The following is a 72089-nucleotide window of genomic DNA, read 5'->3' as shown; positions in this document are numbered from 1 at the left end:
AAACCGTGGAACACACAGACTTAGATTATCCAAGCATACAATTGGGGAAATATTAGTTTCTTATAACTTCTCTTTATACAGACATCTGTATACAGAGCGTATGTGGTGACAGAAACTCTTCAGATGTCATTACCATGTGGGGAACCCTGTATGGCTCAATCTTATTGCTACTAATCTCTGTTAGACCTTAGTCAGAGGGCTATAATGCCTCTTGATTTTATTATCCCTATTACAACTGCAAATCCTGTCTCAATTGTGGGTATAATCATCTGAATTTATAGTACCATAGACTCTTAGGACATCAGGCCCAAGATAAAGAAAGAGGGGAAGCTTCTTTTTTTTTAGCTGCAAGAGGGGGGACCGACTCTATATTAATGCTTTAGAATGGGATGTCATTAATCATCTACTGAAGACTCTCAAGTTTTTTGTTTTTTTATATTAAAGTTCCAGTAAGTGTAAGTGTCTTAATAAGTTTGTCCATATAATATAATATAAGCAGAACTAAAGCTGAGTGATATCCTTATTTCTTCAAAAACAATATATATTACATCATATTATTTTTTTCACAGAAAAAATGACTAGGGCTTATTTTCGGGGTAGGTCTTATTTTTCACTCCAGATAAATCTTGAAAAATGGTTAGGCTTAGTAACCCTAACTTACATTCACAATTGATGGTGCAGTGTCTCTTAAACTTACTGGCAATCTCTTGCTCTCTACACACTTACTATTAAAACAGGAATAGTAAATTATATAAGGAATTGTTTGTGTTAAAATATTTACGTAATTGTTCTGTTATATCCAATCATCTTCATAATTGTATCTTATAGGTTCTCAATCAATGGACAAGCAACAGGATGGTGTAGTCAAGGTTGTCAGGCTATTGTAGATACAGGAACTTCTCCACTGACTGTTCCCCAACAATATATGGGCAATCTGCTCCAATATCTTGGAGCTCAACAAGGGCAGAATGGAGAGGTAAGCATTGTGTGTATTTACGTGGAAAAACAAAACAGAAAATTTGTAGATACAACTATATTTAAAATAAGTGCTGTATTTGAAATATTAATCATTATTATTATCTGTAGTAATTTAAAGTAACAACAGCCAATCCACAGTTTGTAGGAGCTATGACACTGAGTAATAAGGCCTCTTTAATATATCCCCAAACTGGCAAATAACTGATAGAGGTGAATGCATTTATTATAAACCACACCTCCAACCCCACCCATGCCACACATCAATTCCCAACCATGTCTTTATGTCCCCCTTGTAGTCCCTACAAAGTATAGTGTTGAGTTTATTGTTGCCCCCACAATATAATTTCTTCATTGTGACCCCCATACAGTATATTGTCCCTTTGCAGCCTTCACATTATAATGTAATTCAGAAAGACATAGATGAGGTGGAAAGGTGACAATGAGTGGAACTGACACTCTCCATATGATATACATTTCTTAGATGACAATACTCCTTTATATTTTTGCTGTGCCCTTATGATTCAGTCTGACAGTATGGCCCTCAGTCCAGAAAGTTAGTGCATACTTCCCTTTTTCTGGCAACTACTTGCGTAAAGGTTATATACACCTTTTGTTTTTTATGTATTGTACATAGCTGGTTGTGCTATTGTTTCTGACACAGATCAGACTGTATAATGCTTTAGGCTGCTGAGGTCATCTGTTTTTTTAGCTCTTCCTCAGATTCTAGTTTTTGTGTCAGAGTTCTACTTCATAGATTGTAAACTGTTATGGACAGGGCCCTCACTTTGATTGTGAATTGATCTATTACTCTGCAATATCTCATTTTCTTTGCACGTGAACCCTATCACTTATAAAGTGCTGCGGAATATGTTGCCGCTACATAAAAATTATTATTGTTGCTTTGTACATATTTCAGAGAGAGGTGAGCACCCAGACACTGTAGTATGAGAGATCACTCAGGCTGTTCATAAGCAGGAGTAGAGAGAAAAGAGAACACGCTCACTCCACAGTGTATAGTGAGAAAGAAGAGACCCCAGGTCTGTGCAGAGGACAAAAGGTCTATCATGGACTGTATCAAAAGGTAGTCCTGGATACAAGCAAAGCGAGCACAGTACAGGGTAGTTAGCTTCAAAATCCAACCTGGTTGCAAACATATAAGGTGTCTAAAAATCAATGAAGGGATGAGGATTACTGCCTGGAACTTGGTGCAATTTTTTAATGGAAGATAACAACTAAGGGGCGTCCCGGCGTCCGTTGGGTTTCTGTCTTCATCCCCGGCGAAAATGGACAGGGAACGGAAACCCGGTGGTCAGTTTTAAAACCCCATTCACTTAAATGAGTTTGTAAAAGTGAGCACCATGTTCACCTGCGGCCTGTCTACGGAGGAAAATGTTTTTTTAGCCGGACACAAAGTCCTGCATGTCCAACTTTGTGTCCAGCTAAAAAAATTGGTTTCCCCGCGGACAGGCCGCAGGAGGACACAGGTGGTCACCTTTACAAACCCATTTAAGTGGATGGGTTTTAAAACTGACCGCCGGGTTTCCGTTCCCTGTCCATTTTCGTCAGGGCTGAAGACAGAAACCCGACGGAATGCACAAACCGAACACCGGGCACAAGTGTGATCCGTCCCTTACACATGTAAAATAATTTATATGTCAAAGGTGTCCAAAAGCTTTACAAATCCTTTTTTCAACTGTTTGGAAATATTTTCAAAATCCCTTGTTATCTTTCCTTTTCAGTTCCTGGTAAATTGTAACAATGTGCAGAATTTGCCACCTATCAGTTTTACCATAAATGGATACTCATTTCCTATTCCACCTTCTCAATACATAATCCAGGTAAGTTGTCACTTTTGCATATATTATACAAAGAATATTTTTCAGCACCTTCAGAAGACTTTGAAATTTTGGAATCTCTTTGTGTGTCTTCAATAGAAATATTGCACTATGATCACCTCTAAATGGCTTTTATCATATTTTTATGAGCTCTTCCCCTGAAACTAATCATCCAGTAGGACTCCTTACAATTTGTAGAAATGTTAGGTTTAGTCCATTCTGCTGAGGTAATATTATGGCATATGGCATCTTTTTTTGCAGATGTACATTTTAGATTTACTTATACTTTTTTTTTTTTAGAAATGTGTAGACCAAGCATTTTCAGACACAGTGATATCTAATGTGGATGTTTTACATTATTTTTTTTTTTTATTTGTGTGTATTTATTCTTTTTATGTGTTCTAGGGAAAGGGAGGGTGATTTGAATTTTTAGTTCTTTTTTTATTGAATCCTGGGGGTCTGTTCACTAATGCATTGCAGATTGATGGCATATGTATTGTAGGCTGCATAGAGCAGCCTGTAATTTAAATAAATGTCAGACAAGCCTGGGAGCATGCAATAGGCTCTAAGCTGTCATGGCGACAGATTACTGGCCCCATATCTTGTTTCGGGGACCACAAGGAGGTTTTTGACTTCCTGCCAGAGTTCGATTTTTTAAATCTGATGTGTCACTTCAAATGAAACCCATTCAAATGAATGGGTTTGAAAAATTCTTGCAGGTTTCCATCTCCTGCCCAGTTTTGGGCAGGAAACGGAAACCTGCAGAACGGAGGCTGGGACGCAGATGTGAACGAGCCCTTACTTCTATTTTTCAAAAAAAAAATGGTGAATTAGGCCCTAGTTTCTCATTTTCACAAAAAGAGAAAAACACCCGACAATTTGTTACATAATTTCTCCTAAACATGGCACTATCCCATATTTGGTCGTAAACTGCTGTATAGTTACATGGCGGAGTTTGGAATAGAAAGAGCACTATTTGGCTTTTAGAGGGCAAATTTTTCTGTTGTGTTGGGTGTGATGTCTCATATACAGACCTCTAAAATACCAGTACAATAAAAAAAAAACCTCAAACATGACCCCATTTTGTAAACTACACCCCTTAAGGAATGTATCAAGGGCATACTGAGCATTTTGATGTCACAGTTGTTCCACGGATTTTATTAACATTGTGCAGTAAAAATGAAAATCAGTTTTTTTGCAATGTGTTTTAGCCACAAATTTTTCATTTTTTCAAGAGGTTAAATGAGAGAATGTGTCTAACAATTTGGTACGCAATTCCCCCTGTGTACAGAACTACCCCACATGTGGAGAAAACTGCTGTTTTGGCACACAGCAGGAGGCAGGGAGCACCGTTAGGCTTTTGGAGGGCATAATCAATTTCAGTGCCATGGCACATTTCACCCTAAGGGGTTAATGCAGTGTAGAATTTCAAGAAGTGACTTCGTTTTGCAAACTGCGCCTGTCAAATGGTATAGTGATCATTTGGATCCCAAAGATGCTTTCTAAAATGAAATATGCAGCAGATGGTGCAAAATGAAAATTGACATTTTTCCAGATAGGCCATTTCAGTGCCCAAAATGTCATGTCAATATGATGAGCTGTGAAATGTCAGCTATCCAGTTATTATGCTATGTTTCCTGATTTTGGAAACATCCTACATGCAGCCCATGCACCATGCACATTTGAGGCCCAATTTGGTATTTTACACAGTATTATGAGCAATTGCAAAGGGTCTGAGGCAAAATAAAAAATGGGCCCCCATTATCGAAACTACTCCCTTCAATGAATGCATCAAGGGGCATAGGGAGTATTTTTACCCCTCGAGTATTGCATTATATTAATTTTCAGAAATAAATTACAGAAATTGCAATGCCATATTATTATGGTAGATATGGAGAAGGGTTTAAAGAATGACAGGAAGCAGAGATCTAGCAAACTGTAAGGAATTGATACAATTTTCCAATATATATTCTGTATTACTTTTCTTTAATCAAATAACATGTATTGGCTGAAACTGGACATCCCCTTTAATATGTTGTAAAATACCAATGCCACCCACCCCTGGGTCTATATATCCTGACTTGGAGGATGTCTGGGTGGTAGGACTCAGATTGAACTCGGCTATCTGAGTAGGAGTCACTGCATCATAGTCAGTTATGATACTGTGCGCTCCCGAGAATTCAGCATTATATCAGTTTATTACTATAGTGATCGGACTTTTCAGGAGCTCACAGCATCATAATTGATTATTCTGTTGCACATGTCCTATGCACACGACCCATTCCAGGGACAGGACTAGGTTGTGTGTAAGGGCCCATAATGTGATTGTGCAATATTCAGCATACAGATAGCGCCCTAATCTGGCCCTAATAACACCAGATAGTGCCCTGACAAGCACAGTTTAATAGAAGTCTTTGTCCCTTTTTGACCTATTGCAGTGCATCTCCCCTTTTAGGATCTTATTAATAAATTTACATAGTGTATGGCATACACTTCAACAGTATGACCTCTGGTATTTGATGTGGCAGTCCAAGTGCCAGGATCACCTGTGGTCAGCAGATAAAATATCATTTGTGATGAAACCACTGTAACAACAAAAGTCATTAAAAAGTTTAAAGTTCACATTAAGTCAAAGTCTGCTACATCTGTCAGTGGAATAAGTATATAGGTGAAAGACATGACCCTCAAAGGTCTTCTATATTGAGGAAACTTGATTAGAATTACAAGTGCATTAATATTACTCATGGATTGTATTGTTCTTCCTCCAAACTGAGAACAGCTCTTGTATAAGTAAAGTGTGATGCACATGCTCACGTCAGGTCTGAGCAATTGACTGTTGAAGATCCTGAGGAGGTTGGTTGTTCACAGTGGTGCTATTCCTCATACTCAGGACTAGAACCTTATTCATTTTGTATATTTTGTATTTTGCTCAAAATGTTACAGCTCCAGTGCTCCTCGAGCTGGTACTTTTTAGGATATATTTTTTAGATTTTAGATTTTTCAGCGTAACTAAACATTAGGACTTTTGATTTTCTGGAAGTATTATACTTGTTATGTAATATGCTATGTATGTATTATGTAATATACTTTCACACAGTCAGAATTAGGATATTTATATGCAGCTGCACAACAAGGGTTCACACAGGGTTTTTTTGGTCAGGATTTTGAGGCCGTATCCACCACAAAATCTTGACCAAAAAGACGGCTCCCATTGAAATCAAACCAGCTCCCAGAAAAAAAGAAGCGACATGCTCATTCTTTCAGGCGGAGTTGCCTCGCAACATCCGTCTGAAGACACTCCCGACTAGGCCCATTCATTTGGGCCTAACCAGGAGCAGAGTACGCCACGAGTCGCGGCTACTCGTATTTGTGTCCATAACCTAAGGCAGCCAACAATGGGAAACTGAAGAAAGAATGATTTATTTTAGTAATAACCAAATTTTAGCTTTTCTCTGGAAAAACTGCAGAGGTGTCTTGATTTTTTTGTTGTCTGAATCAGGGGTAGCATTGGGAGGCAAACTCATAAGAAAATTGACATTTCCTTTCTGTTTTTTCTCTCTAGAACAATGGTTATTGTACAGTTGGCGTTGAGGAAACCTACCTCCCATCTCAGAATGGTCAGCCCCTATGGATCTTGGGAGATGTATTCCTGAGGCAATACTACTCTGTTTATGATATGAGCAACAACAGGGTGGGCTTTGCTCAGGCAGCCTAAAAACATCAGGAAATGTTACCCTTCAGAAAACCGAAGTTACCATCCTTTAATAAATTGTGCAAAATCCACGACTGCCAATAAATTGTCTTAATGTAATCTGTTCTAATATGTATCCACATTTGGAAAGGTCAGTTACATATGTAAAATATGTAAATTCTGCTAGTCTGGAATCAGAGCAGTTTCAGTGTATTGGCAGAAATTTAATAATGGTGTATTTACAGATGGCAAGATATGGTGAAATGCTTTCTGCTACGATTCAATTCATGGGAATAGGGCCTGCAGAAATCCATGCATCTACTCAGAAACAAATGGAACATTTTCTAACAAATCTGCTAAAGTGAAAATACACTTACGCTGCATTCACATGATGGAATTTCAGCCGTGACTAAAACTCGGTCCATGTGTTGGCCGGATTTTTCTGGCCTTAATATTATGCTGGGAAAGGGACATCTAGCAATTATAGTTATCTATCCTACATATGGTCCATGCCTCCCTACAACATATTGTCCTATACCATGATTCAGTTATGGGAAAACTTTTAAAGGGATCCTAATATTAAAATCAAATTTTTTGTCCCTAGCAGAAAGGGACAAAAAGGCTATACGTCTCCTACCTTTAGATGTCTTCTCCGCGTCCCATTCCGTAGAAATCCCGGGTTTCGCCGGTATGCAAATGAGTTATCTTGCAGCACTGGGGGCGGGCTGTTTGAGCGCTGGGGCGTCCCCAATTCTGCAAGAGTACTCTCCAGCGCCGCCTCCATCTTCTTCAGGAATGGGTCTTCAAACTTCTAGGCCTCGGGTCTAGGGCAAAGCCGACTGCGCATGCCCGCCAGCCACAAGAAAATGGCCACTTACACAACGAGTGTAATCAGCCATTTTCTTGTGGCCAGCCGGCATGCGCAGTTGGCTGCCTGAGGCCTAGAAGTTTGAAGCCAGCGCCGGAAGAAGACACGAAGAAGACCCATTCCTGAAGAAGATGGAGGCGGCGCTGGAGAGTTCTCTTGCAGCATTGGGAATGCACCCAGTGCTGTTTGAGCGTTGGGGGCCGCCCCCAGTGGTGTGAGAGAACTCTTTTGCATACTGACGAACACCGGGATTTCTACGGAACGGCGGCGCGGAGAAGACATCTAAAGGTAGGAGACGAATAGCCTTTCTTAAGGCTATTCCTACGTGATAGGGACAAAAAAGTTGATTTTAATGATAGGATCCCTTTAAGTTTTGTCGATGGCAAATCCAGGTGAGGGTCATAATGTTTGAGTGAGTACTTTTCCTCTTTTGGCCGGGTTCACACGGGGTTTTTTGGTCCAGAACCTGAGGCAGAGGCTGCCTCAGGTTCCGGATCAAAAAGACGCGTAGCCACGACTGAATGCCAGTGTATTGCATCGGCATCCAGTCGTGCACTCCGCTCCGGTTTAGGCCCAATGAAAGGGCCTAGTCGGGAGGAGGGAGGGAGGAGGGAATTGTCTGTGTCCATTCTTTTTTCTGCAAGCCGGAACAAACAGCTCGCAGAAAAAAGACCTGACTGGCTCCCATTGATTTCAATGGGAGCCGTCTTTTTGGTCAGGATTTTGAGACAATTATGGCCTCAAAATCCTGACCAAAATATTTTCCGTGTGAACTCAGCCTTAAACCACTCATGGACTTAGCTATAAAACTGTGTCAAAAACCTGAATGTATATTCTTACAGACTCTAGGCAGCCTGTAATAGAACCTTAGAAATTTTACAATGCACTGCAATTTTATATTGTATATATTGTATTAATGATCAGATCCCTTGGAATTCAAGATCCCACTAGGAAGTCTAAAATTAACAATTAAAAAAAGAAAAAAGTTATAAATTATAAAAATTTTGTAATCACCTCCCTTTCTCTAGAACACATATAAAAGCACATAGATAAAGTAAAACACATATGCATTACGTCTTCCTTTGTCTATAACGCCTGGTCTAAAAAATTAGAAAAATATTTTTACCATACAGTGAACGCCACAGTGTCAAAGAAAATCAAGTGAGCCACACTGCCACTTTTTTGCTGTTTTGCCTTTCAGAAAAATTTGAATAAACAGCAATGCAAACATTAGGCATTCTTCAAAACTCCTATAAATAAAAAATTAATCTGGCTAAATCTGCACAAATTAAATTTTTCATCAATATTTAAGTCCCAAAAATCCAATAAATGTACTGGACAGACACACCAATATGAAGACAGGATGTGAAGGGATGGAGCATGATACAAGGATCGCTACAGTTAAAGGGGATGGTTACTTTCAGACCAATATTGAGAGACAAATGTTATTGTTTGTAAAATAAAAATATATACAATTTTCCAATATACTTTCTGTATCTATTCCTTACAGTTTTCTAGATCTGTGCTTGCTGTCATTCATTCTGTTACTTCTAGTGGATAAAATCCTGGTCATGTGATGAGATGTCTGATTACTGTGTTGTGCATCACATGACCATGACTGTATATCACATGACTGTGGTCAGAATTTCATCCACTAGAGGTAAGCATGAATTACAGCAAGCAGAGATCTAGAAAATTGTGAAAGATTGATACACAAAGTATATTGAAAACTTGTACAACTTTTTATGATACAAACAGTAACATTTGTCTCTTGATATTGGTCTGAAAGTGACCAACCCCTTTAAGTATTATGGAAAGGACTTCATTAAGACTGAACATGGCGAGTACAAGAGAAAAAAAACAGTGGGAGGTATTTACAAAGACTGGCTATTTATATGTCAATGTTATACAGACTGGCATTTTCTATGCCTACATTAGGAGCACACCTCTGAGTACATATGGCACCTGCTAAGCTCTGAGCACAAACATTCTTCTTCACTGGTTTTCGGCTGTTTAGTCATTGATAAATTTCACTCATTGTGCTTTTAGCCATACTTGCCTTTCTTATTATGCATTGAAGCTCCATTCTCATGAAAATTGGCATTTGGAGAAAACAAGAGGGTAATGATCCTTATATACAAAAAGTAGAGCATACATATGTGAGCCTTATAATCAGGACCACCGTTAGGGGGGATAAACTGAGCAAATACCCAGGGCCCCCATCTCCTAAGGGGCCCCGGGATCTGCAGCACCAGACTTTTGGCCTGGTGACCCAGATTGGGGCAGCCTTAGTAAGTGTATTGGCGTGCTATGCACGTCGATACTATGAACAGTTATGGTAGCGCTGAGATCTATAAAGTCCCTGCGCTGACATAGATGACTATGTATGTGACAGGACGGGGCGAGATGATGTTGCTATATCGCGCCCCGTGCGCAGGTCCTGCTCTGGAGCCACTTGCAGGGAAAGACCTCGGCCTTTGGACTCAGCAGGGGAGCGTGGATAGGTGAGAAAAAAGTTTTATTATTTTATGAGCAATAAAAAGGCGCTATAGCTAAAAAAAAGGGGGCACATATTTATAATAATACCCCTACTACATTTACTATTAATAGTTCTTCTTTATAAAACCCTCCTTATATAAAAGATCCCCTAGTCTTATTAATAATAGACTCCCCATATATATATATAGAGAGAGAGAGAGAGAGAGAGAGAGAGAGAGAGAGAGAGAGAGAGAGAGAGAGAGAGAGAGAGAGAGAGAGAGAGAGAGAGAGAGAGAGAGAGAGAGAGAGAGAGAGAGAGACTGACTATTATTAATAAGGCTGTGGGATCTATTATATAAGGGAGGTATGTATAAAAAGAAACTATTGATAGTAGATCTAGTGGGGGGAAAAATGAATGGGGGGGGGGTAATAGCTCCCCTAACTTTGTAAAATAATAGATCCTCCTTAGGTGATGTTCACACTACAGCCGCTATCTGCCCCAGGGTTTCCCTCCCAAACCCTGGGGAAACTGGACAGGAGATGGCTTGCTGGCGGTCAGCATTAAAACCCATTTATGTGAGCAGGATTTTAAAGTTAACCGCCGGTGTCCGCCTGCAGCCTCTTCACCTGGAAACTGTTTTTTTTTGCACGGACACAAAGTCATGCAGAAAAAAAACCCAAAAACGATTACCAAGCGGAGAGGCTGCATATGGACATCGACGGTTAACTTCATAAACCCATTCAAATGAATGGGTTTTAAAGCTGACCGCCGGGAAGCCGTCTCTTGTCCAGTTTCCCCAGGGTTTAGGAGGCGAACAGTAGCAGTAGTGTGAACACCCCCTTATAAATACCCCCCCAATAATATTTACCCTGAACTTATGAAAACTAGTTCCTGTTAATAAGGGGGCTATTTATAAGGAGGATCTATTATTAATAAGTCTAGGGGAACTATTATTTAAGGAGGAACTATTATTAATAAGGCCAGTGGGAGATAATTATTAATAAGAACTGTTATAAAGAAGGCTTATTATACTGTAAATAAGGGGGGGGGGGGGTATTTATAAAGGGGAACTATTAATAATAAGGCCCATGAGGCTGGGTAAACTATTATTTATAATAAGGAACTATTACATCTAAGGGGAAACAATTACTGATAAGGGGGAGTATTATTTATGAGAAGGAACTCTTATTCGTAAGGGGATTGATTTATAAGGGGGCAGTATAATAACTCATATGGTGATACAAAGGTGGTCATTTGTATTGTGTATAGGCAAAAAGGGGGGTTGTTATTACTGGGCGCAGAATAGGGTATTATTATTTTAAAGGAGTTTTCAGACATGAACTTATTTTTGATAGTGATGATCTATCCACAGGACAGGACCTCAGTATATGATTTGTTGGGTCGGATTGTTCTAGCAGCCTCCAGGTGCTTATAGCTGGACGGGATGCAGAACCGTTACTGGTACTCACCAGCCACTAATACAACTGATCTGTATGGGGGTTCAGGTGTTGAACCCTGACAGTTGATACACTGACATACCAATGAGTCGTCCCGTGGATAGATTATCAGTATAAAAAAATAGGCAAGAAAAACCCGTTTACTTCATTGATGCTTGTTAGAAGTATGTGCAGTGCACAACTACCTCATGGAGGCCATCACTGTATGGAGGTTGTGTGCTACCTGGGCCCGGTATAGAAGTACTAGTGGTCTATACAGTGGGGCAAAAAAGTATTTAGTCAGTCACCAATAGTGCAAGTTCCACCACTTAAAAAGATGAGAGGCGTCTGTAATTTACATCATAGGTAGACCTCAACTATGAGAGACAAAATGAGAAAACAAATCCAGAAAATCACATTGTCTGATTTTTTAATAATTTATTTGCAAATTATGGTGGAAAATAAGTATTTGGTCACCTACAAGCAATCAAGATTTCTGGCTCTCACAGACCTGTAACTTCTTCTTTAAGAGTCTCCTCTTTCCTCCACTCATTACCTGTAGTAATGGCACCTGTTTAAACTTGTTATCACTATAAAAAGACACCTGTGCACACCCTCAAGCAGTCAGACTCCAAACTCCACTATGGTGAAGACCAAAGAGCTGTCAAAGGACACCAGAAACACAATTGTAGCCCTGCGCCAGGCTGGGAAGACTGAATCTGCAATAGGCAACCAGCTTGGATTGAAGAAATCAACTGTGGGAGCAATAATTAGAAAATGGAAGACATACAAGACCACTGATAATCTCCCTCGCTCTGGGGCTCCACGCAAAATCTCACCCCGTGGGGTCAAAATGATCACAAGAACGTGAGCAAAAATCCCAGAACGCAGGGGGACCTAGTGAATGAACTGCAGAGAGCTGGGACCAATGTAACAAAGCCTACCATCAGTAACACACTACGCCGCCGTGGACTCAGATCCTGCAGTGCCAGACGTGTCCCACTGCTTAAGCAAGTACGTGTCCGGGCCCGTCTGAAGTTTGCTAGAGAGCATTTGGACGATCCAGAAGAGTATTGGGAGAATGTCCTATGGTCTGATGAAACCAAACTGGAACTGTTTGGTAGAAACACCACTTTACGTGTTTGGAGGAAAAAGAATACTGAGTTGCATCCATCAAACACCATACCTACTGTAAAGCATGGGGGTGGAAACATCATGCTTTGGGGCTGTTTCTCTGCAAAGGAGCCAGGACGACTGATCCGGGTACATGAAAGAATGAATGGGGCCATGTATCGTGAGATTTTGAGTGCAAACCTCCTTCCATCAGCAAGGGCATTGAAGATGAAACGTGGCTGGGTCTTTCAACATGACAATGATCCAAAGCACACTGCCAGGGCAACGAAGGAGTGGCTTTGTAAGAAGCATTTCAAGGTCCTGGAGTGGCCTAGCCAGTCTCCAGATCTCAACCTTATAGAAAACCTTTGGAGGGAGTTGAAAGTCCGTGTTGCCAAGCGACAGCCCCAAAACATCACTGCTCTAGAGGAGATCTGCATGGAGGAATGGGCCAACATACCAACAACAGTGTGTGCCAACCTTGTGAAGACTTACAGAAAATGTTTGACCTCTTTCATTGCCAACAAAGGATATATAACAAAGTATTGAGATGAAATTTTGTTACTGACCAAATACTTATTTTCCACCATAATTTGCAAATAAATTCTTACAAAATCAGACAATGTGATTTTCTGGATTTGTTTTCTCATTTTGTCTCTCATAGTTGAGGTCTACCTATGATGTAAATTACAGACGCCTCTCATCTTTTTAAGTGGTGGAACTTGCACTATTGGTGACTGACTAAATACTTTTTTGCCCCACTGTATAGACCACTAGTACTTCTATACCGGGCCCAGGTAGCACACAACCTCCATACAGTGATGGCCTCCATGAGGTAGTTGTGCACTGCACATACTTCTAACAAGCATCAATCAAGTAAACGGGTTTTTCCTCAGGAAGCCGGTCGCACGGCGAAACGCGTCGAGGTGTCCTTGCCGTTTGTGTTGGGGATTTGGGACTATATCCATCTGCTACAATGACCTCAGGTATTTTCTAAATCTTATATGATTCCAGCTTGAATTATTTATATACTGGGCTTCCTTTATTCATGTATGCACGATTTATGTGCAATTATCATATGGGCTTTAACCTTTGGAAATTACCCAGTCTGTGATATGATTTGATCCTTTTGATCAATCTTATTCAGCTGTATTTATACCTTTGGTCTTATTATCTCTTGCAATGGAGTTTAACATGATCTAATAATTGTATAGTATCTTGTCTTCAGGGTTGAAATTAATGTTTATAGTTACTTATACACTCATATATTTATACCCTGGATACTTAAGGTCTATATGTCATTTGTGATTTATATACAGTCTCAAATCCTCCGTTTGTCACTGTGTTTTCAACTCTGGCTAAACCATCTGCCCAGCTGCTATTTATTTTTTTATTTTTGTATTGGTATAATAAAGATGTATTTAAATTTTTATATGACTGACTGAAAATTATTTGAGGGTTTTTTTTCTTTTGAAAGTGCTTTAGTGGTTGAATTTAATTCCCTCAGTTATTTATATGGTCTGTGGATAATTGGTTTTTTTATACTGAACCCTGCCATAACAGTGCAGCAGACATTGGGACATTTAAAGGGATTCTATCATTGGGTTCCCATTTTTTAAGACTAACATGTAGAAGTAGCCTTAAGGGCCCCTTCACACGGAATTTATGCTCCGTGTATTCTGTATACGCTGCGCTCATTTTGTTCAATTTACACGTGTAAAAATACACGTGTAAAAGGTAGTTAGCCATTCAGTTCAATGGCATGTACGTATAATGCGCGTCTTTTTGCGTGCGCGCAAAACAATGCGCGTTATACGAATATGCCATTGAACTCAATGGCTAACTACATTTTACATGTGTATTTTTACACGTGTAAAATGTACAGAATACACAGAGCGTAAACTCCGTGTGAAGGGGCCCTAAGAAAGGCTATTCCTCTCCTTCCTTTAGAAGTCTTCTCCGTGCCACCGTTCTGGTGATATTCCTGGTATTCTGCGGTATGCAAATGATTACCTCACAGCTCTGGGGGTGTCCCCAATTCTGCTTGAAAAATGTCCAGCGCTGCCTCATCTTCTTCTGCAACACCTCTCTGCGGCGTCTTCTTCTGCCCTTGTTTTCAAAATCCTAGACATGTGCAGTCGGCCCTGCCATCGGGCAGAGCCTACTTGCGCATGTCTGTGGCCATTTTCTTGTGGTCGCTTACACATTCGTGAAGGTGGGCACAAGAAAATGGCCTCAGACATATGCAGTCAGCTCACAGGAAGAAGACATGGAGGTGAGGGGCCACACGGTGGCTCAGTGGTTAGCACTGCAGCCTTGCTGCGCTGGAGTCCTGTCGTTCAAATCCTGCCAAGGGCAAAAAACCATCTGCAAGGAATTGGTATGTTCTCTCCGTGTTTGCATAGATTTCCATTCCAAAGACATACTGATAGGGAAAAATGTACATAGTGAGCTCTAGGTGGGGCTCACAATCTACATTATAAAAAAAAAAAAAGGAAGTCAAGGAGGGTAAGTATGAAATATGGGTTGGGCTGAATAGGTAGGGTAGGATGTATAGGATAGGGAGGGGGTAGAGAGGTGAGAGGGTTTAGGAAGTTACATAGCAGGAAGCAGAAGGATGTATACAAAAGTAGGAGACACTAGGGACACCCAGAAATAACACAAAACACACTAAAAAGTATATAGGTACATTTATTAACCCATTAATAGTACCAATAGACATTTAACAAAAAAAAAACAAAATTTTTTTGCCCGGAAAACCCCTTTAAGCCCTGTCAAAAGAAACATAATAAAGTGTGAAAGAGTGTGTGGCAGGAAAGGGTTATTTACAGTCCTTCCAACCATTACAAGCTATGGGCCCTGGAATATTACATGTAAATTGGCTCTTATTCACACAGTGGGCAGGAACGCCTTTATTTTCTGTATGAAAAACAAGAGGTTCCGACAATAAAATTCTCTAGAATGTCTTTACAACATTTTAAAATGACCTTTATAAAGTATTCTGACGGCTACAAGTCATAGAACTACGGGAAGGACTGCGACATCTTCTGCTTGTGCCTTCACCAACACACTATTAATCACACGTTAGACTGTCATGGCTCACGGCAACAGCTAGGGGGCGCACTTCACTCGTGCACTCACACGTAAGATCCTTGTATTCTCGCTCTCGCAGTTTGGTCCCCGTCTGTCACTGACCTGCTGCACATCTCTCTGTATAACACATCATTACCCACACGAGGATTTCACCGATAAGGTGGACACATAAGTGAATGCCATTATCTGCGCACACACGGCTCTACGTGCCCTTGACAAAAATGGCGGATCCTGACAGGCCAGAACTTTATTTCCCATGATCCTTCAGAATGGGGAACTCCATCCCAGTCTCCTCCGTGGCTCGTGGGCTCCCCCTGCTGATTGAAGCTAACTTCGTTTTGACAGGAGCCGGTGCCAGAGCCGGACCAGAGGGGAGCAGAAAACGGGGAGCTGAGGCTAAAGCTGGGCAAAGGCGCTGATCGCATTGGAGATTCCTGCCAATACCGAGAAGAAGAGGCGCTCGTCAGGTAACCTTAGCCGCACTGAGTGACCTTCAGGGGGACACGGCAGCAGAGTCCGGAGACACAAGCCGGGGGCTGAGCGCAGTACCGGGGGCAGAGTGCCGCCACTGCCGGGTATATGTACTGACGGACTGGCAGTGGGCACAGTGCACGGGAGTCACCCGGGGAGTAACGGGGAGTGCCCGAGTGGGAGGAGCTCCGGTGACACCTGTCATCTGTGTACGAGGGACACATCCGGGCTCAGGCGAGGTTATTTGGGTCACAGCTGGTTCTGGTGTAATGTGGGGATCGGATGTTACATGGGGGAGTTCACACACTGCGCCTAGTGCTGCGGATCTGGAAGAATTTGTACTTGTAGCAGGGGTCGCCCTTAAAGCTACTTAGACACATGATACAGGCTTGTAGTAGTATAACATTGAGCCCGTCTCTGGTATTACTAGGTGGGTGTTGTGCTGACAGTCTCATCATCTACATAGGTATGGACACCATTATCTATCCTGATCACATTGTGCGCTAATTGTCATCTTGTCAAGGAAGGTAGATGGCTACAGATGATGTCAGGCTGCTACAGTCTTGGACGTCCACTATGACACTGTTCACATTTGCGCCCCTCTGTACATTGGTGTTGACTATTTAAGCAGAACACAGCAACAGTGTCTGATGGATCCGCTGACTATAATGGGATCCAGCGGGTGTCCTGTCTTTTAAACTGAAACCACCAGATGAAAAATTTGGACGTGCAGCACTTTTTCATCCGGTGACTTTCACGCACATGATGATGGAGTCTCCAAACAGATACTTCAACACAAATGCAAACATAGCCCCATTCTAGGTTCACACCTGCGCTTGGGTTTCTCTTCCAGAAACCAAATCCGCTTACAAAGCAGTAACCCACAGACTCTGTAAACTATCATAGGGTCCACCAGGCTTCCGCCCGAAAAATGCGTTGCATTTTCAAGCGGATTCGGGGAAGGAATACCAGAACAGAGTTCAAGAGCTGGCATGAACCCAGCCTGAGTTGCTAAAATGTAAGGGTTAATAGGGCGCCATAAAAGGGTATTCCAGTATTTACAGGTTAACCCCCAGCACAGGACAGGGAATGGCTGGCTGGTCTTATCGCTGGGACTGTCATTGGTCATGAGAATAGGCATCAGGTTGCACAGGACAGGGAATGGCGGGCTGGTCTGATCGCTGGGACTGTCATTGGTAGTGAGAATAGGCATCAGGTCGCACAAGGACAGGGAATGGCTGGCTGGTCTCATCGCTGGGACTGTCATTGGTCCTGAGAATAGGCATCAGGTCGCACAGGACAGGGACTGGCTGGCTGGTCTGATCACTGGGACTGTCATTGGTCCTGAGAATAGGCATCAGGTCGCACAAGGACAGGGAATGGCTGGCTGGTCTCATCGCTGGGACTGTCATTGGTAGTGAGAATAGGCATCAGGTGGCACAGGACAGGGAATGGCTGGCTGGTCTGATCGCTGGGACTGTCATTGGTCGTGAGAATAGGCATCAGGTCGCACAAGGACAGGGAATGACTGGCTGGTCTGATCGCTGGGACTGTCATTGGTAGTGAGAATAGGCATCAGGTGGCACAGGACAGGGAATGGCGGGCTGGTCTGATCACTGGGACTCTCATTGGTCGTGAGAATAGGCATCAGGTCGCACAGGACAGGGAATGGCTGGCTGGTCTGATCGCTGGGACTGTCATTGGTAGTGAGAATAGGCATCAGGTCGCACAGGACAGGGAATGGCTGGCTGGTCTGATCGCTGGGACTGTCATTGGTAGTGAGAATAGGCATCAGGTCACACAAGGACAGGGAATGGCGGGCTGGTCTGATCACTGGGACTGTCATTGGTAGTGAGAATAGGCATCAGGTCTCACAGGACAGGGAATGGCTGGCTGGTCTGATCGCTGGGGCTATCATTGGTAGTGAGAATAGGCATCAGGTCGCACAGGACAGGGAATGGCTGGCTGGTCTGATCGCTGGGACTGTCATTGGTAGTGAGAATAGGCATCAGGTCACACAAGGACAGGGAATGGCGGGCTGGTCTGATCACTGGGACTGTCATTGGTAGTGAGAATAGGCATCAGGTTGCACAGGACAGGGAATGGCTGGCTGGTCTGATCGCTGGGACTGTCATTGGTCATGAGAATAGGCATCAGGTCTCACAGGCAGGGAATGGCTGGCTGGTCTGATCACTGGGACTGTCATTGGTAGTGAGAATAGGCATCAGGTCGCACAAGGACAGGGAATGGCGGGCTGGTCTGATCGCTGGGACTGTCATTGGTAGTGAGAATAGGCATCAGGTCGCACAAGGACAGGGAATGGCGGGCTGGTCTGATCGCTGGGACTGTCATTGGTAGTGAGAATAGGCATCAGGTCGCACAGGACAGGGAATGACTGGCTGGCTGGTCTGATCACTGGGACTGTCATTGGTAGTGAGAATAGGCATCAGGTCGCACAAGGACAGGGAATGGCGGGCTGGTCTGATCGCTGGGACTGTCATTGGTCGTGAGAATAGGCATCAGGTCGCACAGGACAGGGAATGGCTGGCTGGTCTGATCGCTGGCACTGTCATTGGTAGTGAGAATAGGCATCAGGTTGCACAGGACAGGGAATGGCGGGCTGGTCTGATCGCTGGGACTGTCATTGGTAGTGAGAATAGGCATCAGGTCGCACAAGGACAGGGAATGGCGGGCTGGTCTGATCGCTGGGACTCTCATTGGTAGTGAGAATAGGCATCAGGTCTCACAGGCAGGGAATGGCTGGCTGGTCTGATCACTGGGACTGTCATTGGTAGTGAGAATAGGCATCAGGTCGCACAGGACAGGGAATGGCTGGCTGGTCTGATCGCTGGGACTGTCATTGGTCATGAGAATAGGCATCAGGTCTCACAGGACAGGGAATGGCTGGCTGGTCTGATCACTGGGACTGTCATTGGTAGTGAGAATAGGCATCAGGTCGCACAAGGACAGGGAATGACTGGCTGGTCTCATCACTGGGACTGTCATTGGTCCTGAGAATAGGCATCAGGTCGCACAAGGACAGGGAATGGCTGGCTGGTCTGATCGCTGGGGCTGTCATTGGTCGTGAGAATAGGCATCAGGTCTCACAGGCAGGGAATGGCTGGCTGGTCTGATCGCTGGGACTGTCATTGGTCGTGAGAATAGGCATCAGGTCGCACAGGACAGGGAATGGCTGGCTGGTCTGATCGCTGGGGCTATCATTGGTCGTGAGAATAGGCATCAGGTCGCACAAGGACAGGGAATGGCTGGCTGGTCTGATCGCTGGGACTGTCATTGGTAGTGAGAATAGGCATCAGGTCGCACAGGACAGGGAATGGCTGGCTGGTCTGATCACTGGGACTCTCATTGGTAGTGAGAATAGGCATCAGGTGGCACAGGACAGGGAATGGCTGGCTGGTCTGATCACTGGGACTGTCATTGGTAGTGAGAATAGGCATCAGGTCGCACAAGGACAGGGAATGGCTGGCTGGTCTGATCGCTGGGACTGTCATTGGTCGTGAGAATAGGCATCAGGTCGCACAAGGACAGGGAATGGCGGGCTGGTCTGATCGCTGGGACTGTCATTGGTCCTGAGAATAGGCATCAGGTCGCACAAGGACAGGGAATGGCTGGCTGGTCTCATCGCTGGGACTGTCATTGGTAGTGAGAATAGGCATCAGGTGGCACAAGGACAGGGAATGGCTGGCTGGTCTGATCGCTGGGACTGTCATTGGTAGTGAGAATAGGCATCAGGTGGCACAGGACAGGGAATGGCTGGCTGGTCTGATCGCTGGGACTGTCATTGGTCGTGAGAATAGGCATCAGGTCGCACAAGGACAGGGAATGACTGGCTGGTCTGATCGCTGGGACTGTCATTGGTAGTGAGAATAGGCATCAGGTCGCACAGGACAGGGAATGGCTGGCTGGTCTGATCGCTGGGACTGTCATTGGTAGTGAGAATAGGCATCAGGTCGCACAAGGACAGGGAATAACTGGCTGGTCTGATCACTGGGACTGTCATTGGTAGTGAGAATAGGCATCAGGTGGCACAGGACAGGGAATGGCTGGCTGGTCTGATCGCTGGGACTGTCATTGGTAGTGAGAATAGGCATCAGGTCTTACAAGACAGGGAATGGCTGGCTGGTCTGATCGCTGGGACTGTCATTGGTCGTGAGAATAGGCATCAGGTCGCACAGGACAGGGAATGGCTGGCTGGTCTCATCGCTGGGACTGTCATTGGTCCTGAGAATAGGCATCAGGTCGCACAAGGACAGGGACTGGCTGGCTGGTCTGATCACTGGGACTGTCATTGGTCCTGAGAATAGGCATCAGGTCGCACAAGGACAGGGAATGGCTGGCTGGTCTCATCGCTGGGACTGTCATTGGTAGTGAGAATAGGCATCAGGTGGCACAGGACAGGGAATGGCTGGCTGGCCTGATCGCTGGGACTGTCATTGGTCGTGAGAATAGGCATCAGGTCGCACAAGGACAGGGAATGACTGGCTGGTCTGATCGCTGGGGCTATCATTGGTCGTGAGAATAGGCATCAGGTCGCACAAGGACAGGGAATGGCTGGCTGGTCTGATCGCTGGGACTGTCATTGGTAGTGAGAATAGGCATCAGGTCGCACAGGACAGGGAATGGCTGGCTGGTCTGATCGCTGGGACTGTCATTGGTAGTGAGAATAGGCATCAGGTCGCACAAGGACAGGGAATGACTGGCTGGTCTGATCACTGGGACTGTCATTGGTAGTGAGAATAGGCATCAGGTCGCACAGGACAGGGAATGGCTGACTGGTCTGATCGCTGGGACTGTCATTGGTAGTGAGAATAGGCATCAGGTCTCACATGACAGGGAATGGCTGGCTGGTCTCATCGCTGGGACTGTCATTGGTCATGAGAATAGGCATCAGGTCTCACAGGACAGGGAATGGCTGGCTGGTCTGATCGCTGGGACTGTCATTGGTTGTGAGAATAGGCATCAGGTCGCACAAGGACAGGGAATGGCTGGCTGGTCTGATCGCTGGCACTGTCATTGGTCCTGAGAATAGGTATCAGGTCGCACAGGACAGGGAATGGCTGGCTGGTCTGATCGCTGGCACTGTCATTGGTCCTGAGAATAGGCATCAGGTGGCACAAGGACAGGGAATGGCTGGCAGATTTGATCACTGGGACTCTCATTGGTCGTGAGAATAGGCATCAGGTCGCACAAGGACACTGCCACTCTATTCACTTTTTAGGGACTTTCATAGATAGTCGAGTGTTGTGCTTGGCTTCTCTTCTAGGGTCCCATAGATAAAAGGAGAGGCAGCATGAGTATGCAACCTGTCACTCCAGTCATGCGTGGCACACAGGAACCCACCTGTCATGATCAGTGATGGCCCAAGTGGTTGAACCCGTACAATCAATCATATTGTGGATAGGAGAATCTGACACTGGAATACCCCTTTAAATCCTTTGTCATTGCTTACTAATCTCTGTTATTGAGACTCTGACATCGCATTCTAAGCAATGTGTAACTGACTTGAATGTGCGTCTACTTATCTGTTCAGACTTACACTAACAGAAATCTCCGAGTGGTGCCAAAGGGGCAGTCTATAGAGCACTTTCATTCTAAAATTCAATTGCTTGGGTTTGAGATCAATGATCTACCTTGTGTTTTTTTTTTTTTCCACATGGACCAATTGCATATCAGCAGACAGGTCTGTGACAGGAAACCCAGTAAAAACAACTTACATTTACGTATATTACAGACATCAACATTCCTCCTGACCCTCCCATACACATGAACAGTGGGCCTCGCCGAGTGTGCATGTGCTTCCAATAGGGAAAAGTGAATAAGCCATTGCCAGGCATCTGAAATCCAGCATGCCAGTCCTTTATCCCTTTTGCACTTGCTGTTTGGGGACAGTCAGGTGGTCCCTATAAAAATTAGATAGTTGGCTAATCCCACTAAAACCAGCAGAGTTTGTACCACTTGCATGTTGTTGTTACTCCTCTGCCCAGTCTGACATTGGGCTGCTAGAGACATCACTTGTGCTGGGTGGGGCAGTTACTTTGTCTCATGCATGGTTCCCATCATTTAGAATGGGAGCTGTGTACACCACTGGCTGAGCTATGGATGAAAGCCTCTGTAACTATCCCTGTGTCATGTCACGTGAGATGTATGCCTGTAAGCGTGACAGTCACATGACTCATCAAATTCCCTATTCCACAAAAGTGGTGTAAAATAGCAGCAAATTGGTCATTTCTAGCCATTTAACACCACTTGCTAGTGAAATAGTTGCACTAGGTACTTTTGTGCTAGCCTTGCCACATTTACAAAAAATGACGTAAATTCTGTTAGAATCCAGCGCATATCTACGCTTAGGTGCAACCGTACCAAAAGGAAAAGCGCATAATTCATAATGAGGTACAACAGTCATTACGTATTAGTAGCGCCCTCCGCTGGCGCAGAAGACGTCAACACAGGTCTTGATGAATTATCATCCACAAAGTATTAAGACAGTTCTGACCTGATGGAACTGTGGACATGAGCTTAGTTTCCAGTGTGAATTGGAGCATAAATAGCTTTACTGCATGATTCAGTTCATTGGAGTGTATGAAGTAGCTGCATTCTGCTTGCCTTGCTGCCACCATATTTCTGGTTTTAGGACAAAATGAAACAAATTGAGGCATCTGTTTATGGAGATGTGAGAAACATTTGCAGAACAGGATTGTTGTGCAATGTCTGTCCTGTGATTGCAACAGAACTGGAATTATTCTGCGCACCCCTTGCAGGCCGGTTACTATGTCTGCAGGCTGGGGCTGTTTAAAGGGGACGGACCACTTGACAAAGAAATACACTTTTTCTGTAATTTTTTTTTAAAACCACTTTTATTAAGAATTATTGTATATGCTGTGAGCCATTTTTATTTCTGAAAATACAGTAACTATCAGTAATGGCTATTACTGTGCTTCAGTAACAACAGTGATAAATGGAGTGCAAGATGATGGTTTTTGTGGAAATACTTTGAGGCCGGAGCCCCACGTGGTGTAAACTACAAGTCCCTGTGAATCCTATCCACACATTGCGGAAATGCTGCGATTTCCAAAACGTCCTTTATACTTATGGAAACGCTGGCGGACTTTCTGTGAAAAGCGTGAGGGCTTAGTCTTAAAGACGAACTTTCATGTCCTCTAACATTTGCCATGTTATATACCACTGCAAAGTTTATGGTGCGCTGAATTCAGTTTTGCAGGTATGTGCACCGATCCCAGAGATATTGTAGCCTTTAGAATTGGTAAAGAGGATAGGGTAGCGCACGGTCAGTTTCGCACCGGTATATAAATTGGAATATTTTAGAAGGCATGAAAGGTTCTCTTTGGGATAAGTCCCCACGCTGCTTCTTTTTGTGCCAAACCTAGTAGAGGTTGCAGAAGTAATGGGAAGTATCTTGGAAACTCTTATACTTCTCCCTTCTGCCCCACCGACTCATGGCTTTAGCTCAAAGCAAAAAAATTAAGCAAAATCTGGAACATAAAAAGCAGCTTTCCTGAAAAGTGGGGACTTAGCCTTAAAGAGAACCTTTCACCATCATTGACAAGTCCATCTCTTTGCATCATTTAATAGGTGCTGATTGGCAGATTTGGCCCCCCGCTGTTCAATCAATATTGTAATTGTTGATGGCTGTTATGTTATTTATGCTCTGTACCGTCAGATGGGTGGTGTCAGGCAGGGGCACACATTGGGCATGACACTGGCCTCCTCTGATTGGAGCTCTGAGTCACACTCCTTATCTGACAATGTGTTTATGACATTACAGAGCTGAAATATCTCATCAGTCATCAAAACTGCACTTGTTGCTCAGGAATGGTGGAGGCTAGAGAAATAATTCCAACTGTGCTGGAATTAGTGAAGCGTTTTCTGCTAACAGCTGCTAAAAACTTGAAGTGGTGGAGGTGGTGAAAGGTCCTCTTTAAGGCTGAGAAAAAAGCTTGCGGAACAGTTGCATTTTTGCTGCCGATTTCGTGTTTTTGGTTTCTTTTTTCGCCAAAACCAGGAGTAGATTCAGTAGTAAGGGGAAGTATAAGTGGTTCCTTTTATATTTCCCATTCCTTTTCAAAGCCACTCTTGACTTTGACTCAAAAAACACAATGTGTGGCTTCAGTCTAAGGGTAAGTTCACACTACCGTTATTTCATGTCCTTAATTTAATTATATCGTCACTAAATGACAGATGGAGACAGAGACCCCTCTAATTTCTATCAGCATTCACCCCATTGTTAAAAGCTTTCTCCCATCAAGTTTTTTTTACTTTTCTGACAGAAGAAAAGGTCACGCATGCAGGACTTTTTCTTTCGTTACAAAAGTAAACAAACACAATGGAAGACAGTGTATGTAACGTTGTTTAAATTAGAGTCATTAGAAACGGACATAGACAGAGGGGGCCATCCAATGATAGATGACATCATCGAACATTAATAACAGTAGTTTGAACATAGCCTTAAAGTGGACCTGTCACCATCTCTTATCAGCTGCAGTTCTTAACCTGTGTTAATAGGTGCTGCTGCACTGTTTCCAGTGAAGTTGGAAGTTTTTCCTCTTCATCCCCACCATTCCCAAGCAATCAGTGCACTTACTTTTGGTGCCTGATATGCTACTTTGGTTCTCTAATGTCAGATGGGCAGTGTCAGGCAGGAGTAGGAAAGGAGGTGTAATTCAGAGCTCTAATCACTGGTGGAGAATTTCAGAGCTCAGAATCCCACCCCTTGCCTCCTTCTGTCTGACACTGCCTTCCTGACAGTACGGAGTCTAAATAGCACTAAAACTAGTAGCACTTATTGCTCAGAACAATGAGGGCTACAGAAAAAAAAAAAAAATCATTTTGTTGTCTGTGACTGGTGGGTGGAGACTAGCTGCTAGGATAGCTCCTTAAGGCTAAGGCCCCATGGGAAAAACCAAGGCGGGAACACGTTGTGCTTCTTCCTGCAGCGCCTTGAACAGTAAGTTCACAGAGTTTTCCTCCATGGACTTTGTTACCATCATATCTATGGGAAAGCCGCCAGCGTTTCCATAGGTATAATTGACATGCTGCGGTTTCCAAAACCGTGACAATTTGGAAATCAGAGTTTGTCCATGCTGCAGTTTTAATCGCAAAGTAGACATGGGATTCGCATGAATCCCATCCACATTGCAATTACTGTAAAACGCTACGATTTTTCCTGCGGCGTTTCCACTGTGGGCAAATCGCGGCGTTTCCAGCCTGTGGGGCCCTGGTCTAAAACTGACCATACACATTTAATGTTTGTTGGCTGAACTTGCTGTCAATCAGTCATGGAAATGATGCCAACAGTGACCGTACCTGCCAAGATTGGTCCAGATATGTTGGATATTTATGGCCAGCAGTCCGCTGAGAATATCAATGTTTTGCATGATCCACTACTTTTGATCGTCCACTTTAGATGTTAATATCGCTGGTGGGATCATTTCTACAAATAATACAATTATCGATTGGATAGACGCTTCATGCCCTTTCACTATGTAATGTATATGGAGAGCTAAAAACATGACAGAGAAAAAGGAGATTCTGCTCCATAGCACTCTGTCACCCACACAGAAGTAACAGTAACATGGTATAGGAAACTATAGAGAATTATTGTCCAGTATATACTGTATGTGAATAAAGCAATTGGATTTACATACAAAACTTAGTATTAGCAGCAGCATCATGTTTGTGCTTATCTATATCATTTAGCTGCTGCTTTCCCTCCTCTCTCCATAGCCTCCTATGTAATCAGATACATCAGTGGTCTGACTGTCTGATTTAGCAGAACTTTCTCGGTGGGTTCTGGTTTTCAGATGAAGCTTTTGAAGCCAAATTCAGGAATGGATCATAAAAGGAGAAAAAGTAAAGAGAACCAGTTCTACTTTTTTCAACCCACTCTGGTTTTGTTCATTTTGTTGTTTTTTTCCAATCCTCTAATGGCTTCAAGAACTGCCTCTGATATCCAGAACACTTGAACCCAACCTAAGAGTGACTGGAGAGTTTAGTATGGAGGAAAAGAGAAACCAGTAAAAATGCCTCCTGTATATGGATCTTATGTATACAGTGTGTGTAATCATGCAGGTATGCAGAGAGTCAGACACCTGCTGATCTGATATCCAGGGCCTTGCCTAATGATGAAGCAGTTATAGATAATTCAGCATTATCCATGAATTTCCAAAGTGTAAGCAATATGCAAATCTATTCTCCATTATGTAATTAGGCAGTGAGGGCTCAACAATGAATGGATCATTTTTACTGTACAGGGGGGACTGTGTTTGGTACTAGTGGTCGCAATCCCAGTGATTAGTAGAATGGGGGCCTGCAAGATATCACAAGTGCCCCATGTACATGGAGTGCACTCTCCTCGATCAAACACAGATCCTATGGATTTGAGATAAATGTCTTTAGGGGGAAACTCCTTTAAGACTATGGCCCCACGTAGCAAAAAATTGCTGTGGAAGAGACTGCGGCTGAAGCACATCAGTTTTTCTGCAGCGTTTTTCACAGAAAGTCTGCAGAGTTTTCCATTCTGGCCCTATTCTATCTACTTGCCAATGCCAGTGTTTCTGTTGGTATAATTGACATTCTGACTAAGTGTTTCCACTTCAGATTTTTTTCTGCAATGTGTGGATGGGATTATAAAAAACAAAAAACTTGAGAGTCTTCAGTAGTTGATACCTTTTTTTAAGGGCTAACTAATAATGATGACCGATTACAAGCTTTCGAAGCTCTGGGCTTCTTCCTTAGGTAAATTTAAAAACTATTTCTGAAGGATGCATATTTATGTACAAAGGGACACATAGGAATAGAATTTTAGGAGGGAGAGTGGAAGAAGGTTATTGGTACATAAAAGAAACAGTTCATCAGTTCACAATGTTCTTATCAGTTGTCTTTTATGGCTGTCTCAGTTCAGTGATTTCTGTAGGATGCCATGAACCCATGTGACAGATTCATCCCTTTCTGGAGAAGTGTTAAACAAGGTCATCAGCTTGCACTCATAAATCCTTCTCTCTTTTCTTGATTTAAAATTTCCTCTTAAAATCAAAATTTTCATGTCATTGGTGATATTATGATATATGTTTTGACATGGGAAGGTCCATTCTATGTTCTCTATTTGTATGACGGTGTGAATTTATCCACATTCTACCGTGTTTCCCCGAAAGTAGGACACCCCCCGAAAGTAAGGCATGCGGGGGGTTTCTGTTGAATTGCCTATGGTACTAAAACATATGTTTTCCTTATACTGGATGGGATTAGTTAGAATCATTTTTGTTGCAGATTTTGCTGCTTTTTTTGCGCCAAAGTTAGGAGTTGCTTGAAAAGGAATGGAAAACATAAAGGAATCCACTCCGGACTTTGGGTCAAAAAAAAAAAAAAAACTGCAGGAAAATCTGAAACAGAAAACACAGCGTTTCTGCAATGTGGGGTCTTGGCCTTACTCTTCTGTTTTGTAGTGGCACACCTGTAAGCAAACGCATACTCTCTGGAATAAATGAGATCACTATCTGTCACATTGTTAGGCACACCCATGTCATTGAGCATTGAGGGTCACACTTGGCACATATTACACTCATGCTTTCAGCTGTCAAACACACTTAAATATCACAGCTAAGCTTGGTACCCCCCCCCCCATGCACACAAACAGAACCTCCTCACTTTTGTATCTGCAGTGCTAAATAGAGCCAGTGAGTCAGAGATACAGACCACAGGATACCTATGATAACCAGGGCTGCAGATGTCTGGGAAGACGCAGATATTCAACACCCTGCTCCCTTATGCAGGGAATGGGATTTCCTGGAGAACGCTATCATTCGTCATCTATTCAGAAAATACGGTGCTTTGGGGTGTAACAGCATTATTAGCTAGATGTGAAGTGTACATTGTGACATGTGTCCTATGTAATTTCCAATCTTCTTTTTAACTCCACACAAATAGGCTGAAGACATAGTAGCAGTTACTCTTCTGTATTGTAGAATGCAGTTTCTTATATTTATTCCTCATTGTTTATACAGTATATCGCCCATCTATTCTGCTAAGATTGCTATATGTCAAACCATCGGTTATTCACACTAAGACTTGACATTTCCGTGTCGCCGACCCCACCCCCACACACACACACAGACTTGGGGGGCATATAGATTCTTTGCACATGTTGGATTTGTAACCAGGATCCCAGCCCTACCCAGCAACGGTTTAAAAGAGAGCCCTTCATCGCCTCCACCAACTGTTGAAATCCTCCATTGGCATCACTTAATGGAGTCTGACACAGTTGTAAGTTTTCCTGTAGCGCCCGACACTCCTGAGCAGTTAGGTGCTGAGGTGCTGTTATGTACAAGTAATATTCTAATTCAACACATTCGTCAGGTGGGCAGTTGTGGGCTAGAGCGGATAGCCTGGCCCTGACCATCTGACGTCAGAGAGCTAGAGAAAAGTACCAACTTGGCTGGAGTCAATGAGCGGTGCCGTAGAGTTGAAGTTGCTGGGTGGGTGAAAGGTTCCTTTTTACCAGTTGTCTGATGTGGTGCCCTCTCTTGGCAATACTGAGGATCTTTTTTAATATAGGCAGATAATCTTGTTTAACTTCTGTTTATATGCAGTAGTCATCATGGTACAAACTGTATAGGGACACATTGTGGGAAAAACTATGGAACTCATCCATAATGCCAATGTGAACTGAGCTGAAAACAAAAATAAAATGAGGTGACACTTTTAGCAGGTTACAAGTTATTTTTATCAAGCTGTGTATGTATTTTAGACTAAGCACTGTTCTACCTAAAAACTGATTGTATCTGATTAATCCATTCATCTCTTTGAAGTGTTTCTATGCAAGCAGAATCCACTTTTTGGTTGAAGACAAATCCTTCGGATTATTTGTTTTTGGAAGCTGTAGGGGCTTCAGAGGGATCCAACCATATTACTTTTATAACCTGTTTAAAGGGGTATTCCCACGTCACATACTCGCCAGTCTTCACTGCTGTAAAATCTTCTTTCTTCCTGGTTTCTTGCATCATTTGGTGGGTTGGGTTTCACATGCAACCTGCCATTTAGCTCCGCCCCAAATTAGTGTGTAGCTCCGCCCACCGCATAGCGTGATCCTATGGGGCGGCTGAAGGGCCTGTGATGTCATCAAAGGTCCTCAAACAACACTATATGCACAATATTGGACTATGAAGTACAGGCAGAAGCAACTCCATTCTGTGTTACATACAGAGACTGCCTGTCTCTGCCATAATGAACACAATTGAATTAGCTAGCCTGATAACTGGGAGAACAGAAGATGAATTCAGAAATGAAAGCAGCTCCTCTCCCCTATCTGAGAGCAGGAAGCTAGGTCACGTGGTGTAGACACAGGAATAGCTAGAAACACAGGCTCGCTCCCGTGCACTTAGCCCCTCCTCCCTCCCCCCTGAGAGCAGGCAGATACATCACTTGACTCATGAGCAGCTAAGTCAGGGCTGTGTCAACAATGAATTGAATAAAGTAAGATAGTGGACAAACAAAGTGGTTTTGCTGAAGCAGTGTATTTAGGAAAAGTCTTACATCCACATTAACAAGCAATATAGATAGGATCCTTGTGATGGGACAACCCCTTTAAGTGAGATGCTATAAAATGTAGAAAAAATGACTGCTATGGAGCAATCCCTTTAAATCCTATTCATAACCTGGGATCAGAGGTGCTTTATGCCCAATAATAATAATATTGATGATGATGATAATAATAATAATAATTTTTATTTATATATCATCATCATATCCTGCAGCACTTATCAAATCATAGGGTTCAAACACAGACACAATGAGACATTACAGATTTATAATTCAGTTCACACAATAGCTTAGACTAGACTTCCAGTGACCTTGTACTAAAACAGCTAGCTGTGGTCACAGCCATTCCTCCCAATCATAATGTTCATTGCACGGCCTATCTCGCCTACATTCATCTCTGAACGTCTGTCCTAACTACACAGCTGCAGTCAAACATTCTGACTCATCCACAGTTATGTGTGCACAGTTGCATGTTTCAGAACAGTGCGCTTGTAAGTAATATTGGCTATGGCCGCACATACAGTGGGGAGGCTGCCATCAATGGAAATGAGAGTACAAAGGTGATTTTACCTCTAGACTGGACTTGGAGCACAGTAATCTGCCCCAGAATTGCCAAAACCACCCCGAGTGACAGTGAATATACATAATAAGGTTACAGCACATGGAATTGTGGACAGCGTGGAGCACGGCATAAGAAAAAAAACCTGAAAACTCAAAGTGTACATATGAATATATTTTAATGTGTCCCTCGCTTCACTTGTATTTCATGCCTGACACCTAAACTGTAGGACTGTAATAGTTTTAAAGAAATAATTTGCACAATTTTTAACATCCGCGGTCTGTGTTGATCATGGACGCCATATATTCCTTGTTTGTATACTGGACATGGTTGTGAACATGAAAAACAGATCAACCTTTCATTTTGTTAAAATAAATTGTAGCTTTTTAATTGTATTTGGGTTAGTGGAAAATGGACATAACAGAGATGACATCCATATGTTCTCTTTTTTTTTTCACAGATCAATAGACTTTAGGAACCGTCCATGATCTGTAAAACAGACCAAAATAGTGGATGTGTCCGCATTTATTTTCATGGACTCCTGGTCTGTAAATAAAATCAGACTTGATAAAAATTATAGTGAATCAATGGAGTGAATTTATCATTCCCTCTATGTCACAAAATTGGCATTGCGGAATGATATTAAGGCGCATCTTTGGCATAAGACACTTTCTTGCACCAAATGTGCAGCTCAAACCCTGATCCGTGCTTCACCTGCCACATTCTTTGAATGTGGGCATTGCGATGATGCCTCGGCCAAGCTGATATACTAAAACTCACGCCAGATTCCTGACGCAAGTGAAAATGGAAATCTACTCCAGTTCATTACTTGTGCCAGGAAATCCGACAGATTTATGAAGAGGCCGCAGCCTGTTCATAAATCTCTTGGATCCTACGAAGTCAGCTTGTTTATTAAGACTGGCGTATGGTTTGCCAGTCTTAATAAAATTGACCCAATGTGTCTGTATTCTGTCTATAAAAAATGCAGATGGAATCCATGTATCCAAAAAATATCTGAAGCTCCTCTCTGATGGAACTTAATAGTTGTGGTCTATAGAATATATAAGCTCCTAGGGGAAAATGAAATATTTGCTCTTCCTAACTCTAGAAGATTACCAAACAACACGAGAAGATTACCAAACGTTATTGTAGTCCTACTGAGTGGTTACTCCACAGTGAGTTTTGCCAAGCTTAGGCCCAGTTGTCATGTTAGGTTTATTGCAGAGAGGTCTATAGTCATAAAACTCATCACATATTATAATGCATTCATAACTGAAGCTATGGCATCTCTCCAGCATGCGGACAAATGACTACTTCTAGGATTAGGAGTTATTCCGGGAAATAACATTTGAAGTGCAGTCTGGAAATTCTGAAGGTTTGGTTATGGCTGTGAAGGATTTATTGTGTTATATCCTGATCTGTGAGAGATTACATTATATGTTAGCTAAATGAGGATTCAGTAAGAATTTAATCTTTTTCTAATATATATTTTTTCCAATATTCTTTTTTTTAGATTCTCCGTTGTTGTTTAAACTCCTTATAATATAAAATCTTAGTTCTGTTATGTACAGATTTGGGTGTGTATGTGTATGTGTGTGAGTAACTTCCTGGTAACGCAAATTGAGGAAGCGGAGCTGTCTGTGATGTGGGGAATGCCCAGAAACCTGCTTTAAAGGCGACTGAATAACACCGAACATTAAAATGAATGGAGACCGTTATAAATCCCAAGTTTACTAGATGGAAGCCGCAACGTTTTAGTTTCCAAAGGGTAGAAATAAGTTTCCCTTGGCACATCTTTCAACATACTAGACGCACTTCTCTTCCTTACCCGTCTTATAAAAGCAATACGTGAACAAAACACGGGGCGAGTGTGTTCAGCACATGCAGAATAAGATTGTTGGTTGTTCGAGCCCCCTTTTTCTATGGAAACATGTTATTGAAAATCTAAGCAAGACTGCAGATTTTGGGGAATAATGGATGCTTTCTGTAGCTCAGAGACATATTAAATTGTGTTCTTGCAGGAAAATAAGCTACTAGTCCTAAGGTATTAGGTTGCAGCCCTCTTGCTCATCCATATGCCCATATAGCTATTGTAGAGCATACAGATATATTGTATCTAGTCCTTTATTGACAACACATTTATAGAAATCCAGATAAAGTGTATTTATGAAGTTAAGTGATAGCGCCCCCTTGCCCAGAATATGAGATCAGTGTAAGAAGACATAAGGAAACTTTTGGTGGTCGTTGTAAAAGCTGACGCTGTGCTCTGATGTTATACTGAGTCAGACAGAAAGCAGAAGTCACACACAAACAAGCTGGGCCGAGGCAGAAGAGAGCTATTCCTGGCCATTGACTCTCCACCCATAGCTTCAAGCCCCCTCCTACGCAGGGGGACTGACACTGGCACACATACAAGAATATATAGGTGCACTCTCACCTACATCTAAAAGCAAGGTCAGACAAGCAATCCAGTGTACACAATGACTAGTGACCACTACGGTCAAACCCAGTCGCTTCTAAACACACATGCATCTGCCGTGTACTGACATTTGTGTCATCTGGGGAGGATTGGCATGTGGAATTGTGACAGATTATGGCCACCAATGTGAGAGGAGAGGGCACTGGTCCCAGATAAACATATTATCTGCCTCACTATGTGCGCACACAGCAAACTTTGAATAAATATAGTCGCCTTAGATCTGCTTAGTATTTATAACCACTTAGGTGCAGATGTTCTGCTTCATTGAGCAAGGGAAAGAGAGAGAACTTTCTGGATAAAATGTAACTGGTGTAGTGCGTTGTGTGCAGGGGGGGCACATTCTGTCCTTTACTCCCCCCACTGTAAGACACGCTAATGCCTTGTAATGCTACACTGACTGGGAAGCTGGCTTCTGTTCTATTACATATTTCATGTAATATGTAATATTATATTTAGCCTTTATTTTATTTAATCGGGGCAGAAATCTGATTTTTGCTGTAGATTTTTCTTCAAATACAAGTCAGATCTTTCCTGGTGAGAGATCACCTGTGTGAACATGCTTTAAATAGACAACATTCAATTTCATTCAGAGAATTTCTTCCATAAAATATTAAAACATCACATTTTGAGAAATTCAGAATTCATCAGATACAGTTTTTCAATTTTATGTGCATCCACCATGTAGTTTTTATTAAATCCTCTCTCCTCTTTCCCAGTATATCTAGATTAATAACCTATCTATGCCAGTTTTCTCATGTAATTATGGTGCTTTTTTGGCACACAGCATTATACTGCCCCAAGGATTCGCCACATCCTCCGCTCACCAAAGCCCGATATATTTATTAAGACTCTCACCAAAAAACTGGTATGAGTTATACAGGAAATCTATGCCGGTGCCTGACTGTTGTAGATTTCCATTCTGGCGTATGGCAGTGCACCTGACTCTGTGCCAGTTAGTGCCTTTATTAAAGGGGTTTTCCCCCAAAATAAAGTTGTCTACTCCATATTCAACCTGAGCGCAACTAGGCTGAATGTAAGTAGGACTGGTGGTGGTCAGCGCTCCGATTCACTTCAATGGGAGAGCTGGAGATATCTGGAGTACCGCACTTGGCTATCCCTGTCCTCTCATTGAAGTAACTGTGAGTGCTAACCGCCAGCAGTCATACCCACATTCAGCCTGGATGCGCTCAGGTGGAATGTGGAGTCAGACCAGTGGCATAACTATTAGAATAGCAGCCACAGGGCCCAGGACAATAGGGGACCTGATTGGCCCCTGGCGTTTTATTTTTTGTTTTTTAAACTCTGAAAAGACCCCAGAGTTTAATAATTGTTCATGTGTGGTCCACAATGGGGCATAATCATGTGTGCAGGAATGCGGTTTGTGTGGGGGTCGGGGTCATAGGGGGCACCATCTCAAATGTTCGTGTTGGGGCCTTGTCATTCCTAGTTATGCCACTGAGTGGGACATACTCTGCTTTGTGGGAAAACTCTGTTAAGACTGATGTAGGAAATGGCAATATAAATAAAGTCCCCCATTGTATGTAAGCAACATGTTCAACATGTATAAAAGTAGTATTCCTATCTTTATAATTTATACAGTATTGCATATACATGGTGTGTCATAAATGCCAAGTAGGTGCAGGCTACTCTTCTAGGACCTTCTTTTATCAGTAGAGCTGGTGTGGCGAATTTATCGAAAAAACCCTATTACAACCTTAGACAGGTTTCCTTTAAAGGGGATTAGAACACGATACTGAGAATTCCCCTTTTACATTCAGGTTTTATCCGGATTGATGAGGGTCTTAACCATCAGACCCCCACTGATCAGCTATTTATCAGAAAAATATTCTTTGAGGCATAACCCCTTTAAAGGGGTATTCCTTTTCAAGCTTTAATAGCATTGCTACAGCATGATGCAATCAGAACATCTCCAAAATTGGAATTTCTGCTTTATGTTCCTAGCATGCATTGGTTAGTATGTACCTAAAGTGGTATAAAGAAGGCCAACCAGATTAATGGCAGTGTAGTGTCATGGGCACCAATGGCTCATTGTTGCACATGGGAAGTGAAGGCTAGCTCATCTGGGCTGATGCTACAGAAGAGCTACTGAATCATACATTTCTGGCTATGTGAGAAAGACATCAGGACATACATCTCTGCTTGCCATAGAACTGCAGACCAAACATTGCTTACCTGGGGTAACATGGCAGTAGGATACACTATAAGGAGGAAAGCCAGCAGTTCTGCCGTTCCTAGCAGTAGTGTTCTCTAATGGCCGCACTTTAATTTCCTCAGTGTGAGTATAAATGTGATGTGTTGGAAAAATGAGTCTGACGTATGAAGGCCCCAACTCTCAATTTACGAGAATTAAAGGATGTTGGACTACAGAACTCCTTTTGGGGTTCATGTGTTTGAGCCATTTTGAAAGCACATTAGATACTATAAGGCAGGTGATTTTTAGCCTCAAGTAAATTCCTCATTCATGACTGATTCATTAATAAGAAGCTGGAAAATAATGGGATACAAAAAAAAACTAAATTGTTGAGGGGCTGGTTCAGAGATGAGTTCGGGGCTCATCCACGCTAGATTATTACAAGTTACAAAAACAAAACCCATGGACAGAGCTTGGGCCACTAGGTTTTGGAGCGTAAACTTGGGAATTGCTTTATTCTGACGTCTCTAACTTTTATATATATATATATATATATATATATATATATATATATATATATATATATATACTAGCTGGTACCCGCGACTTCGTCTGCGGTGATTGTAGCAGTGGGTATAGACAGGCATGGGTAAGGTTTTCGTACTGTGTATAAGGTATGGGATATGAAATGTAACTTTGTATCTTGTTTTTGCTGTAATTCAGACAATACATGAGACTTTTGTGTTGAAGTTAATTTGTATTTGAGCTGCTATATATACGGTGTTGTGAGAAACTTTACATAGTGACTTTGGGACAGAAGTATTTGAAGTTCCCGCCGATGGCATTTTTTGATTTTCGTTTTTGACTCCCCTCCCTCTAAACCCCATAACTTTTTTATTTCTCCGCTCCCAGAGCCATATGAGGTCTTAATTTTTCCTGGGACAAATTTTTCTTTATGATGCCACCATTATTTATTCTATATAATGTACTGGGAAGCAGGGAAACAATTCTGAATGGGGTGGATTTGAAGAAAAAATGCATTTCTGCGACTTTCTTACGGGCTTTGGTTTTACGGCGTTCACTGTGCAACCAAAATGACATGTCCCCTGTATTCTGTGTTTCCTTACGATTCTGGGGATACCAAATTTATATGGTTTTATTTACATTTTGACCCCTTAAAAAAAATCCAAAACTGTGTTTAAAATTTTTTTTTTGGAAAAGTCGCCATATTCCGACAGCCGTAACTTTTTTATACGTGCGTGTACGGGGATGTATAGGGCGTCTTTTTTTGTGTATACGGGTGTACTTTGTAGTTCTACCATTTTCGGGAAATGTTATTGCTTTGATCACTTTTTATTCAAATTTTTATCAGAATCAAAACAGTGAAAAAACAGCGGTTTGGCACTTTTGACCATTTTTCCCACTACAGCGTTTACCGAACAGGAAAAATATTTGTATAGCTTTGTAGAGCAGGCGATTTCGGACATGGGGATACCTAATATGTATGTGTTTCACAGTTTTTAAGTACTTTTATATGTGTTCTAGGGAAAAGGGGGTGATTTGAATTTTTTATCCTTTTTATTTTTTTTTTTATATTTTTTTTATTTTTATTTTTTTGCATTTTTTAGACCGCCTAGGGGTATTGACATGGGTGGGGGGTGTCGCGGATTGTCAGAGCGGTGGGGGTCGGCAAACATGGCTGCTCCGGAGCGTTAAAGAGAGCCTCCTGGAGTATCGGTAAGGTGAGGGGCAAAGTGGTAAAGTATATGTATATGTGATTGTGTGGGGTTAGGGGCGAGGCTGTAGAGGGCAATATGAATTTTGTGGCTTGCTATGGTCCAAAGTGTGTGAGATTGCAGAGATGGTGGTGTGAGTTTGGGTTTTGTGGGGGTCCTGGCACAAACGTATGTGCGCTATTGTGACGAAAAGTAGCCTATTGTTTAATCGGGTGTATTAACTATGTTTGTGGAAAATTTCAGCCGAAATGGTCGAGCGGTTTTTCCGTGATTGAGGAACAAACATCCGAACATGCAAATATCCAAACACACAAACCCACAAACTCACAAACTTTCACATTTATAATATTAATAGGATATATATATATATATATATATATATATATATATATATATATATATATATATATATAATTTCTCTGTATGAATAAGGCCCCTTTTTTTTTTTTTTTTTTTTTTTTTTTTTTGCATGGTTAGATGTACTTTTTATTAGTATTTATTTGGCGAATGTCTTTGAGTGCTTGTTATCAAAGTTTTTATAGGAGGCAAAAAAAGCGAATTGGCAGTTTTGATTTTTTTTTTTCCTTATTACAGTATTCAGCGTGTAGAAAAATATTTTTCTAAGTTTTTAGATAGGGTGTTTTCAGACAGAGGAATACCTAATGTATATGTGTTTCACTTTAGTTAAACACTTTGTAGGGAAAGTGGGGTGATTTGAAGTTTTAATTCTTTTTACATCTTTTTTTTTTTTTTTTACCTTGCCTGGGAGCCTTAAATAGGCTTGCGACTGTCATAGTAAGGGATCATCAGCCTCAGATCCTACACCTGGGTTTGGTGATCCATGGGAAAATGGCACCTTGGTCAGCTTTGACATAGGTGATGGGTGGGTTAATCAGTGTGGATACTGATCGCGGGCTTTGCTCTCGGTTCTCTGCTGTATAATGCATAATAACTGACATCTGCCATGGTATTAAGGCAGATGTTGTGAAAGTGCTAAGTTCATTGAAGTGTTTACCTAACACATTGCTTTATCCATCTTGCTCTATTTGTTAGATACAGCTAAATGTAGAGTGGAGGGGAGAAGAGACAAGAGGGAAGGTGAAACCCTGAGATGAGAAAACTCCTTTATGATCAATATCAAGATTGTTTCATAAAGCCATCATCTCTCCCAATATGTTTTTTTTTTTTAGTGTATTTTCCAATATTCTGCTAACAGAGATCAGATAATACTGGCTATTGTTGTAGGCCTTAAAACTCTCCAAAATTACACTTATTACCAGGGGCATAACTATAAAGGGTGCAGTCCAGAAGTGGCAATTGGCCTCTCTATAACAGGAGTCCAGTATTATAGATAAGACATGGTAAGTGGGGGCCACACTACATATTTTGCATTTGGGCCCAGGATTAAGGATTATGCCTTTGTGTATACTGCATATAATCTAGTCTAAGTGTAACAAACTTGATTTTTGCCACTAGATGTCACCAAATTCTTAAATGCTTGAGATACAGAAGCCTCCATAAACATGAGAGGCATAAACTTTCACAGTATCTCCAAACTTCCTGCCATTTACTGGCAAAATCTTTGTGTTCATGAACTTGATATAGTATATAGTCGCCCAGTATTTGGTTGTAATATGAAGATGCGTCTGATTGTTTTTGTGAACTATGTCTGATAATCTTTATTTTTTTTACAATAAGATATGTTAGAGCTAAGTGTAGGACCTTTCTCTATATTTGTCTCTGCTGGTCTATATAGGCACAACAGCACTGCCATGATGTCATGAAAATTCTCCACGTATAAGAGTATGGTTGGGAATGAGCCAAATATTATTGCATCCAGTTTATAGCTTGTATATGTCAGATATTCACATGTAACAGCAATTTTATTTTATGTCTTATTTCTCTTGGTTATACGACCAACACGTTCTGTAGCTCTTTTACAGACATTGGTGTTTTCAGTGGCAGTTTTCCTATTTCCTGCACTTCTCTTACCTATCTTATTCCCTGCCATAATCTAAATTCCCTATCACTGTCACTTTGTCTGTCTTTGGAGTGTGGAAGGAAACCTGGAAGCATAGGTGGAGTTTTGGAAAAGGAAGTTTAATGTAGATAAATGTAAGGTTATGCATTTAGGTTGCTTAAACAAAATGTATGATTATGTACTTAATATTACATCATTGAATAAACCGCCACTGAAAAAGTGTTTGGTGGACAGCAAGCTTCCCTTTAGTGACCATTGCCAGGCAGCTGCTGCCAAGTCAAGTACAATTATGGGATGCATCAAAAGAGACACAGATTCTCATGACAAGAACATGCCTCTATGTAAATCGCTAGTATGGGCGCACAAAGTATTGTGCACAGTTATGTGACCCAGTATACAAGAACATACCTGAACTAGAGAGAGTGCAGAGAAGTGCGAACACATAACTAGGGCAATGGGTGGATTGGAATACAGTGACCATTAACAATCTTGGTTTTTCCATTTAGAGCAAAGACTGCTATGGACAGATCTAAGCATAATGTGCAAATACATGAAAGAACAGAACAAAGCCCTTTCTAAGGGCTAGTTCACATGGGGGCAAGGAGGCAGATTTTGACAGCGGATTTCTCCTCAAAATCCACCTCCATACAATGGTGGTCTATGGAGACCACTAGCGTTCTTTTTTCCGCTATCGGCATGTTGCTGATAGCAGAAAAAAGAAGTGAGCTGCCCTATCTTCAGGCGGAAGCCGCGCTCGCTGATAACGGAAGGGGAAGCCGCGACCGTGACGGTCGTGGCAGGCAGGTTTTGACCCGAGAGTGACGCGGCTCCCTGCGTCACTCCCGGTGCCAAAATCCGCCCCACCTGCCCCCATGTGAACTAGCCCTAATGATGATTTTACACCTAGGCATCAAAGACAGGGATTCTTTACTGTAAGAGCAGTGAGACTGTGGAACCCAGTGCCAAAGATTGAATTCATTGTGCAACTTCAAGAAGGGTGTGGATGCTTTTGCTGAAAGGAAAAACTTTAAAGGTTTTAGGTTTTTGGAAATGACAAATTGATCCAGGATCTTTTCATCTGGATTCCTATGAGGATTGTAGAATTGCCATACTAGTAATTTTCATACTATTTACATAAATGTGACATCATGAAGGAATTTTTTTTACCTTGAAATGAGGCAGTTTGCATCAGCCTTATGTTTCTGTAGGGATATCGGAGTTGATGGGCCAACCTCATCTACAATGTTACAATCCATATCAGTCCTGCAAATGGGTAGTGATAGTGAGTATTTCTTGATCTGTGTAAATAGGGTTTATTATTATTATTATTATTATTATTATTATTATTATTAATTAATAAATAATGACTATAACAGTTTTCAAACTTCCTGCATGATTGAAGTTTTTTTTCACAAGTTCTTTCTTTGTCTGGTTTGGAAATTCTACTCTCCTCATAAGAACCTGTATGAAAAACTCCTCAGAAGATATTGCAAAGTAGAATGACTTATAATAAGAGACATAAATTCTCGAAAAGGGAAATGTATACTATACTTTGTGCATATTTTGTAATTTCCTTTCAGTATCTTGTATATCAGATGTGTGAACTTATCAGATCATAATGTATGACAGCTATAAAAACCCTTACTATGAATTTCTGCACTGGATCTCTCTCAGATGTCTGTCACAATTTCTATTATACTCTATTGTGACTGATATACCGTACTTATATACAGTATTAGGTGAAACACTACATGCGCACTATCTGTAAAGGCTGACACAGAACGGCACGTGGTTTGCCCCTGTGGCCGAATCTGCCTCCATTTTTATCTCCAGTGTTTATGCTTTATCTAATACTGATCAATTTGTAAAGACTATATAATCTTCATTATAAGTAGGGTAGATATTGGATATACATATTATATGTCATGTGAATATGGTTAGAATAATGTAGATCCTTAGGACCTTATGGAATTTTTAGTGGTCAGGCAATTAGAAGTATAGAAAACAAACAACCTATGTAGGCAGCAAATGGGAGTCTGTCAGTAGGAAAAAACTTATCAGTATCTTGTAGAGCTGCCGCTATACTCTGAGATGGAGACTTGTGCCTTGTTTGCTACTATAAGGTCACTGATCTCTAAAGTTTGTGGGATGTTCAATTATTGTATGTTCAACAGTTATTATATTGTATTGTTATTGTATTGTATATTCAACAGTTCACAGCCTGAAGTGACATGATTCTTAGGGTGCGTTCACACTTATGCCCTTGTCCACCTGCCAGGTCTCCGTCCTATTTCTCAGAGAAACTGGACAGGGGACGGCTTCCCCTCGAAGAGTTTTAAAACCCATTTAATTGAATGGGTTTTAAAAACAAACTTCTCGTGTCCGTATGCGGACTCTCCATGGGGAAACCGTTTTGGGTTTTTTTGGCTGGACACATGCAAAAACGGTTTCCCCGCAGAGAGGCCACATACGGACACTGGCGGTTTGCTTTTAAAACCCATTCAAAATGAATGGGTTTTAAAACTGGGAAGCCGTCTCCTGTCCAGTTTCTCTGGGGAATAGGATGGACACCCGGCGGGCGAACAGGGGCGGAAGTGTGAACGCTCTCTAATTGAATATTTTTTATACAATATTTATTTTATATACTTCTTCTTATGAATTGGTACCATTGTACAATATGTATTGGATACTATGAAATATTCATTTTGACACAAGTCTCCATCTTCTGCATTTATTAAAGGGATTCTATTAGTAGAAAATGATGTTTTGAAGTAATGGCACATTGGAATAGCCTTTCGGCTTTTCTACTCCTACTTCTCATTCTCTTGTGCTTTCCGGGGTTTCTTCTCATATGCAAATAATGCTCAGGGAGCACAGGGGGCTCCGAGCACACCAGAGTCATCAACTATTTGCCACCCCTTAGTGCTTCCTGTAGACTCCCCCCTGCATCGTCTTCAGCCTTGTGTAGACATTTGATGCTGCGCTATATGGTTCGGGCAGAGCTGACTGCGCATGCTCCATCGGCCATTTTGCAGTGGTCTGTTACACCCTTTCAACTGCATATAGGGTAGCGTCTGACACCTACACAAGGCTGAAGACGAGGAGAAGATGCAGGGGGGAGTGAACAAGAGGCACTAAGGGACGTGAGCAGTTGATGACACTGGAGTGCTTGGAGCACAGAGAGAACACCCGCTGTGCTCCGTGACCATAATTTGTATATCAGAAGAAATGTTTTTATACAGAAACGGGGGGAGCACAAGAGAATGAGAGATAGGAGTAGAATAGCCTTTTTAAAGGCTATACCAGCATGCTATTATATCAAAACGTTTTTCTAATGATAGAATCCCTTTAAAGGGTGCGTATATTTCCTTATTGATGTTTGTGTTAATAATACTTTGTGTATTATTATTATTCAAAAGGGGTGTAGGGGCTCTGTAGGTTTAGAAATTAGAAGTTCTGATGATTTTCCCCTCCAAATTTTAATGCTGTTTACTTGGAGGAGTTGAAAAGAAACTGAACTGGAAACATATAACCTAGGATGTGGTGTATCCACAATGCTTGTGCATCCTGTCAGTCTATACTGAATAGTTTGTTTGGCTATATGAGCCAGCAGATATGGTTGTCCTCTGCTGACTCTTGCATGTAGATTGTGTTTATGCTGCACTGAACACAATGAGTCAGCACACCAGTACTTCTGACATTTAAATACACTAAAGTCATCCATACACTTAAAGGGGCTTTCCAAAAGATTTTTTTTTTTACACATTGACAAAAAATGTGGTGATATGAATGTTTCTAATTTTTACCAAATAAAAAGTTCCTACCATTTTGCAGAAATGAGTGACCAGCACTTCCTTACTGGTCCTGATCATGTGCTTTTCATTGCACACATGACTTCAGCCACACCCACCATGAGCGTGATGTCATCACTGATGGAATTTTATAGACTGCCAGAGAAGTGAGGAGGAAGGAAGTCAGTGAGGACTTTAGTCAGGAGGAAGTGAGGGCTGGTCCTGATCTCCAGACAAGCCAGCTCCTGGTTCACAGCAGTGGTTAGAGGCACTCCTGTCTCCATCAGACTGGAATTCCTCCATGAGTAGTAGAAAAATGATGTAGGTGAACGACATGTGAATGCTTTATCATTGGCATTATGCAGTGAAAGCTGCATGCTTTAAAAATCATGTATGGGTTTCTGATAAAAACACATGCTCTTTTTTTTTATTTTTCATCACACTGTGTGAATACAGCCTTATAGGCAAGTGTGTCATGAGACGATATTGTGTGATTCTCAGTCAATGTATATACAGATACACATGCATATACTTACAGTATATACTATATAAATATAATATATATATATAGTGTGTATATATATATATATATATATATATATATAGATATAGATGTGTATAAAGAGATACACATCATATATATGTGTGTTTGTGTGTATATATATATATATATATATATAAATATATTATAAATGGATGTGTGCATAAATGTGTAACTATTTAATGTATATAAACATATACAGTTGGTGAAACAAGTATTGAACATTTCATGTCACCAATTTTCTAAGTAAATATTTTTCTAAATTAGCTATTGATATGAAATTCTCACCAGATATCGGTAACAACTAGAGATGAGCGAACAGTGTTCTATCGAACACATGTTCGATCGGATATCAGGGTGTTCGCCATGTTCGAATCGAATCGAACACCACGTGGTAAAGTGCGCCAAAATTCGATTCCCCTCCCACCTTCCCTGGCGCCTTTTTTGCACCAATAACAGCGCAGGGGAGGTGGGACAGGAACTACGACACTGGGGGCATTGAAAAAAATTGGAAAAAGTCATTGGCTGCCGAAATCAGGTGACCTCCATTTTAGACGAATAGTGGATTTCAAATCCGGGTCATATGAGAATGTGAACTTTGTGACTATGAGACAGGGATAGCTGTACAGGCAGGGATAGCTAGGGATAACCTTTATTTAGGGGGGAATGTTATTAAAAATAACTTTTTGGGGCTCTATCGGGTGTGTAATTGTGATTTTTGTGAGATAAACTTTTTCCCATAGGGATGCATTGGCCAGCGCTGATTGGCCGAATTCCGTACTCTGGCCAATCAGTGCTGGCCAATGCATTCTATTAGCTTGATGAAGCAGAGTGTGCACAAGGGTTCAAGCGCACCCTCGGCTCTGATGTAGCAGAGCCGAGGCTGCACAAGGGTTCAAGCGCACCCTCGGCTCTGATGTAGGAGAGCCGAGGGTGCACTTGAACCCTTGTGCACCCTCAGCTCTGCTACATCAGAGCCGAGGGTGCGCTTGAACCCTTGTGCACACTCTGCTTCATCAAGCTAATAGAATGCATTGGCCAGCGCTGATTGGCCAATGTATTCTATTAGCCTGATGAAGTAGAGCTGAATGTGTGTGCTAAGCACACACATTCAGCTCTACTTCATCGGGCTAATAGAATGCATTGGCCAGCGCTGATTGGCCAGAGTACGGAACTCGACCAATCAGCGCTGGCTCTGCTGGAGGAGGCGGAGTCTAAGATCGCTCCACACCAGTCTCCATTCAGGTCCGACCTTAGACTCCGCCTCCTCCGGCAGAGCCAGCGCTGATTGGCCGAAGGCTGGCCAATGCATTCCTATGCGAATGCAGAGACTTAGCAGTGCTGAGTCAGTTTTGCTCAACTACACATCTGATGCACACTCGGCACTGCTACATCAGATGTAGCAATCTGATGTAGCAGAGCCGAGGGTGCACTAGAACCCCTGTGCAAACTCAGTTCACGCTAATAGAATGCATTGGCCAGCGCTGATTGGCCAATGCATTCTATTAGCCCGATGAAGTAGAGCTGAATGTGTGTGCTAAGCACACACATTCAGCACTGCTTCATCAAGCCAATACAATGCATTAGCCAGTGCTGATTGGCCAGAGTACGGAATTCGGCCAATCAGCGCTGGCTCTGCTGGAGGAGGCGGAGTCTAAGGTCGGACCTGAATGGAGACTGGTGTGGAGCGATCTTAGACTCCGCCTCCTCCAGCAGAGCCAGCGCTGATTGGTCGAGTTCCGTACTCTGGCCAATCAGCGCTGGCCAATGCATTCTATTAGCCCGATGAAGTAGAGCTGAATGTGTGTGCTTAGCACACACATTCAGCTCTACTTCATCAGGCTAATAGAATACATTGGCCAATCAGCGCTGGCCAATGCATTCTATTAGCTTGATGAAGCAGAGTGTGCACAAGGGTTCAAGCGCACCCTCGGCTCTGATGTAGCAGAGCTGAGGGTGCACAAGGGTTCAAGTGCACCCTCGGCTCTCCTACATCAGAGCCGAGGGTGCGCTTGAACCCTTGTGCACACTCTGCTTCATCAAGCTAATAGAATGCATTGGCCAGCACTGATTGGCCAGAGTACGGAATTCGGCCAATCAGCGCTGGCCAATGCATTCTATTAGCCCGATGAAGTAGAGCTGAATGTGTGTGCTAAGCACACACATTCAGCACTGCTTCATCACGCCAATACAATGCATTAGCCAGTGCTGATTGGCCAGAGTACGGAATTCGGCCAATCAGCGCTGGCTCTGCTGGAGGAGGCGGAGTCTAAGGTCGGACCTGAATGGAGACTGGTGTGGAGCGATCTTAGACTCCGCCTCCTCCAGCAGAGCCAGCGCTGATTGGTCGAGTTCCGTACTCTGGCCAATCAGCGCTGGCCAATGCATTCTATTAGCCCGATGAAGTAGAGCTGAATGTGTGTGCTTAGCACACACATTCAGCTCTACTTCATCAGGCTAATAGAATACATTGGCCAATCAGCGCTGGCCAATGCATTCTATTAGCTTGATGAAGCAGAGTGTGCACAAGGGTTCAAGCGCACCCTCGGCTCTGATGTAGCAGAGCTGAGGGTGCACAAGGGTTCAAGTGCACCCTCGGCTCTCCTACATCAGAGCCGAGGGTGCGCTTGAACCCTTGTGCACACTCTGCTTCATCAAGCTAATAGAATGCATTGGCCAGCACTGATTGGCCAGAGTACGGAATTCGGCCAATCAGCGCTGGCCAATGCATTCTATTAGCCCGATGAAGTAGAGCTGAATGTGTGTGCTAAGCACACACATTCAGCACTGCTTCATCACGCCAATACAATGCATTAGCCAGTGCTGATTGGCCAGAGTACGGAATTCGGCCAATCAGCGCTGGCTCTGCTGGAGGAGGCGGAGTCTAAGATCGCTCCACACCAGTCTCCATTCAGGTCCGACCTTAGACTCCGCCTCCTCCAGCAGAGCCAGCGCTGATTGGTCGAGTTCCGTACTCTGGCCAATCAGCGCTGGCCAATGCATTCTATTAGCCCGATGAAGTAGAGCTGAATGTGTGTGCTTAGCACACACATTCAGCTCTACTTCATCGGGCTAATAGAATGCATTGGCCAGCGCTGATTGGCCGAATTCCGTACTCTGGCCAATCAGCACTGGCTAATGCATTGTATTGGCTTGATGAAGCAGTGCTGAATGTGTGTGCTTAGCACACACATTCAGCTCTACTTCATCGGGCTAATAGAATGCATTGGCCAATCAGCGCTGGCCAATGCATTCTATTAGCGTGAACTGAGTTTGCACAGGGGTTCTAGTGCACCCTCGGCTCTGCTACATCAGATTGCTACATCTGATGTAGCAGTGCCGAGTGTGCATCAGATGTGTAGTTGAGCAAAACTGACTCAGCACTGCTAAGTCTGCATTCGCATAGGAATGCATTGGCCAGCCTTCGGCCAATCAGCGCTGGCTCTGCCGGAGGAGGCGGAGTCTAAGGTCGGACCTGAATGGAGACTGGTGTGGAGCGACCTTAGACTCCGCCTCCTCCAGCAGAGCCAGCGCTGATTGGCCGAATTCCGTACTCTGGCCAATCAGCACTGGCTAATGCATTGTATTGGCTTGATGAAGCAGTGCTGAATGTGTGTGCTTAGCACACACATTCAGCTCTACTTCATCGGGCTAATAGAATGCATTGGCCAGCGCTGATTGGCCGAATTCCGTACTCTGGCCAATCAGCACTGGCTAATGCATTGTATTGGCTTGATGAAGCAGTGCTGAATGTGTGTGCTTAGCACACACATTCAGCTCTACTTCATCGGGCTAATAGAATGCATTGGCCAATCAGCGCTGGCCAATGCATTCTATTAGCGTGAACTGAGTTTGCACAGGGGTTCTAGTGCACCCTCGGCTCTGCTACATCAGATTGCTACATCTGATGTAGCAGTGCCGAGTGTGCATCAGATGTGTAGTTGAGCAAAACTGACTCAGCACTGCTAAGTCTGCATTCGCATAGGAATGCATTGGCCAGCCTTCGGCCAATCAGCGCTGGCTCTGCCGGAGGAGGCGGAGTCTAAGGTCGGACCTGAATGGAGACTGGTGTGGAGCTATCTTAGACTCCGCCTCCTCCAGCAGAGCCAGCGCTGATTGGTCGAGTTCCGTACTCTGGCCAATCAGCACTGGCCAATGCATTTCTATGGGGAAAAGTTAGCTTGCGAAAATCGCAAACTGACAGGGATTTCCATGAAATAAAGTGACTTTTATGCCCCCAGACATGCTTCCCCTGCTGTCCCAGTGTCATTCCAGGGTGTTGGTATCATTTCCTGGGGTGTCATAGTGGACTTGGTGACCCTCCAGACACGAATTTGGGTTTCCCCCTTAACGAGTTTATGTTCCCCATAGACTATAATGGGGTTCGAAACCCATTCGAACACTCGAACAGTGAGCGGCTGTTCGAATCGAATTTCGAACCTCGAACATTTTAGTGTTCGCTCATCTCTAGTAACAACCCATCCAATCCACAAAGGCAAAGAAATCAGACCATGGATGTGCAGAAATTAAGTTATCTGTAATAATGAGGAATGACACTTGAAGAAAGAGAAGTGCAAAAAGCCATGGAAAGTCCTGAGACCGGCTGAAATCTATCAGTAAAAATTAGTCAAAATATTGAATAATAATAATGATAAATATCAGCTGGTTTAACAGATGGTCCTATAAAAAGGTGCCTCTGTTACCAAGGTGCCACATAAGAAATTTCTCATGATGGGTAAAACCAGTGAGCTGTCTCAAGACCTCCACAACCTTATTGTTGTCAAACATACTGATGGCAACGGTTACAGAAGGATTTCTAAACTACTCTAGGTAGCACATATATAAATATATTTGTTCTGTACAAAGAAATAGGGGACATACTTTTCAGGTGGAGGACAAGTTGGTGTAGGTACTTCTGTAGGGAAGGGTTCTTTAAAGTTGGAGTAGTTGAATATGCAATGTCCTACCCCAGCAGGTCTAAGTCAGCATTAATAAAGGCCAAGGTGTTTATCTAACATCAAACGGCTTTGAGGATCATAATTAATTGAACTACAGGTTTTGGGAATTGGATTTTTGTAGATCGGGAGGCGGATCTAGGGATGTATTTTGGTTGCCATACTTGATGTCAGGAAAGATGTATTCCTTGTATAGGATCATCGGCATCCACCTCATAGGAGTTTGGTCTTCTTCTGGATCAATGCTATAGTATTAGAAGTTATACTTGATGGAACTGCATCATTTTTCAATCTCAATAACTGTATATGAAACGCAAAATACCATAAACCCATCAAAGTCTGCAAGTTCAGCCAATACGCGTCTCTGTGTGCTACGGTTTTACTCTTACACTGAATTTTGATTTGCTGGAAAAGTATAATGACAAAACTTTTTCACATATATTATGGTATAATATTTCTTGTAGGGGACATAAAGACAACCGATCTTCCATCATGGCATCTAGAATTGGACTTCGTATGCAGCTGATGAAGGAACAAGCTCAGCAGGAAGAGCAACGTGAACGAATACAACTGCAGCAACATTTTATGCAGCATCACGTAATGCCTTCCACTGCCTCGCCTGCCATCAACACACCTGCTTCATTTCAGGCTCCACCACCAGTCCCTGTCGAAGTCTTGAAGGTAACATTTGTCTAAGTGAAATTTAATGTAAGAGTGAAGCCCATTGTAAAAATCCACTGCAGCTCTATAATAATAGTAATTTCATTTATATAGGGTCAACATATTCCACACCACTTTACAAATCAGAGGGTATATGAACAGGCAATATATGACATTACAATGTGACAAACAATTAACATATCAAACAGTAGGCGTGAGAGCCCTGCTCATAAGAGCTTGCAATCTACGAGGCTATAGGGGGTCACAAGAGATAAAAGGGCTTATTTGGTACAATGGTCCATCCAACTTTTAATAAGTAAGGTCATATAACTGAAGCTGTATAAGCCAGTCACAAGCCAGTATTTGTGATATACAATATAATAGGTAAAATCACAACATGCCATTAAATCCAAAGCAAAAAAATCTTAGGGCTAGTTCACGTGGAGTTTTTTGCAGGCGGATTTTGATGCGGAATCCGTCTCAAAATCTGCCTGCAAAACGGCTCCCATTAACTTCAATGGGAGCCACTTGCTTTTTATTTTCCACTAGCTAGTAGCGGAAAAAAGAAGGGAGATGCCCTATCTTGCCGTGGATTCCGTGGCTCGAGACACGCTCCTGTTTAGGCCCAATCATTCCGGCCTAAACAGGAGCGGAATGCCGCGACGGAATGCCGATGCTGCATTGGCATCCGGTCGCAGCTAGCTGCGCAGAATGTTCACAAAGCGGAAAAGGTTTCCGAAACCTTTTCCTCTGTGTGAACATACCCATAGTGTGCTTCTGAAAAACACTTTTATTGTTTTGTCTAAAAACAGAAATTTTAGAGAATATTATTTCGATCCCTATGACATTTTATAGGGGTTGTCCAGCAAGGTAAAAAAAAAAAATGAGGGGGTTGTTAGTTTTTTTTTTTTTTTTTTAAATATTATGTAATACTACTGTAAGTCGGGCCATTAACATAAAAACCAGTGCTTACCTCCCCCTGTATCCAGCTTAGTTTATCTGTATATAGATCCCCCAGCTATTTGTGGCAGGGGACCCCTGCAGTCAGTCACAGGCCTCAGAAGTCCCTTAGTACAAAATGGACAATTCAATTATTGTATTGTATAACTAGTTATGCATAGCTTGTTGTGTATTTCACTTTCATAATTCAGTAAAGTTCAGAAATGTTAGTTGTATAATGTGTTATGTATTATCATATAAATGTTACAAATGTAAGGCTCCTGTATCAAACTGATACAGACGACCATTTCTTCCAGACCATTCTTCTTTTTCTTGACCATATGAATCTTTTCCCTCTTCCTACTCTTATTTTGTCTGCTGTCATCTAAGGGTTATGACTATACTGTCTCAGGGGGCATAGAAGCCTCTTTTATTGAGTTCTGTTGCTCCCTTACATTATCGAAATCACTGGCTTTTTCCAGAATTATTGGAGATTGCTCCTATCTGACCATGGCTGGCAGCTAGTTTTGAAGCTGTCAATAAAGAAAAATATCTTTGTACCGTGTTAGCCAGTGGATATGAAATATAAAAAATTGAGAGTCTTCAGTATCTATGCCTGATGAAGGGACCTAAGAAGTCCCGAAAGCTTGTAATCTGTCATCATTTTAGTTAGCCATTAAAAAAGGTATCAACTACTGAAGACTCTCAATTTTTTATATTAAGATGTCAATAGTCACTCTGTATAAAAATATACGGTAGTAGTCTGAGTCGGTGGTTTGGCCTACAATTTTCACAGCTCTGGCTGTAAACTTTAAAACCATGTGCTCCATGTGCTCCATGTGTTCAACTATATATAGTGTACATTATTTACTCTCGTGTATATATTTCATACAGCATGCATTTATATTGAACTGTTTCAAGATGCTGGTCTTTACTGCTAAAGCTTTTGTCTACCACAGGTTCAGAGCTACCTGGAGAATCCAACCTCTTACCATTTGCAGCAGTCTAGAGACAAGAAGGTTCGAGATTACCTGTCTGACACTTATGGAAACAAATATGCCTCCCAAATAAACCCACTCAGACTGTCTCCCAAACCCCCGCCTGCTCCATCTTCTCCTGCACACCGCCCAGCACGCCTTTCTTCATCAGCAGGAAACAGCGCACCTAACAGTCCCATGGCCAGGATGAACTTGTGCTCCAACACAGAAAGAGAAGTGAGTGATATGAGACACTTACTATATCTATTGAATTGTATATGCCTAAAGCTAGTGTTAACACCATTATATGTACGTATAGAGCAAATCTATAAAAAAAAAAAAAAGTCTAATTTTGTAAATATATTTTATTACTTATCTTTTGTTTATCCTGAGTTACACTCTGTATTATCATTCAGAGCTACTTTTACAATTCTTCATGCTGAAATCTGAGTATTCCTAATGTAGCACCAGCTATCTGTGCCATTGCTAGCGGAGAGTAAACCTACATTAGCTTGTAGTGGTGACTTAGCACCTGTATAAACCTTTAGGAAGTTTCTTAAAACAAAGACAATAAAAACACCACATTTACATGTTTCAAACATACAAGGTTTCCAGTAGCAACCAACAAAATTCTGGGGTAATTCTGGGGCTGTAAGCAGAATAAGTACAAAATAAATAATACAATAATATGCATTCAATCACTTCTAAAACACTTATATGCTGTTGCAGGCAGGACCGGTGTCAGCACTCAGCGAACGCAGGCAATTGTACGGGACCATAGCACCTGGGGGACCACTGAGTCCACAAGAAGCACTTCCATCAGTTTAGATGGAAGCACTGTGCTGGTAATGGGCCAGGGAGCTAACAGTCAGTGTGGGCACATAACATAACGCTCCCTTTTGCCCTCACAGATATGGGGGGCATAAAGGGGAATTATATTGTATGGGAGTGAGAGTACAGCACAAAGTAAGAATTACAGAGATTCCAGTAGGTGTGCTACAGCAAAAAAACACAAACTACCCAATAGTAGGTGCTATTTGCTGTGGCAGCTTTCACTTCCAATGCATGAGTTACACCACAAAGTGGCCCTCACTAAACTGGAGCAGTCCCTGGTTGTCAGTTAGTGACAACCAAAGTGCAATCTTGCTGCTGAGAAAAATCTAATTTTAATAAAAAAAAAAAAACAAAAAAAAAAAAACTTTTTTTTTTCAACTGTATGTTTATTAAATTTTTAAAGAAAAGGGTTGAGCAAACAAGGTGCAAGAACTGTCAGCACCATGTCTGCGTTACAGATATACGGCTTTGTTACAGAAGATACTCTGACTCAATAGCAATCACTGCATCCAGGGGGTCTGGAGGCAAGATCACTCCCCACCATCCCCATCACATTGCTCCTCGGACCATCTGTGATAAGACTGCAGTTTCCAAGGGGCCACTTGACTGCCTATGCATAGTTCCAATAGGAAAAACTGTGCAATGTTCTGCAGTACTATGTATCGCAGTACACTGCACAAGAGATGTGAGATCCCAGCTTCAAGTTCCCTTGTGGGATATGTAAAAAGTGAAGATCAAAAAACCCACACATAGTAAAAACACACAAAATAAATAAACAAATAATAAAAAGTTACAAAGAAACCAATCTTTATATTTAAAAATATATAATACAAACTAAAAATAAACTACCACGTATACTCAAGTATAAGCCGCCTTTTTCAGCACAGCTTTTATGCTGAAAAATCCCCCTCTGCTTATACTCGAGTCAGGGTCCAACTCGGCACAGGACTGCAAGGACCTGCATAAGTTAAGTGAAGGGGGAGTGTCCTTCAGTGGTTGCTACAGTAATGATATAGGACACTCCCCCCTTCACTAGTAAGAGAGATGTAAGCCCAGGAGGCGGCAGGTCCCTGCTCCTGTGTCTGCATCGAGGAGAGGAGAGCTCATACAGTAAAGTGAAAGTAAAACACACAAGTACATACTGGGGTTACAATTCCTATTAATGTCAGGCATTTGGGGTTATTAATTTAGTTTTAGTAACTCCATGTGCCTCATATTAATAGCCGTTAACCCCATCATGTCCCTCACATTAACCCCTGTGTGCCCCATATAAGGGTTACTAATACGTGAGACATATGGAGGTAGTAATAAAGTGCCTTAATAATGTTTAATGTAATGATTATTACCTCCATGTCTCTCACATATCAGTAACCCTTATGTTAGGGACACTGGGGGTTAATGTGAGGGACATGATGAGGTTAACTGCTATTAACCTGAGGCACATGGAGTTACTTAACTGTAATACACATGACCCGACTTTTTATCTGCAATGGTGGATAAAATTATGGACTATTACATTTCAATGGGCACGTACACATAGATGCCGTTGCTTTTGCGGCTGCGTGTCCGGGCCAAATTGAAGAGCGGAAACTTATGGAGCAGGTCCTGTATGTGTCCTATACCTGTCCTATATCTGTCTGCATTTACAGCCCTGGCAATTCATTCTTAATGTACAGATCGGTAATCAGTTAATGTAATTTTATTGGTATCTATTTAAATTTTTTCAATTTTCCAATAGCTGCTGCATTCCCCCCCCCCCCCCCCCCCCCTTGGCTTGTACTTGAGTCAATACGTTTTCCCATTTTTTGTGGTAAACTTAGGGGCCTCGGCTTATATTCAGGTCGGCTTATACTCCAGTATATACGGTAATAGGGAACCAAGTATTGGAAAGGCTGAGAAAGCATTGTTTTTATTCTCAAATAAAATCTTCCTCCTCATGATAACTTAGAGAAAATTCAGGTTCTTGTTATGTTATGGACCTACCCATTGCCCTAAGAAAATTCAATCTTTCATTCATAATAATGTTTACTGGAGTTTGCAGACTCTAGCGGATCCCTCAAATGTCTTTCTGATTTCCCAGTCAACGACATATTGTATAATAGGGATTATATGTGCTGGAATGATTATATGAAATGATATTGCTTCGGATGGGGAAGTATTTATTTATTGACGTATTTCACATTGGATGCACATACATAAGTAATACACAGTGACTAATCGTTGCTGCTTCTTTTTAGATGGATGACGTCCTTGATAACATCATAGGTCTAGATGACATGTTTGTATACACAGAACCTGCCCTTTCCATGCCAAACACGGTATGTTATAAGTGTTTATGGATGTTATTTGCTATCTTGTATATATAGTCCATATGTTTTCTCATCATTATTCTTATTTCTTTTGTTTGCAGCTGCCATTTTCCAGCAGTCATTTGGGCTTGTATAGTGATAATTCACGTCTTAGTGATACTGTTGTTGGTGTCACCAGCAATTCCTGTCCAGCCGACTTACCTATAAAGAGAGAGCTAACAGGTACTTTCCTAGTGTATACATCTAAAACTGTACGTACATATTTACCAGAGCCATAGATATTCCATCATGTAAGAACGAAGTTTGTCTTATTTGATGCTATAGTCTACACCATATCACCCCCATCTCCTACAAATAGCTGATGTCAGAAAAGGTAACAAGCATGACAGAAGAAAGCTTCAGTCATATTTTTTGCATTGGGATAGATGCGGACAGATGGAGGAGGCTCTGTCATTTAATGTCCATTGTTCTCATCTTGTGACAGATGAGAGCAGTAGGCATTAAATAATGGGCTCTTGATTTTGTCAGTACTGTGGCCTACAAGGACTACGGCCCTTTAGAAATTACACATCTGTGATCTGAGTTTTCACCATTCCTGGCTGTTAGTAAAAGAGGGCAGTAATTTATGTACGGATGTCCACTACTTGGCAATCACCTTCACATACATGTTCATCAGTTTCTTACAGAACAGAATCTATAGGCAGTCTGTAGACACTTGAAGTAGCTAATATTAGAGGTAGTTTCAGTCTTTGATATTTAACCCTGTAGACGCTGCTGGCATTTGCAAATTTGTCACTATGAACTCTCATGTCATCACAGCTTACTGATGCTCTGCCATGAAGCCTACTAGGTCCTGTCAGAGGCAAAACCTAATAGGTTGCTTGTCAGTGTAATACTGACAGGTACAATATGTTAGACTACATGAGGAGTGCTGTGTATTATGTAATCAAGCAACTGCATGTTCAAGTCAACTAGTGAGACGAATAAATAATGTAAAAAAGGGGTGGATATTGTAAAAACCAATTGTGGCATTACTTCTTTTTTATGCCATTACCCCAAATTATGCCATTTAAAAATACACCCCATCCAGTCAAAGCAAAATCACATAGGGACATAATAAGTGATGGGGAGAAGTCAAGTCGAGAATTTCTTTCTACACACCAAATCAAATCTTACACTTTTTTGTTATGTTTGTACATTAAAAAAGTAAAAAATAAACTAAAAATGAATGTCAAGTATATAAATATGGCAGGTGCTCGGGAGCCAGCCCCAAATCAAGATACGGGAGTGTCAAGCCATTGCTATGACAGCTGGGAGTCTATTGAAGTCTGGATATTTTACTATGTACTGCTATGCACTGTATTAGTAATCATGTTCCCCTGGGGTTCAAGACCCTTAGATGGTCTAAACATGAAAGTAATAAAAATTGAAATCATCCCACCCTTTCCCTAAAACACTTATAAAAATGTAAAATACACGCACATTACGTATCCCTGTGTCTGAAAACGCCTGGTCTAAAAACTTTGAAAAATAATTTTCTCATATGGTGAATGTCATAGGCAAAAAAAAAAAAAAAAATACGAAAAGCCGAACTGCCATTTTCTGGCTGTTTAACCTCTTTGCAGTTTTTCTCCAGCTCCACCCCCATTCTGAATTTTTTTTCCAGCTTCACAGTACATAATATTAAATTATACCATTACAAAGTAGAGTTTATCCTTCAAAACTTAAGCCCTCATATGGCTGCGTGAATGGAAAAATAAAAAAAGGTATGGCTTTTGGAAAGTGGAGAGTAAAAATGAAAAAAAATGGCTGTGATAAGAAGGGGTTAAAATAGCTCTAGTGGAACATCTCCTTTAAGTCTCAAACAAGACCACATCTTGGAGGGGGCCACATACGTTACATTACTGTTGCACTGTTGAACCAAACATCTGCAGCTTCATAGTTGACTCTTGTACTATGCTGAATGTTCTCTGTTTACAGATGCTGAGAATCGCGCCCTAGTACGTGAACGCCAGAAGAAGGACACACATAATATGAGTAAGTCCTAGCAATGAAAACTACAGTTCTCTGCATACCAATTGCTGAGCATTTAGCTAACACTTTACTTTGGAGTATAATTGTAATAAAAAACAAACTGAGGAAAAGCTTTACTTATTCATTATCATTCATTTTTGTTCAATCTTGTCTGTTACAGTTGAAAGAAGACGGCGATTTAACATCAACGATCGGATAAAGGAGCTGGGCACTTTAATCCCAAAGACAAATGACCTGTATGTTACATAATAGAACGAAAAAGATTCAATTTCCTGCAGAAACTGGTTTCAGAGGTTTAGAAGGTTACATTTGGGAATATTAGTAAATACATACATAAAAGCACCCTGGCAATATTTTTGGACATATAATGCTAGCACATCAGTAATATTTTTGTAGTATTTTAATCACCCCCACACCTGCTGGCCAACTCCACCCCCCATTGCGGGCGGTTATCTAGAGGAGAGAGTGAAGCCCTGGCAGGAGAAGAAACACCCCTAAAGCCCTTTTCAGCTAATTTACATGATAATAAAAAACTGATTTTTGTGAAAATGGAGCTGCAATCCAGAATAAGAAAGGCATCTTTGGAATGTGCAAAAGCAGCCCTACAAGGTACTCTCATTAGCTTCATACCCATTTCCTGCTGACAGACTCTTGTTAAATGGTAACAACTAGACAATTATACACAAGGCACAGCTTTCCTTCCTTCTCCATGGCCTTTTAAGATAAGTCATCTAAATCCACTGATTTTCGTGTGATTGGCACCTTCCGACAATAAGCATTGCATCTTTGGGAGAATTGTTTTATACACAAGATATCCAGTGAAATAACCTGTAATTTTAATTTTGCTAGATTTGTATAATTTTAAAAGGAAACATAAAAAATTAGTTTTGATGGAAACCTACAGAGAGATATTGAGGTACAGTCAGGCCCTGTAAACTTTTACTGTATTATGACACTGAAACTCTAATAATGACTCTAATAATGAAAAGGAAACTCTAATAATGTCGTGTGCTGGCAGGGCAGGCTCTTCCCGGTGTGGTGCGGTAGAGTTTAGCTGTGTGCTGCAACCAGGTGTTCATTCTGTTGTCTGCCATTGGCAAACATTACAAATGTTAAACAGATAAATGCAGAAAATGTGATGTGAATGAACTTTTACAGTGTTACAATTATAGGTGATAATACAGTTTGTAGATTTAACCTCTAAAGTAATAAATCTGCTTTTATTCAAGTATAATGTTAGGTGGCATTCACACTATCGTCACTGTCCGTCCAGGGGTTTCCTTCTTAAACCCCGGAGAAACTGGACATGGGACGGCTTGCTGGCGGTCAGCTTTAAAGCCAACTCATTTGAATGCGCTTTAAGAGGAAACCACCGGTGTCCTTATGCAGCCTCTTCGCCTGGTAACCATTTTTTTTGCACGGACACAAAGTCGTAAATGCAGAACTTTGTGTCCCTGAAAAAAAGAGGCTGCATGGAAGTCAGATTTGCATATTCTTCCCATGTTCCTTTGCAGTGGAGCGCTCATGGCTTAATAAGACTCCACACACCTATATAATGGTCTCTCCCTATGGAGTGACGATATCCCCTTAACCTTATTATAAGGTATTCATGGTTTGTAGTCCATAAAATATAAAAGTAACACTTTCATGCATTGAGCGTAATATTGTATGGACGAACATAATGATTATAAATCTCTTCTCATGTTCTAAGCAGTGATACCCGCTGGAATAAAGGCACCATCCTAAAGGCATCGGTGGAGTATATCAAACACATGCAGAAGGAGCAGCTACGGAGCCGTGATCTAGAAAGTCACTCCAAACAACTAGAACAAGCCAATAAACAGCTGTGGCTTCGGATCCAGGTGACTTGTTTAGCTTGTCTCATAAGTCACTTTGCTATAGAGAGGCAGTATATTGGTTGTTAACCATGCGCTTGCGGCATTTACAGGCTTGCGTGCCTGGCAAAATATTCTTATTCATTATTATTTCTTCAAAATTACAGGAACTGGAATTGCAGGCACAGGCGCACGGCATTCCCACAAGTTCTCCTCGAAATATGAACACTGAGGCAGTCAAGCAGGAACCTGAAGCAATGCCTATTGTTTCGCAGCAACTTACAGTCCCACAGCAGGGACCATACCAACAACAAATGGACTTTTCTTCGTCAGGAATTGGTTACCAAAGCAGTGCCTGTGCAGACACCTCATTTCCTGCTCTCTCTAGGACAGAGCTAGACCTCATGCTGATGGAGGACACTATGCTAAGTTCAGACCCCATGATGACCTGTGACCCTCTCCTCTCAACCCTTTCTCCTGGCACTTCAAAAGCCAGTAGCAGACGAAGCAGCTTCAGCATTGATGAGGTAGATGGCCTGTGACATTAGAAGCCAGGAGTGGAAACCTTTGCTACCCTGTAGTGTAAATGGACTGTGACAACTCAAACACAATTGTATGAAATGCCTTATTTATGGGACAGCCAGAAGGTCACAAATAATATGCACAACCTTTATGTGCGGCTATACTGAAACTGTACTGGTAATCCCGAAAATCTTGGCCTTGATGGATTCTTCATAGCTGTGACCATGTAAAGTTATATGGAGAACCTTTATTCACTTCTCTACCCATCTTCATTCTAGAAAGTACCCAGTTACTGGAAGCCTGCATGGATAAGCGCCATCACTTGTACCTTAGTGCCATTTTATTTTAGATAACAGATTTATCACTGCCTCTGACTTTTCTGAGATATGCCAAAAAAACCAAAGTGCCTTTACATGTTGAACAGAGCAGGACCTGTGTGCATGGATTCTGGTCAGAATGAGTGTTGTTATAAATTAAGGGTACCATCGTGCACTTTGGCAACCGACCACCTGTGGTTAAATCCCCAGCTTGGTGTTATCGGCAACGTGTTGTAAATGATTTGTGGCCAGCAGAAGGTTAGGCCGAATGCACTTACTACAATGCGTGGCTGTACTCGAAGACTGGACTTGGTAATTCTACATGAAGGATGTAACTAAGACTTATTAGCATAGTGTGAGCATGTGTATGATTGTAGAGAGTGCAAACATTGCAGCTTTGTCACGCTGTATAGGTCATCAGAATGTCAATGGTGTGTATGTATACATGGTCTTTGCTAAGCAAATAGATGACCAGAATCCTCCTTTGCCAGGGTCTATATTAAGCAATATAAGCCTTGTCAGCCTTTTTCATGACCACTTTTGTATTGTAACTAGTTAATAAGTATCTGCTGGGATTGTGTAAGTGCTCAGGGTTACAGGTGCCTTGATGTTTCTATTTGACTATACAATGTTGTAATACTCTCAGAACAGCATGTTCTTGTCTTTATGGGTGTTTGCTAAAATATTTTCTTCCTAATGCATGCAAGTGCAGATCGGCATCTGTGAGTGTTTGCCAAGTTAGTTGTGAAAGGCGGCTATATGCACTAGTAGGGAGATGGCTGAACCCGCTCATTTTGGGGAGACCGTCTGATCATCTAATGTGTATGGGATATCCAAACTCTTACTTAAAGGCAAAAGTTACAGGAAAAGAAGGAATTTCAACATGCCTGATTCTTTGTTCTCACAGGAGATGAGCCACCTCCAAAGGGGTCTGTTAATGGCATATTCCCCTCTCTCCACTGAGAAGACACGTGCTCTCAGTCATGGGTTGGTGGTTGGGAGGAATAGCTGTTGGCGGACATGTATTCAACCAACAGTTGTATAAAGTGTAATTGCCGTCTTTTAGTTTACTGTGTTTTCAGACCTTGTGCACATAAAGAGATCTTGTTTGTTAATAGCCTAGTGATACGAAACTCTGCCTGTACAGCTAGCCATACCCATTAGACTAATGTGAGCTTGGGTGACCATCTCATGTGCATTGAGGCCTCATATCTCTCATAAATAAGCGCTAGGCAGTTGGATTTTTCCTCTCTTGCCGTAGAATACATGCATGCTTATCTGAGCTGAGCATGCATAGTTATGTAGCTTTTGGAAGAGATAGCTGTTAGACAGACAAGTATTCAACAGGTGATACAAATTGCCAACCTGTATATGATATACCATACTCTCTCAAAACTTCATCTTTTTTGGTGACAGGGCTTCTGGATCAGAATTTTAGCAATAAGATATGATAATCCGTTAATAGTCCCACCATGGGGAAATTAAGTGTATTACAGCAGCATGGATAATACAGTAATATATTACAAGAAAGAACACATGCGAGCTCAGGATATCAGATAGAAAAGATACTAGGAGTCATAGCAACTAAAGAAAAAGAAAGACTTCAGGATCATTTAGTTCTCTGTGCGGAGTGATCTTCGCTTAGTCTGATGTTGATTATACAGCCTGACCACAGTTGGGAGGAAGGACCTCCGATACCGCTCCTTCTCACACTTGGGGTAAAGCAGTCGGTCACTGACAGTACTGTCCAGTTCTGTCACAGTCACATACATGGGATGGGAGTTGTTCTTCAGCATGGAGCTCATCACGGACAGTGTCCTTCTGTTACCAACCACCTGTACTGGGTCCAGGGGGCTCCCCAGGACAGATCTGGCCTTTCTAACCAACCTATCAAGTCTATTTCTGTCCCTGGCTGGTATGCTACTCCCCCACCAGGCCAAGAAGACACACTGAAGAAGATGGCTGATGCTACCACCGAGTTGAGAAAGGCTCTAAGAAGTGCCCCCTGGACTCCAAAGGCCCTCAGCTTCCTGAGCAGGTAGATCCTGCTGTGGCCCTTTCTGTGCAGTGTATCCAGGTGATCAGCCCAGTCCATCTTATTATTGAGGAACACACCCAGGTACTTATAGGTCTTGATTATCTCAATGCCTGTCCCCTGGATGTCCATCGGATTTGGAGCACTTCTCTGATTTAGGGCTCAAATTTATATTTTAAAAGTTTATGAATATAGTTAGTTATGCGAGTATGTGCCCTCAGATCGCTTGTCTGCCAAGGAATGTTTCACCTGAAATGAGGGATATTGGTTAATGGCCATAGGAGGTTTTGTTGTCATCTTCTGGATCAACGCTGCAAAATAATATGTTGAACTAGATAGACTTTAGAGAGTCTTTACACAAGTCATTGGTCAACATAATGCTCTTTCCCGGTCATTGCCCAATGTAAATAGGGCCGTGGTCAGCCAAGAAGCTAGCAAATATTTAATAGTTCTCTGATCCAATGCCCTCTGGCCTGTAGCACATCTCACATGTAAGCAGGGGGATATGCTGTGACTCCATTGGAATTGTATGGGGCTGTAGCAAACGTTCTCTCCCCGTGCAGTGTGAATCCGCTTGTCAAAGTGTTATATATGTCAATTGCGCTTATTTCGCCCAAGCATATGCCTGTGTAAAGGGCCCTTACTACTGCTGATTTTTCTTTATAGCTATTGGCTTTATAACAAAAGAATTCAGAATAATTTCAGTAAGGTTTTATGGAGGACTATAAAGTATAACGTTTAGGATACAGTCCTACATGGTCTTACTATAGGCAAGTTGTGTCATAATTCTGAAGACTCTTATCTGTATTAGTCACCTAGTATGGGTATTAAGTGCTATAGATTAGCCTGATTGTAACCACTATAATCCTGAGGCCATGCACAGATGAGCACCACTACTGGACATCCTCTGGGAATATCTTCTGCCACTGGACAGCACTGGATTTGTGCTTCTTGCTATTGGTAATAAAAGCAATATATTGTATACTTGTAATCCACTTGGCAATTCATAGAGTCTTGTAGATTTTACTGCCATCACTGTCACCCTAGTGTCTACTGTAAATGAAGAACTATTCTATTATTGGAGAAGCCCCTCTCCTTCACTGAGGGCCCCCTCCCAGGTCTTCTGTACCCTTAAACTCTGTGTGTTGTTTTTTTTTTCATTACTTAACTGAATCACATATTAATTTTGATAAAGAACTGGATTCTGCTTGATGTGTGCGTCCATTCACAATGCAACTGTGTAATCTGTTTTTCTCCTGTAATTTTACTTCCCATTACTTTCAAACAAAAACCACCAGAGGGTGCTGCTTGTATTAAAGAAATACTGCAGAAAGTACCGTAGATGTTGGCGTATTTAATAAGAAAATATGACCGGCTGTGTCATTGATTTTCATAAATGTCCATATTTTAATTTATTCATTTGGTACTATGAATGATATGTTTGCAAAAATAGTTGAAATTGCAACGTTATATATATATTGATTGAGGGATTAAAATATAAGGATCAAATTTATGGCTGTTAAGTTTGAAAAAAGGAGGTTAGGGGCCGACCGATTTAGAATGTAGAAATACAGAATATAAAATTTACCATACAGCCCTCTTCCTTATGATCTCTTTATATCTAGGACTCTAACGTGAAGTTTTGATCAATTCCAATTTTATGGAGGCAAAATGCCAATTCATCCATTTCGATTTTTTTCCATTTAGAACAGCCACCATAGTGAACTTTTGATCGCTAGCATTGGTTTAATTCCCCATCGGCTCTGTACTTTTGTTATTGCAGGACGGCTTCCACATGGCAAGCTTGCGTCCGCTGCTCTGTTCATATGTCAGCCAGGAGCCGAATGCGTTTTGCACAAATGCAGTTTTCCTTCAATACCACCCTATTCTGATTTTTTTTTTTTTCTTTTTTCCAGTACATCCTACCAAATATTAAATGGTATCCCTACAAAGTCTAACTTGTCTCGCTAAAATGAAGTGCTGAAATAGCTTTGTGAATGAAAACATTTTATAAAGTTATGGTTCTTGGAAGGCGGGATGTCAAAAACGAAAATCGAAAAGTGGCTGTAGCGGGAAGGGATTAAAGGGATTCTACCATTAAAAAACTTTTTTTTCTAGGTATCACGTCGGAATAGCCTTTAGAAAGGCTATTCGTCTCCTACCTTTGGAAGTGCTCTCCGCCGCGCCGTTCGTTTGAAATACCGGTTTGTACCAGTATGCTCGTTAGTTTTCTCGCAGCGATGGGGGCGTCCCCATTGCTGCTCGAAGACCGACTTCAGCGCCACCTCTATCTTCTTTTGCATCCTCCCCTTCCTTCTTTGGCTTGACGTCGGACGTCTGCGTAGTACGCTCTGTTCGGCGAACTTCGCCGAACGTACTGCACATGCCCGCGGCCATAGTGCCGACACCGCAGGTTTGCCGAACAGAGCGTACTGCGCAGGCGTCCGACATCAAGCCGAAGAAGGAAGGGGAGGATGCAGAAGAAGACAGAGGCGGCGATGGAGTCGGTTTTCGAGCAGCAATGGGGACGCCCGACCTCATCGCTGCGAGAGAACTAATTATCATACCGGTACAAACCGTTATTTCAAACGAACGGCGCGGCGGAGATCACTTCCAAAGGTAGGAGACGAATAGCCTTTCTAAAGGCTATTCCGACGTGTTACCTAGAAAAAAAAAGTTTATTAATGGTAGAATCCCTTTAAAGTTACAGGAACACTGTAAAATAAATGTAAATGACTGAACAGCCCTTTTTTTGGTCATTTTACCTTCCCACAAAAAATGGAATAAAAAGTGATCAAAATGTCATACAATCCCCAGTATGGTATTATTACAACCTTCCCTCAAAAAAAAAAAAAAAAAAAGAAGAAAATAATAATCTAAAATTATTCTTCAATTACATAAATAATTAGAAAAAAAGACTGACAATGTGGATCATCTTAAAAATAACAGGCCTTCTCCTCTACTGTGTTTACTAAGAAAATCCAATAGCCATCAACATGATTACGGGGAAAGTAAATTCTCCAGTAAATGTCACCTGTTTAACCCATGAGGATGTGCGGCACGTCCTTCAAAACACAAATATAGAGAAATTGCTGGGTCAATATAGTATACACCTCTGAGTTCTGAGGGAAATTATGCACGGTGATAGACAGACACATATCTAATATTTAAGGATTTGGTAATGACTTGGTCTGTTTCACATTATAGGTGACTAGCAAACATGCTGCCAATTTTGTAAAAGTGAGCCTGGAAACCATTGGCCGCTAAGTTTGACCTCTCTGGTGGGTAAGATATTTGAGGGCTTTCTAAAGTGATGCTATCCTGGAGTATCTCACTTTAAATAATCTTATAACGCCCAATCAGCATGGGTTTATGAGGAATCGGTCCTGTCAGACTAATCTGATCAGCTTCTATGAGGAGGTCAGTTCTAGACTGGACATGGGTAACATGGTAGATGTAGTATATCTGGACTTTTCAAACGCAAAAAGAATGTTGGGACTGGGGGAAAACATATGTATTTGGGTTCGCAACTGTCTCACTGATAGGAAACAGAGGGTACTTGTTAATGGTAAACATTCAGACTGGGCCACAGTCACCAGTGGCGGTGCCACAAGGGTCAGTATTGGGTCCTCTCCTGTTTAATATCTCTATTAAAGACCTGGTAGAGGGTTTACAAAGCAGGGGGTCCATATTTGCAGATGATACTAAACTTTGTAAGGTAATCAAAAATGAGGAGGATAGAAGAATATTACAAGGGGATCTAAGGAAGCTGGAAGCATGGGCGGAGACTTGGCAAATGAAGTTTAATGTTGACAAATGTAAGGTTATGCACGCAATGCAATAAAATGTATGACTATGTACTTAATAGTAAACTACTGGGTCTACTGGGTAAGACTGCCAATGAAAAAGACTTAGGGATTTTGGTGGACTTACCTTACAAGCTTACCTTTAATGACCAGTGTCAGGCAGCTGCTGCCAAGGCAAATAAAATTATGGGATGCATCAAAAGAAGTCTAGATTCTCATGACAAGGACATAGTTATGCCTCTATACAAATCACTGGTTGGCCACATATAGAGTACTGTGCACAATTTTGGTTCCCAGTATACAATAAGGACATAATTGAACTAGAGAGAGTGCAGAGAAGGGCAACCAAGATTATTAGGGGAATGGGTGGAATGAAGTACAAAGATAGACTAATAAATTTTTATTCTGTTTAGAAAAAAGATGACTATGGAGAGACCTAATAACAATGTACAAATACATAAAGGGGCAGCATGAAGAATTTTTTTTTCCTTTTTTATTCCAACTGTAATTTTTATTAAGATATTTTCGATGTCATAAACAAAATACAACAATGGTACAAACTAGAACGCATTGTGCAAAAATGTGAATATAAGACATGAGAAAAAAATGTGCAAAAAAAAATGTCTCAAAGGCAGAACACATAAGGAAGAGGGGGAATGGGATCAGAGACCTTGTAAAGTACAGTAAGTATCCCATGGGGACAAGACTGAGTCAAAAGTCAAAAGCAGCTACAGCATTGTTCATGCTGGCTCAATTATTCCAAATTACAAATGCCTTTGATGCAAGCATGGAGACCTGTACTGGATGGGAGGGGGTTAGTGGACTTCTACCGAAGTGCTATTAGGGACTTAGCCACTGTGCAGAGATAGAGAAAGAGTTTGGAGGTTTTCTTACCCAACTGCCTTGGTAGGAGGTTAAGTAGGTGGTTGAGAGAGTGAAAGGGGACTTCCTGTAGGAAAAGATTATTGGTGATATCCTTGACCCTGGTCCAGAAACCTCTAACCAGCGGGCAGTCCCAAAATACGTGGTAAAGCGTATCCACAGCCGAGTCGCACCTCCAGCAGACTGAGGGTATTGTGGGATTCAGAGAGTGTAAGAGGGCTGTTATATGGTACCAATGCATCAAGAGCTTAAACTGTCCCTTTTTGAATGACACATATGTTGAGGATTTAGTTGCATATGACCAGATAATCTGCCATTGAGCATAAGAGAGCCCTCTTCCCAAGGCTTCTTTCAATTGGGCCATATACCTATGGACCAGATGGGAGCAGCCATCAAGGGAAGAGCTAGTAAATCGAAATAATCAGGCCAGGCCCTTAGTGGATACACCCACCCAACACAATGTTTCAAAAGTAGTTGGAGGAGAAGCCTTAACCCCTTAAGGACCAGGCCATTTTTTGGTTTCGCATTTTCGTTTTACCCTCCTCACATTTCAAGAGCCATAACTTTTTCATTTTTCAGTTCACAGAGTCACATGATGGCTTATTGTTTGCGGGACAAATTGTACTTTGTAATGGCATCATTCAATATGCTGTGCAATGTACTGGGAAGCTGGAAAAAAATTCAGAATGAGGTGCAATTGGAGAAAAAATGCATTTGCGCCATTTTCTTATGGGTTTAATTTTTACAGCATTCACTGTTTGGTACAAATGACATGTTACCTGTGTTCTACGTGTCAGTACGAACGCGGTGATACCAAATTTATATAGCATTTGAAATGTTTTGATACTTTTAAAAAAATGATAAACTTTGCAAAATAGAAAAAAAAATTTGTGTCATCATGTTCTAACACCTGTAACTTTTTCATATTTCCATGTATGGAGCTGGTTGTGGTGTCTTTTTATGCGGGACAAGATGACGTTTCTATTGATACCATTTGGGGAAAGATCTGATGGTTTGATCACTTTTTATTCAATTTTTTATAGGAGGCAAAGTGTTGAAAAAAACGCTTTTTGGCTGTTTTTATTTTTTTTGCCGCTACGCCGTTCGCAGTATGGGATAAATGTTTTAATATTCTAATAGTTCGGGCATTTTGGAGCGCGGGGATACCTAATATGTTTATGTTTAATGTTCTTTAATTACTTTTATAGCTAATCTAGGGAAAGGGGGGTGATTTGAACTTTTATATTTTTTTTTTTTTTTTTAATACTTTTGAAAACTTTTTTTTTTCTTCTGTTACATTTATGATCTTGAAACCTAGGGGGTCTGATCGCTCATACTATTCACTGCAATACTACAGTATTGCAGTGAATAGCAAAATCCCAGCACTTCTATTAGACGATGCCTCTGGCATCGTCTAATAGATCTCGTGCAGAGACAAGCCTGGAAGCCTTCAATAGGCTTCCGGCTGTCATAGCAACCGATCACCGCCCTCATGTGACGTTCAGGAGGGCGGTGATCGGCGAAACATGGCGGCGCCCATGCCGCCGGCGCCGTTTACACACTGCGGTCACGTTTGACCGCAGTGTGTAAAGGGTTAACAGCAGCGATCGGCTCGGGCACCGACCGCTGCTGTTATTGGCAGGTCCTGGCTGTATGATACAGCCGGCATCTGCCCTGTATGGAGCGAGCTCAGCGTGTGAGCTCGCTCCATACATCCCCATGCGACCCATGACGTAAAGTTACGTCAAGGGTCGCTAAGGGGTTAAGTGAGCTGAATAATAAAAAAAAAAAAAAAAGGGAAGTGAACCATCTGGCGGTAGTGGAACCACTCAGAATTTGGGGAGGTGCAATGTTGTGGTTAAGTAGTCAAAGGGCCTGAGTTCCAATGTCAGAGGGTCAACATTGTCCGCTAATCTAAATAGGCAAGCGCTAGGCCAAGTATGGACCATAGGAAACAACAGTCTCTCCGGGAGGAACATATTGTACAGCACGGAGATGATAGAGGAATTCTGAGAGGTAAGAGGTAACAGTTTACTGCAATCGAGCCAAATTGCTCAGGTGAAGCATATAGGGCCTAATATGGGGAGGGGGGCCCAGGGATGGGACCGACCCCACAAGAGAGCATTAGGGTGCACAGGGGTGAGCCACATCTTTCCAATCTTCACCCATTTCGTAAAGGCATGAGGTGTGGCCCAGAAGGGAATACAACGGAGGTGCGTGGTCTAGTAATACTGAAGAAGGTGTGGGACTGATAGACTTCCAGCCCACCACCCCGCCAGCATGATGGATCTGGAGATCCAATAGTGTCTGGAATTCTATATAAACTGAAAGATAGCTCTCTGGAGATTCTGGAAGTCAGAACAGCAAAGCACCACAGGGAGGGTTTTAAAAAAGTAGAGAAGCTTAAAGAGTAAATATTCAGGGGGAAGGCTTCTGTCTTGGTGGGGTTGACCTTATAGCCAGATGAACATTTGTAGTCCCGAAGGACAGCCATCTGCGGGGAGAGAGATATGAGTACTAGTGAAGATTAGAAGAAAATCATCCGCAAACAGGCTAATGGTAAAGTTCCTGTCTTGAACCTGAATGCCACTTATTTCCGTGTTGAAACGTACACTATGTGATCAAAAGTATCTAGACACCCCCAAAAACATACGTTTTCATATTAGGTGCATTGTGCTGCCACCTACTGCCAGGTACTCCATATCCGCGAACTCCGTAGACATTAAACATCGTGAGAGAATGGGGCGCTCCGCGATACTCACGGACTTTGAACATGGTCAGGTGATTGGGTGCCACACATCACGCAGGTCAATGCCAAATGACTCCTCGCTTGGTGTAAGGAGCGTAAACATTGGACGATTGAACAGTGGAAAAACGTGTGGAGTGACGAATCACGGTACACAATGTGGTGATCTGATGGCGGGGTGTGGGTATGGCGAATGCCCGGTGAACGTCATCTGCCAGCGTGTGTAGTGCCAACAGTAAAATTCGGAGGTGATGGTGTTATGGTGTGGTCGTGTTTTTCATGGAGGGGGCTTGCACCCTTTGTTGTTTTGCATAGCACTATCACAGCACAGGCCTACATTGATATTTTATACATCTTGCTTCCCACTGTTGAAGAGCAATTCGGGGATGGCGATTGCATCCTTCAACACGATCGAGCACCTGTTCATACTGTACAGCCTGTGGCGGAGTGATTACACGACAATAACATCTCTGTAATGGACTGGCCTGCAGAGTCCTGACTTCAATCCTATAGAACACCTTTGGGATGTTTTGGTACGCCGACTTCGTGCCAGGCCTCACCGACCTACATTGATACTTTTCCTCAGTGCATCACTCCGTGAAGAATGGGCTGCCATTCCCCAAGAAACCTTCCAGCACCTGATTGAACGTATGCCTGCGAGAGTGGAAGTTGTCATCAAGGCTAAGGGCGGACCAACACCATATTGAATTCCAGCATTACCGATGGAGAGCGCCACGAACTTGTAAGTCATTTTCAGCCAGGTGTCTGGATACTTTGGATCACATAGTGTATGTGCGCCCGTATGGGCTCAATACAGAGCACAAATATAAGGGGGGAAAGTTGGCAGCCTTGGCGGGTCCCATTGCCAATGTGAATGGGGTTGGAGGAGGAGTGTGGGAATTTAACTATAGCTGTGTGGGAGGAGTAAAGTGCTTGGATCGCTTGCAAGAAAGCTCCCAAAATCCAAAGCGATACCATCATGAAAGACCAATCGATGTGTTCAAAGGCTTCTTCTTCAGCAAGACTAAGGAGGAGGGAGGGGGACAAAGAACTTTCTAATGATCTTTTTACTCTCAAGCCAATGACAAGGGGATATCCACTACATTTGGAGGAGAGAAAGTTTCTCTAGCAACATAGAAAGGGATTCGTTACTGCAAAAGCAACAAGGCTATGAGACTCATTGTCCAAGGAAATGGTGACTGTGGATTCATTGAGCAAGTACAAAGGCGCCTGGATGTTTTTCTCGGACAGAAATATATTACAGGCTGTGGGTTCTAAATTTTGTTAAGGATAAGTTGATGTAGGATTTTATAGAATTTTCCCCCTGACATGAGACAATTGGCATTATCCTCATGGTTGTTTTTGCCTTTCTCTGGATCACCACTGTAGAGTTACAGGTTGGACTTGATGGACCTGTGTCTTCATCCAAACCTCATCTACTGTATTATGTAACTATGGATGTCAGAATATTTTTTTATTTATTAAAGTTTGGGATTTTTATAAAACATAACAAAAACTATGTTAGATATTGCCATACCAACCCACAGCACGCCCAGTGAATGCCATAAAAACAAAACCAAGATAAAAATGGTGTAAAATTAAGACTTTTTTTCCCCAGCTTCCCAGTACATTGTATGGAATATTTGGTACCTTAACATAGTAAAAATTGTCTTGCACAAAAAAACCAAAAAAAACTCTTGAATGGAAAAATAAAATGTGGCTTTTTGAAGCTGTGAATTAAAATTATTTACTACCATAGATGAGTACTGGTGGGGCGTTCCTCACCGCTCAGCGTCATGGCTGGGCGGTAAGGAATGCACCCTCTCACAGTACAGCACTATAGACGCTACTGTGAGGAAGGGCGTTCCTGACTGACTGTTAGAAACGCCCTTCTGACAGTGAAGAGCTACAGTACTGGCACCGATAGCTCTTCACCGGGGCACAGAACATGAAAGCCAATAGTGCGCTGAATTCAGTGCACTGTCTGCTTTCAACTGGTGTATAAAACCAAATGTGCCCCAGGAGGTGAAAGGTCCTCTTTAAATGACACTGTGGCCCATAAGGTAAACTCACCCTATTGCCTTTTGTTGTGTTTTTTGACAAGCTATCAGGCTTGTCAAGGTAAACTTTAATACATCTATAGATAAAAATATGGTATTCAACGGTACACAAAATAAATGGTCTTGTAAGATACAGTAAAACCCATTTATTTAGCTTCTCTTAGTTGTGACTTCTTAAGCTGTATTACTAATGACAGGCAAATATATATTTTTTTTTTATTGCAGCATTTTTAAATTTTTGTTTTTGACTCCCTGCTTTCCAAAGCACATAACGTCTTTATTTTTCTGTTCACAGAGCCATATGAGGACTTGAAGGGGTATTTCCACGTCGCATACTCACCAGTCTTCACTCCTGTAAAATCTTCTTTCTTCCTGGTTTCTTGCATCATTTGGTGGGCGGGGTTTCACATACAACCTGCCATCTAGCTCCACCCCCAAATTCGTGTGTAGCCCCGCCCACCCATATTGGACTATGAAGTACAGGCAGCAGCAACTCCATTCTGTGTTACATACAGAGACTGCCTGTCTCTGCCATAATTAGCACAATTGAATCAGCTAGCCTGATAACTGGGAGAACAGAAGAAATGAAAGCAGCTCCTCTCCTCTATCTGATAGCAGGAAGCTAGGTCACGTGGTGTAGACACAGGATTAGCTAGATACACAGGCTCGCTCCCGTGCACTTAGCCCCTCCTCCCTCCCCTCTGAGAGCAGCAGATACATCACTTGACTCATGAGCAGCTAAGTCAGGGCTGTGGCCACAAAGAATTGAATAAAGTAAGATAGTGGACAAACAAAGCAGTTTTGCTGAAGCAATGTATTTAGGAAAAGTCTTACATTCACATTAACAAGCAGTATAGATAGGATCCTTGTGATGGGACAACCCCTTTAATGTTTGCGGGACAAATTGTTCTTCTTGATGCTACCATTTATTATCCTGTACAATGTATTGGGAAGCTAGAAAAATAATTCAGAATGGGGTGGAATTGGAGAAAAAGTGCATTTGTGCGACTTTCTTACAGGTTTGTTTTTACAGCCAAAGTGACATGTCACCTGTATTCTATATTTCAGTATGATTTCAGGGATACCAAATTTATAGAGTTTTATTTCCATTTTAACCGCTTTTAAATTTTAAAAATTTTTTCTTAAAGTCGCCATATTCTGACACCGTTAACGTTTTTATATTTCCATGTACAGGGATCCATAGAATGTCATTTTTTGAGGGGGTCTTATATACCTTTTAGTTATACATTTTTGAGGAATGTCTATTGCTTTGACCACTTTTTTTTCAGCATAGATGGTGGTTCGGCACTTTTGATATTTTTTTATTTTTTTTGTAGTCTGGGCGTTTTCGGACACGGATACCTATTGTGTATGTGTTTCAAAGTAATTTTATACTTTTATATGTGTTCTAGGGAAAGGCAGGGTGATTTGAATTGTTAATTCTCCAAGTGGGCGGAACCTTTATACCTTTCTAAAATAAAAGGTCCCGTCCACATGGAGAATAAAAGCTAGTTTACATGTACTCTTCTTGGGGTCATATCTTTTGGATGGGTAGACAGATTTGAAAAAGAAACACACCAAATTGTCCAGGGAAACAGTGAGAATGTATGTTCTTCTTGTTTGCATGGGTTTCCTCCAGGTACTCTAGTTTTCTCCCACACTCCCAAGTCATACTGATAGGAATTTATATTGTGAGCTCTGTAAGGGACAGTGACTGACAATGTTGTGAAGCAAAAAAAAAAGAAAAAAAAGTGGATTGTATATCGTGTGGTGGCCAAATGAGGGAATTTTTTGATGTGCCAATGAGCGGTTTTATCTTACTAGCCACAAGGTAAGGCCTTATTCACACGGCAGTGATGTGTTTCATGAAAAACTGTTTGAGAAAAACAATTTTGTTAGTCCATTCAAGTCCATAAGAGAATTTGATTCACATGACCCATGATTGTCTATGGGTGTAGCCACATGGCTCTATCTATGACTGTTTTGAGCATATCAATTTTTCAATGGCTGTGAAAAACGGTCTGTCAAATAAATGGACATGTGAATAAACACATTTGGGGTTATTTATTATCTCCTTTTATATCTATAATTTTCACCAGTGCATCTTTTTTTCTCAGCTTTTTCAGTTGTAGATATTTGGTAAACTGGTTCTGTTCCTTGCTAAATGTTGAGCATGTGTTAGTTGTTTTAACTGCGCCTTTTTTGATCATGTGCACTTTAGGCCTAGATTTCTAAAAGCACTTGCATAACCAATTTGGAATGGAGCACATGGAATTGTAATTCCATTGCTGTGTGACATGACTGCTTTTTAAGCTACCCCATGTTCAACTTTTTTGTGCCTTTTTAATTCCTTCAATTGTTTGATTGTTTTTTGACTCCCCATCTTCCAAAGCCATAACTTTT

At 41.9% G+C, this 72089-nt stretch overlaps 2 protein-coding genes across 3 annotated transcripts in view; both read left to right on the top strand.

Moving 5' to 3' along the window:
- Positions 1 to 6624, top strand: part of LOC142194897 (gastricsin-like) — a 10801-nt gene extending 4177 nt beyond the window's left edge. Inside the window, exons 7-9 of the mRNA XM_075264330.1 lie at positions 829 to 976; positions 2718 to 2816; positions 6376 to 6624. Of these exons, the coding sequence (XP_075120431.1) occupies positions 829 to 976; positions 2718 to 2816; positions 6376 to 6528 (400 nt within the window). The 3' untranslated portion in view covers positions 6529 to 6624. The remainder of the gene's footprint in view (positions 1 to 828; positions 977 to 2717; positions 2817 to 6375) is intronic.
- An 8971-nt stretch (positions 6625 to 15595) lies between these two features.
- Positions 15596 to 61498, top strand: TFEB (transcription factor EB). Of its 2 annotated transcripts, none has more exons than XM_075264319.1 (9): positions 15596 to 15960; positions 48195 to 48411; positions 50289 to 50543; positions 53378 to 53458; positions 53551 to 53671; positions 55430 to 55486; positions 55644 to 55719; positions 57198 to 57345; positions 57486 to 61498. In XM_075264319.1, exons 2-9 carry the CDS (start codon positions 48223 to 48225, stop codon positions 57858 to 57860), a joined length of 1302 nt encoding a protein of 433 aa, XP_075120420.1. In that variant the 5' UTR covers positions 15596 to 15960; positions 48195 to 48222; the 3' UTR covers positions 57861 to 61498. The 2 variants fall into 2 exon arrangements, with proteins under 2 accessions (XP_075120420.1, XP_075120419.1); XM_075264318.1 differs by having other exon boundaries at positions 57195 to 57345.
- Positions 61499 to 72089: the final 10591 nt, after the last annotated feature.

The sequence above is a fragment of the Leptodactylus fuscus genome, chromosome 2 (genome assembly GCF_031893055.1).
Source record: "Leptodactylus fuscus isolate aLepFus1 chromosome 2, aLepFus1.hap2, whole genome shotgun sequence".
Lineage (NCBI taxonomy): Eukaryota > Metazoa > Chordata > Amphibia > Anura > Leptodactylidae > Leptodactylus > Leptodactylus fuscus.
Note: the sequence above shows the minus strand (reverse complement) of the source record. Positions and strands in the feature narration are given on the sequence as shown.

What these genes read in the sequence shown, in the direction of transcription:
- TFEB (XM_075264318.1), top strand. Translation starts at nt 48,223, where the DNA reads ATGGCATCTAGAATTGGACTTCGTATGCAGCTGATGAAGGAACAAGCT. An exon ending in TATAAAGAGAGAGCTAACAG is followed by an intron (nt 53,672 to 55,429) that starts GTACTTTCCTAG and finishes CTCTGTTTACAG; the next exon opens with ATGCTGAGAATCGCGCCCTA. An exon ending in GAAGGACACACATAATATGA is followed by an intron (nt 55,487 to 55,643) that starts GTAAGTCCTAGC and finishes TGTCTGTTACAG; the next exon opens with TTGAAAGAAGACGGCGATTT.